Source organism: Nicotiana tomentosiformis, chromosome 3 (assembly GCF_000390325.3).
Source record: "Nicotiana tomentosiformis chromosome 3, ASM39032v3, whole genome shotgun sequence".
In the NCBI taxonomy this organism is placed as follows: Eukaryota; Viridiplantae; Streptophyta; class Magnoliopsida; order Solanales; family Solanaceae; genus Nicotiana; species Nicotiana tomentosiformis.
Genome location: NC_090814.1, coordinates 65,847,964 through 65,920,052, shown reverse-complemented (window position 1 = coordinate 65,920,052; position 72,089 = coordinate 65,847,964). Strand labels below are relative to the sequence as shown.

Below are 72,089 nucleotides of genomic sequence, written 5' to 3'. Positions count from 1 at the left end.
TGCTCCCCACCATATGCATCCCGATTTATATGGATTTCAAGCAAATGCTAGATGTGAATATCATTCAGGTGCTCCAGGCATAGAACTGATAACTGTTGGACCCTGAAAAGAGCCATAGAAAGACTCATTGTTGAAAAATTAATTATAGTCACGAATGGCGAGGACCCTCTTAATGTGACCAATAACCCGTTGCCAGTACACGATGTTGTTCATTTTGCGGGAATGATTGGCCGAGATCATGAATACAAGCCGGTTGGTTGAGCAAAAATGACAGTGGTAACGATTCAAGAGGGAACCAAACTGGAAGTAAGTCCAAGCCTAGATACACTGTTGATTGTGAAAGGTGCCCAGAGCTCAGAGAGAGCAACTTTATTTGTTCCAAAAATCTCGAGGTTGGAAGTTCGCTCCAATGTTCTAAGCCCAAAGTTATACGTCCTTGGAGGTCACCCCATCACAAAGGAGAATCAGGGCAGTACGACGGGTATAATAGAGCCGATCATAATCAAGCCTACCACACAACTCAGTGTAACAAATACGAAAACCATCCCTTGGAACTACAACAAAACTGTAGTAACCTACAAAGGCAAGAAAATCATAGAATAAGTGGGGGAAACTGGAGGTTTGACTCGATCAGGGAGGTGTTACTCTCCAGAAGAGTTGAGGAAGGCTAAGCAAATTAGAGAAGGCCAAATGCCAATAAAGAAACCAATCACTGAAGAAGAAGCGTAGGAGTTTTTGAAAAAGATGAAAGTTCAGGATTACTCAATCATTGACCAGCTGAGAAATACTCCTGCCCAAATCTCTTTGTTATCTCTTCTCATACACTCAAGAGAGCATGCCCGTGTACTAATCAAACTCCTGAACGAGGCACATATCCTAGAGAATACCACTGTGAATCAGTTAGAGAAGATGGCCAATAGATTTTTTGAGGTGAACGGAATTTCCTTTACTGATGATGAACTTCCTGAGGAGGGAGCCAATCACAATAGGGCTTTGCACTTGATTGTCAAATGTGAGGGGCATTATGTGAAGTGAGTCATAGTTGATGGAGGCTTGAGTGTAGATGTATGCCCTCTCTCTACCTTGCAAAGTATGAAGATCAATACAGACAGGATCCGACCCAGCAATGTTCGCATCCAGGATTTTGATGGATCAGCGAGAGATACCATTGGGGATATCAACCTCACCATGACGATTGGGCCTGTTGATTTTGAAATTGTCTTCCAAGTAGTGGACATGGAAACTTCTTATAACTTTCTTCTTGGAAGGCCATTGATCCATACCGCACAAGCTGTGCCATCTACCTTGCATCAGATGCTCAAATTCGAGCATGACATGCAAGAAATTATTGTTCACGGAGAAGACGAGTCATCTATATATAAAGACCCGTTAATCCCCTGTATTGAGGCCAAGAAAGGATGTGAGTCTATTGTCTATCAGGCTTTCGTAATGGTTGCCGTAGACCATGTTGAGGAAGGAAATCCTATTCTGCATCCTCGTCTCTCCGCCACATCTGTAATGGTGGCTGAACTTATGATGAGACAAGGTTGTGAGCCAGGAAAAGGCTTGGGGGTATCATTGCAAGGAATTTCAGAACTCATTTCTCCGTTCAGTAACAGGGGTACTTTTGGTTTAGGCTTCAGGCCAACACAAGCGGACGAAGATAAATCAAAGTACCGCAAAAAGTACGGGTGGGTCTTGCAGCAACCTATCCCTCACATTTTTTGCACTTTTGTCAAGCCATGATTCAAACATGGTCAAAATTCCTCTGCGCATGCAAACATTGATGAAATTTGCCATGGCCTCAGCCAGATGTTTTCTGAAGTGAATATGATCCAGGCTGGTGAAGGCACTAGTCGTGCCGATATGCAACTAATTAGCCCCGACACCATGCTCAATAACTGGGAAGCAACTCCTCTCTCCACAAGGAAGGAGTCTTGGTAGTTGACTTTTGCAGCTTCTTTCTTTTGTACTTTGGGTTACTTTCAGAGTTGTAATCCAAATATATTTGTATGATTATTTTATCTTTGACGTTAACCCCTCCATCCTTTCAAATTCAATGAAATGCAGTTCAGTTTCGTATTATAATTTTGTACCTTTTCTTTTTTTCTAATTCCTGCCATTTTATTTCCACTTCAGTTTTGTTAATTTCGGCTTTAATAACATGATATGCATGCGAAATTCACGCCCTGATCTCAAAAAGTTGTCTAATTTCAAAATAATACATCAAGAGGTCGAATATAATGAAGATAAGGTTGTTGAGGATATAAAAAAAGAGTTGGAATAATTTGAAAACAAGCCCAAGCCCAACCTCAATGAAACTGAGCCAATTAATATCGGAGGTCATCAAGAAGTCAGAGAAACAAAGATAAGCATTCACACTGAACAAAAAACTAGAGATGCCTTGATTCAACTTTTATTTGAGTATAGAGATGTGTTTGCTTGGTCTTATGATGATATACCGGGATTAAGCATCGATTTAGTGGTTCATAAGCTTCCCACGTATCCTGATTTTCCACCAGTCCAACAGAAGCAACGTAAATTTAAAACGGATATGAGTGATAAAATCAAAGAGGAAATAATGAAGCAATTGAGCACCAATGTTGTCAGAGCCGTATGATACACCACCTGGGTGGCAAATGTTGTGCCCGTGCCAAAGAAAGATGGAAAAACTAGAGTCTGTGTTGACTACAGAGACTTGAACAAAGCAAGTCCGAAGGATAACTTTCCTTTGCCAAACATCCATATTCTTGTAGATAATTGTGCAAAGCATGAGATACAGTCGTTCATGGATTGCTATGTTGGGTACCACCAGATTCTAATGGATGAGGGTGATGCAGAAAAGACTGCTTTCACCACTCTGTGGGGTACCTATTATTACAGGGTCATGCCATTCGGTTTAAAGAATGCAGGGGCAACTTACATGAGGGCCATGACCACCATTTTTCACGAAATGATGCACAAAGAGATTGAAGTATATGTCGATGATGTCATCATAAAATCAAAGACACAGGCTGATCATATGCACGATTTGAAAAAGTTCTTCGAACATCTTCGAAGGTATGACCTTAAGCTCAATCCAACCAAGTGTGCATTCGGGGTTCCATCTGGGAAACTCCTCGGTTTTATAGTCAGTCGGAGAGAAATCGAATTGGATCCATCTAAGATAAATTCCATTCGAGATCTGCCACCCCCGAAGAACAAAAAAGAGGTCATGAGTTTGCTCGGGAGGTTGAACTACATCAGTAGGTTCATTGCTCAGCTCACAACCACGTACGAGCCCATCTTTAAGTTGCTAAAAAGGGATGCTGCAATCAAGTGGACAGACGATTGCCAAAATGCTTTTGACAGGATCAAAGATTATCTATCAAAACCCCTTGTATTGGTCCCACCTAAACCTGGTAGGCCTTTGTTTTTATATCTATCGGTGATGGATAATTCCTTTGGATGCGTTCTGGGGAAACATGATGCAACAGGCAAAAAGGAACAAGCAATATATTATTTGAGCAAGAAGTTCACCAATTATGAGGTTAAGTACACCCTTTTAGAAAGGACATGTTGTGCCTTGACTTGGGTCGCTCAGAAGTTGAGACATTATCATTTGGGCTATACTACTTACCTCATATCCAGAATGGATCCTCTGAAGTATATCTTCTAAAAGCCAATGTCTACTGGCAGGCTCGCAAAATGGCAAATCCTGCTCACACAGTTCGACATCGTCTATGTCACTCGCTTCGAGATGAAAGCATAGGCTTTGGCCGATCACTTGATAGAGAATCCAATTGATGATGAGTACATGACACTTACCACATACTTCCCAGATGAAGAGATCAACTCAATAGAGGAAGTAGTTCCAGACGACAACCCTGTATGGAAAATGTATTTTGATGGAGCTGTCAATATCAAAGGAGTTGGGATCGGGGTAATCCTCATCTCACCTATTGGACAGTATTACCCTGCAATGGCCAGACATCGTTTCTTCTGTACCAATAATACGGTAAAATACGAAGCATGTATCATAGGTTTGAAAATGGACCTCGATCTAGATGTGCATGAACTATTGGTTATGGGAGATTCTGACTTGCTTATCCGGCAAGCCCAAGGCGAATGAGAGACTCGAGACATCAAGATTATTCCATACAGACAATGTGTACAAGATTTGAGCAAAAGATTCAAATCCATCGAGTTCAGGTACATTCCTAGGTTTCACAACGAGCTAGCCGATGCTTTGGCTACTTTAGCCTCGATGCTCCCTTATCCGGGAAACACTCATATCGATCCACTAGAAATCCAAGTTCGGAATCAACACGGTTACTGTAATACAATTGAGACAGAACCAGATGGTGAACCATGGTATCATGACATAAAACGATTCCTAAAGATAATAGAATACCTAGAGCATGCCAAGGGAGATCCAAAAAGAACTATAAGGCGGCTCGCCAGCGGTTTCTTCCTGAATGGGGAAAGTTTGTACAAAAGGACCCCAGATTTGAACTTGTTGAGATGCGTAGATCCCATAGAAGCTGAGCGGATCATGAGTGAAGTGCATTCGGGGGTATGCAGACCTCATATGAATGTATATGTTTTGGCGAAGAAGATTCTGCGGGCAGGGTATTATTGGCTTACAATGGAGCGAGATTGCTTAAGTTTTGTTCGCAAGTGTCACCAATGCCAGATTTATGGTGACCTGATTCACTCGCCACCTTCGGAGTGGCATCCCATGTCCTCTCCTTGGCTTTTCGTTGCTTGGGGAATGGATGTTATTGGGCCAATTGAGCCAAAGGCTTCAAATGGGCATAGATTCATTTTGGTTGCCATTGATTACTTCACCAAGTGGGTGGAGGCCGTCACTTTCAAAGCAGTCACTAAGAAAGCAGTGGTAGACTTTGTTCATTCCAACATCATCTGCCCTTTTGGTATCCCAAATACCATTATCACTAACAATGCATCCAATCTCAATAGTCATTTGATGAAGGAGGTATGCGAGCAATTTAAAATTATGCATCGCCATTCTACCCCTTACCGGCCAAAAGCCAATGGAGTTGTTTAAGCAGCGAACAAGAACATCAAGAAGATTCTTAGGAAAATGATCCAAGGATCCAGACAATGGCATGAAAAGTTGCCTTTTGCTCTTTTGGGATACCGCACGACTGCTCGCACATCTGTTGGTGCAACTCTTTATCTGTTGGTATATTGAACGAAATCTGTAATACCAGCTGAAGTCGAAATTCCCTCTCTTCGGATCATTGTGGAGTCGGAGATTGAAGATACAGAATGGGTAAAGACCCGATTAGAACAACTAATGTTGATTGATGAAAAATGGCTAGCAGCAGTGTGCTTTGGCCAGTTATACCAGCAAAGAATGGCACGCTCTTACAACAAGAAAGTGCGTCCAAGGCACTTCGGGGTAGGCCAACTCGTTCTGAAATGCATTCTTCCACACTAAGTAGAAGCTAAAGCAAAGTTTGCCCCAAACTGGAAAGGACCCTACATCATCAAGAAAGTGTTACCAAAAGGGGCCTTCCACTTGGTAGATGAAGAAGGACGGGTACCAGACATGACTATTAATGCAGATGCAGTCAAAAGATATTATGTCTGATATATACCCACTGTGAAACTTTCACGCATGATTTTCTAAGATCGAGATGACGAAGGCTATAATTGCTCGCTATTCCAAGCAAGTGTCACCTTTTTGTTACCCCTTTTAAGCTGTATTTTTCTTCCTTGTTTTCCATTTTTTGGAACCTATGTACTCAAAAAAAAAAAAGTCAAACAATAAATATTTTGAGTCATTGAACTACGTCCGACCTGATTCCGAAAGGATACGTAGGCAGCCTTATCCTGGGTTCGGTCCCACCGCAACAAAAATCCATATTCCTAATACTCCAAAACTGGGGCAGAAGTTTTTTTTTTATCTTACGGTTTTCCTGTAGAAACAGTTCCAAAAATTGTAATTTAGTTCAAGGTTCTTTTTGCCTTTTCTTGTTAAGAACTTCTGATCAATCTTTGAGAATACTTGAAGTCCCCATACCGGGGGCATTGGCCAACCTTCCGCGTGTTGTATCTTAGTAAAAAAAAGAAGAAGAAATGAAAGAGTCTTATCGGTGAAAACCCGTATAGGCACTGTAAGGCGACAGTGAGCAGATAAATGCAAGAGTCTTATTGGTGAAAACCAGATGAGCACCATAAGGCGACAGTGATTAGAGAAATGAGAGAGGTCAGTTAACGAAAACCCGCATAGGGCGCTACTAGCCGAATGAGGGTCTTCGATGCTCTGGCATGAGCACAACCAAGACAGTTTCAAGATGAACATTTGCGACGTATTTTGAGAATTAGATAGCTCAGATAGATCAGGCGTCCAGTCCAAAATGCATGTCATGATTTGGAGTATATACGGCAGTGATGAAGGCAGGAATCCATCTGTGATCTCTTTTGATAAGGCGGACAAAGTGTCTCAAAGAAACTGAAAAGGTCGCCTAAGCAAGACTTGCTTCATGGGAAAAGTTGATAAGCACTACAGACAGAAATTGGTTCTGGGTGCAAGACAACTAAATTTGATTTTGAAGGAAAATTGCCTTGCCTTAGGGACAAGGATTAGCGGTACCATGGACATCCGGGTATGAAACAGCCAGGGGCAACGTCAGAAAGACAATGTCTCTAGAAAGCGATACAGAGTATCCGAGAATCTCGGTACCACACTGACAAAATCAGTTCTTCGACAGCGGAGGGGTGAATTCAAACTACTCAGGGCATCAAGGCCATAAACCGACCACCACTTTAAAAACTCACAAATTTTTCTTTGTTTGAAGCAGGATCAAAGCAGTGCAGAATGGCGATTCTCAAAGGAAGAATGTCACCAAAGGTAAGTTTCCTCAAAATCTCTACTTTCCTTTATTTGCAGTGTGCATCATTACTGTCCATACCTCCCATTTTCGTAGCTTAAACCAGGTAGAACCTTTTTGCCTAGGGGGATCCAGCTCACAGTTCCGGGTAAAAGTACTCTTCGCTCAGGATGTTTTACGTAGCTTAACACAGGTAGAACCTTTTCGCCTAGGGGGATCTAACTCATAGTTTCCGGGTAAAAGTACTCTTCGCTCAGGCTATTTTTTGTAGCTTAACCCAGGTAGAACCTTTTCGCCTAGGGGGATTCAGCTCATAGTTCTGGGTAGAAGTATTTTTCGCTCAGATGTTTTACAGTAGCTTAACCCAGGTAGAACCTTTTTCGCCTAGGGGGATCCAGCTCATATTTTCGGATAAAAGTACTCTTCGCCCATGCTTGTTTTTCATAGCTTAACCTAGGTAGAACATTTTCGCCTAGGGAGATCCAACTCATAGTTTCCGGGTAGAAGTACTCTTCGATCAGGCTATTTTTCGTAGCTTAACCCATGTAAAACTTTTTCACCTAGGGGGATTCAGCTCATAGTTCCAGGTAGAAGTACTCTTCGCTCAGGTGTTATACAGCAGCTTAACTCAGGTAGAATCATTTTGCCTAGGGGGATCCAGCTCATATTTTCGGGTAGAAGTACTCTTCGCTCAGGCTGTTATACGTAGCTTAACCCAGGTAGAACTTTTTCGCTTAGGGGGTTCCATCTCATGTTTCCGGGTAGAAGTACTCTTCGCCCAGGTTTTCTTTTCGTAGTTTAACCTAGGTAGAACCTTTTCGCCTAGGGTATTCAGCATCCTTTCAGTAATATAGGGTGCCAGCCCCTGGTTACACTCCTTTCTGTAATACAGGGTACCAACCCCTGGTTACGTTCCTTTCAGTAATATAGGGTGCCAGCCCCTGGTTACACTCCTTTCAGTAATACAGGGTATCAACCCCTGGTTACACACATTTTAGTAATACAAGGTGCCAACCCCTGGTTACACTCATTTATGTAATACAAGTTACCAACCCCTGGTTACACTCCTTTCGGTAATACAGGGTACCAACCCCTGGTTACATTCCTTCTCAGTAATACAGGGTGCCAACCCCTGGTTACACTTCTTTCAATAATACAGGGTACCAAACCCTAGTTATATTCCTTCCCAGTAATACAGGGTGCCAACCCCTAATTACACTTCTTTCAGTAATACAGGGTGCCAGCCTTTGTTACATTCCTTTCAATAATACAGGGTACCAACCCCTAGTTATACTCCTTTCAGTAATATAAGGTGCCAACCCCTGGTTACACTTCTTTATGTAATACAGGGTACCAACCCCTGGTTACACTCATTTCGATAATACAGGGTACCAACCCTTGGTTACATTCCTTTCGGTAATACAGGGTACCAACCCTTGGTTACACTCATTTTGGTAATATAGTGTACCAACCCCTGATTACATTTTCTTTCGGTAATACAGGGTACCAACCCCTGGTTACATTACCTTTTCAGTAATACATGGTACCATCCTCTAATTCCATTTCCTTTGGTAACATAAGTTACTTCCCCTCATGGTTGCATATCCTCACATAGTTAGTTTATACTACTCCTGTTGTCTTCATTTCAACAAATTAGATACTTTATAGCTTTCTCTGACTCTCAAAATTTTCCTAGTGCCAAACTGGGGCAGAAAAATTTTGTTCGTCTTTGATGGCTTTGTAGGGCCCGCCGCATAGCACAAGTGATGATTAAAGTTTGCAGTTTCAGCTTTCTCATCAGAATAAAGAAGTTTTTTGGTCACAAGATAGTTGGAGTTAGCTTGGATAATGTGTCAGCAGCCCAACTTCTCGAGTTTCATTTTCTCAAATTCTGATCCGGAAAGCAAGCAATCGAGAATGAGCCCTGATCTTTTCTCAAAGAGCATCAAGATCCAATCTAAGGTCAACACAAGCGAGCAGGTCAAGAATCAATATTTGACTCCACAAGACACATAGATTAAGAATTTTGTAGCTCTTAGTTTGCAGACATATGTAGTTCTTTCTCTTTTCCTTTTGATGTAAGCAGCAAGTAACAGTAACATCAACAACAGCAGCAACAACAGTCTTAAATCTAGTGTCTGGTAGTCCCAGCTACCAAATTTTCCCAGAACTACACTAACCTGATTCCTCTAAATAAGGATATGTAGGAAACCTCAGAAGCAAAGTTCGGTCACCATTTAAAAAAATGCTTTCATTGGAGTGATATGTGAGCAAAAATTAGCCATGGCATTCACTTTTCTTTGCACAAAACTCTTCATGTTCTCGAGCAAAGAGGGGAAGCTGTGAATACCTAATTTTTGTACTGTTTTAATACCTCCTAAAGTCATTAGTGTTTTGTTGCTTTAATTATATTTCCTAATTTTTGTCATAAAAATACCAAAAAATAGTTCTTTCTTTATTTGCGCATTTTAGGAATTAACTAACTATTCAATTGGTGAATTAATCTAGTTAATTTATCATTTGAATAAGTTACTTAATTTATTTGTTTGTGTAAATTTAGTTTAATAAGTAGGATTAAGAAAGAAATTGGGCCAAATTTGAAAGAGAAAGTGGCCAAAAGTGCAAGATAAGGGGCTGCCCTTGAAAGGGTCTGAAACGGCGTAGTTTTTCCTCAAAACTACGTCGTTTTATTAAGTGACCCAAGATCAAATCTCACCCATTGATCACTCCTTTATCTAATGGTTCATATTTGATCTCTCAAGAGGTATTTAAAGCCTCAAAAATCTGAAAATATTCCCTCATTTCCCCCGTAACTCTTTCTCTCTTCTCTCTTCTCTCTCTCTCTCTCTCTTCTCTCTCTTCTCTCCGCCGCCGCCGCCGGAAATCACCCACCGGCAGCGGACCACCTCCAAATTAACACCATGTAATCTCCACAACCTCCTCTTCCCATATCTCCAAACCAATTCCTTCAAAACCCCCTCAAACTCCTTGAATTTTAGATCTAGAAAACTTTAGCCGCCACTTTTTGGTCCAAATTCTTGAAGCTCCGGCCAAGACCACCCTACAACACATACATGAATGGATAAATCTCCATGAGACCTATCTTTTCCTACCCATTTCACCCCTAAAATCCCCGTCGTCGTCGGCCCGCTCCTCACCGCCGCCACGGCTCCACTGCCTCACCACCGCCAAAATGCCCCAAACCCCCATCTTAGCTATTTTTAGACTCAAAGACACTCGTTTCTTTTGGCGAGATACTGAAACGCATTTCGTTCTAGCATCTACCCAAAAGAAACGTGCGTTTCGGAGTCAGGTAGTCGCCTTTTAGCATCTCTGTCGTCTTCTCGTGACTCGAACGGCTTCAAGCATACTTGTTAGGTATATGGATCGGGTTGTATGCTGTAACGAGCCTTAAGGCTATTTATATGGGATCGGGCTGTACGTCGCAACGATATAAAGTTCGGGCTGAAGGAGCTCATCCGAAGTCTGTACACCCCCAGTGAGCGCATGTACCTATTGAGTGGGAGTGTTGAGAGCTGAGAGCCAAGTGATTGAGCTATTGAGAAAGGTTGAGTGATTGTTTCCCTGAGAGGCTGTACTTGCTTTCATTTGTTGTTGCACTTATCTGCTATATGTCTCTGTTTTGAAACTCCTAGAAGATATTGTATCTAGTTTTACTTGAACTTGGCAATGTATAAACTGATTTAACTTAAATTGCCGGATTTGAAAGCATGTCTACTTTCTTGCTGAGATTACTGAAAACAAACTATAATTATATAGCTCGTCACTATCTTTCAGCTCCTTATTTATTATTATTACTTACTGAGTTAGTTTTACTCACGCTACACCATGCACTTCGTGTGGAGATCCATGAGTTTTTGGATGCGGAGAGTGTTGATATTTTGCATAGCTGACCGTTGGAGATACCGAGGTAGCTTCCTGACATTCGCAGTCGTTGTTTCTCCTTCCTTATCCTTTCTTTCATTGTATTTGGATCCAAACGGTTACAGTCGTTTCATTTTTAGACTGATTATGTATAGATGCTCATGGCTTAGTGACACCCCGATATTGAGAGCTATTTCTGCACTTGTGTTTTGGGTTTTACCCCCTTGTTTTTGAAAACTTTGCCTATTTCAAATGTCTTGAATTATTTTTCTGTTAAATATTTGGAGTATTTGGAAATGGCGGCTTGCCTAGTACCATCGATAGACGCCATCACGACAGGTTAGGATTTGGGTCATGATAAGTTGGTATCAGAGACTGGGTTACATAGGTCTCACGAGCCATGAGCAGGTTTAGTAGAGTCTTGCGGATCGGTACGAAGACGTCTGTACTTATCTTCGAGAGGTTACCGAACCCTTAGGAAATTCCACATTCTTGAATTCTTGTCGTGTGAATCTTTTGATTATGGTAACTAAACTTCTGTTGTTCTATTCTCTCACAGATGGTGAGGACACGTACTACTGTGAATACCTAATTTTTGTACTTTTTTAACACCTCCTAAAGTCATTAGTATTTTGTTGCTTTAATTATATTTCCCAATTTTTGTCATAAAAATACCAAAAATAGTTCTTTCTTTATTTGCGCATTTTAGGAATTAACTAACTATTCAATTGGTGAATTAATCTAGTTAATTGATCATTTGAATAAGTTAATTTATTTGTTTGTGTAAATTTAGTTTAATAAGTAGGATTTAAAAAAACAATTGGGCCAAATTTGAAAGAGAAAGTGGCCAAAAGTGCAAGATAAGGGGCTGCCCTTGAAAGGGTATGAAACAATGTAGTTTTGCCTCAAAACTACGTCGTTTCATTAAGTGACCCAAGATCAAATCTCACCCATTTATCACTCCTTGATCTAATGGTCCATATTTGATCTCTCAAGAGGTATTTAAAGCCTCAAAAATCTGAAAACATTCCCTCATTTCCCCCCGTAAATCTTTCTCTCTTCTCTCTCTTCTCTCCTCCACCGCCGGAAATCACCCACCGACGGCGGACCACCTCCAAACACCTCCAAATTAACACCATATAATCTCCACAACCTCCTCTTCCCATATCTCCAAACCAATCCTTCAAAAACCCCTCAAACTCCTTGAATTTTAAATCTAGGAAACTTTAGCCGCCACTTTTTGTTCTAAATTCTTGAAGCTCCGGCCAACACCACCCTACAATACATATATGAATGGATAGAGCTCCACGAGACCTATTGTTTCCTACCCATTTCACCCCCAAAATCCTCGTTGCCACCGGCCCTCTCTTCACCGCCGCCACGGCTCCACTGCCTCACAACCGCCAAAATGTCCCGAACCCCCATCTTAGCTATTTTTCGACTCAAAGTCACTCATTTTTTTAGCGAGATGCTGAAACGCATTTCGTTCTAGCATCTACCCGAAAGAAACGTGCATTTCGGAGTCGGGTAGTCGCCTTTTAGCATCTTCGGTGTCTTCTCGTTGCTTGAACGGCTTCAAGCATACTTGTTAGGTATAATCATCATCTCCTTAATTAATTTCTGATTTTTTATTTTAGTAGATTAGTTTCTGAGTTTTGATTTTTCTGTTTTGGTTGTTTCTTGTTAATTAAAGTTTCAAGTTAGGTTTATTTAATTAGTTATCTCTATTTAGTTTAGTGGTTTGTTAGATTTGTTATTGATTTAAAATGATCTTTAGTGTATTAGTTAAATCGTTCATTTAGTTAGTCGATTATTTAGTTGTTATTAGTCGTTGTCCGATTGTTAACGATGCTCGTTCTGTTTTGAGCATCATTTTGTGAATTTAGTTGTTTGTTTAGTAATTAGTTTGCACAAATCGAATTCATTCCCATCAAGTTGGTTTGAATACTTAGTTCAATTACGTTTTTAGTCTCGTCCATGCTTTGTTAGTTCATAGTTGTCCAAGTTTGATTTGTGTTGAGCAAGTAGTTTGTTGTTGATGGTTAAAATCTGAAGTTTAGCTTATTTTATCACAAAATAGGGTAATAGTAGCTTACTTTTACTAGTAGGGTGGCTGAAAGGATATTTTTTCTCCTTGCTTCTGACACAGCAGATTTTCAAGCTGTCCTTTCACCTTTGGGATAGACCTTGAACAGTGTTTAGTACACAAAGTCAGTCTTTTGGACAGATTTTTGGTGAACCAAAATCTGTCCAAAAATCTGACTTTATTTGCATATTGAAAGGGCTTCTTTTCTCCTATAAAAGAGACTCTCTTACACTTAGAATAGGGATCCTTGCTCACTGAAAAAGGCACACACACTCGATCTTACACATTCTGAAGGATCTTTACACACAATATACATGAGAGAGACTTTGAGCACAAAAACAACAAAGAGTTTGAGAGCTTTTTAATTGAGTTTTCTGAACTAAAATACTAAAAAGAACAAAGGTCCTTGAAGTTTAGTTTTTTTGGGTTTTCCTTCTTTGAAAGTTTGTTTGAGCTTCGAGGTCTATTCGGGTTGGTTTATCTAGTTCTTTTCCTATTGTTTGTTGCTGTCACTGCTGCTGATTTTTAGTTCATCCATTGCTGGCATTTTTTCTGCTATCCAGGTAATTCCTTTAATGTACTGAGATCCTTGATCAATAATTAATGCAAGTGAAGCAATTTGAGTTCTTCAGTGTATTTTGAGCTTTTGAAAATATTCTGTCGAGACTGCTTTAAATATCCCTCAAGTTGACTGGAATAAATGTTCAAGTGTTCGGATCCATCAGAATGTCGGCTTATGAATTTGTTTGCTTTCATGTACCAATAATAGATATGTAGAAGGTCTTGTGATTATTTTCAGTAACTTTATTTATCTATTATTGAGTTGAGGATTGCTTTGTTAAACTTTTGATGGCCTTTATGTTTAATAAGTAGATTGTGTATGCAAAACCTTAAAAGATTCCATCTTTGTATGAGGTTTAAGTTCTGGAGTTTCATTTGCCACTGTTTGGATAGGAACGTAGCCATAGAGTTATTTTGAATGCCTATTAGGTTCATCATTGAGCTTTGTCCGACTCTCATTGGAAGTATTACTCTTGATACCCGGATTAAAAAATTTTAGTAATATTAAAGATTACATGGAGTTATTTTTTCAAGCTTATTGTTTGGAGTTTGTAAAGAGGTTTAGAGTTGGTAAAGGTTAGTTCTCCATGATATAGTATTTATTACTTTTTTAAGACCATAGGTATTGAGTTATGAAATTAGCTTGTGTTAGTAATTTGCTCACTGTCAAGAAGGTTTAAAGAATTAAAATATTGAACCTTAGACATCATGTTTGTCATGGTATTTAAAATTGAAAATCATTGTTATTTGGTCAAGGTGAATAGAGTTTACGTGTCTAAGAGTTGATCATTTTATTTGAGTCACGGGGTCATTTATTTGGAATTAAAAGGAATATTATACATTAATTTTGTCTTACCTTATTTATATTTTTTTTTTCTTTAATTGCTTGTAGTATTTTGCTCTATTCAATAAAAATACAAAATGGATAAAAAAAAAAGGATCGGGCAGTGGATTGGCTGAAAGTTTAGTTTCTACTAGGCCCAACGTAAGTGACATAGGTCAGCTGGTCCAATTCCTTTAAAAAATAAAAGTTGACTAAGTTCTTACATCCTAATTTATTAAAGTAGTTTTAAAAACAATCAGTTCTTTTTAAATTATTATTAAAATAACATAATAATTTTCTTTCTTAATAATTTCAAATATTGATCATGTGTTCTTATATGATCCTTGGTTAATTTTAATAATAAAATGGTCATGTGTGCACCTACTCTCCTTAACTCCTTCAATATTAATTGTATTTAAACTATGTGTACCGACACGTTCTTTGTTTTAGTACATATAATCAAATAAGGACCTTGTGTGCTTGCCGCTCCTAGGCCAAAATTATTAATTATTAAGCGGTACTAGACAATAGTAACTTAAGGCAAATAATACACACTTTATCTAAAAATAATTCAAGCCAATTTTTAGTCAATAAAAGCGACTGTGCTAGAACCACGGGATTTGGGGAATGCCGTACACCTTCTCCCCGGTCAACAAAATTCCTTATTCGCAAACCAATAATAATAAAGTTAAATCTTCCTTTGATTAGGGATTCAAATAAAAAGTGACTTGGAACACCAACAAAATCAATTCCAAGTGGCGACTCTGTAAATAAAATAATCCCTACTCAATTTTGTCACTTTAATTGAAAAAACCCTTTAATCCACATAATATTATTTTGTGGGTAGAAAAGAAGGTGTGACAACTACGGGATAGGAGGGACAGCCACCAGTACCACCAGTCAGGCCCGTGAGAGACCGAGGTCACGGTAGGGGCAGAGGTGCAGCCCGCACAGCAGCTAGGGCGGCACCTGCAGATCCACCAGTTGCCCCAGTTCAGGAGCGGGCTCCAGTTGTGGATGAGCTTGTGGGACCATCTCAGGCACTACTTGTGCCTATCATGATTCTAGGCCTTCAGGAGGCCTGGCTCAGATTCTGACCATGTGCACCAGTCTTGCTCAGGCGGTCTCTGTTCCGGCCGTAGCAGCCACTTCTCAGGCCGGGGGAGGTGCTCAGACTCCTGCCACCCGCACACCAGAGCAGGTGCTACAGGGACCCTAGACACCGGGGGTACTACCAGCCCAGCCTGCTGCAGCCGTTCAGGACTATGTGATTGATGTCATGTCTGATGATGAGCAGCGTAGATTGGAGAGGTTTGGGAGACTCCAGCCTCTATCTTTCAATGGTACAGAGGGAGAGGATGCACAAGGCTTCTTGGATAAGTGTTAGAGGACACTCCGTACAACAGGTATTCTAGAGACCACTAGGGTCTCGTTCACTACTTTTCAGTTCTCTAGGTCTACCTTCAGTTGGTGGGAGGCTTATGAGAGGCGTAGGCCGGTCGGCGTAGCACCCCTTACATGGCAGGAGTTCTCCGTTCTCTTCCTGGAGAAGTTTGTGCCTCAGTCCCGTAGAGAGGAGCTGCACAGGCAGTTCGAGAAGCTTCATCAGGGTGATATGTCTGTGACGCAGTATGAGATGAGATTTTCTGAGTTGGCCCGTCATGATGTCTGGTTGGCTCCCACCGACAGGGAGAGGATTAGGAGATTCATAGATGGCCTCACTTTTTAGCTGCGATTGCTTATGACTAGAGAGAGGGTGTCTGGTGCTACTTTTGATGAGGTTGTCGACATTGCTCGTCAGATTAAGATGGTTCGCAGCCAGGAGCGGGTTGAGAGGGAGGCCAAGAGGCCTCGTGGATAGGGTGGATTCAGCGGTGTTCCTTCTGGGGGTCAGTTCTACCACGGCAGTGGTCGTCCTTACAAGCATGCTCAGACGGCTCGCCCAGTTCACCATGATGCATCATATGTCCATGGTTCACATAGTTACCAGCAGGGTCACTCATCTCTCAGTGCCCTTCCAGCTCAGAGTTCATCTCGTGCTTTATTGGGTCAGGGCTCGTCCATGTCAGGTCCTTATACCACTTATCCTTGTGCTCGGGGGGCCCTCTAGTCCCCACCACCACCTCCGGGGAGTTGCTATGAGTGTGGAGAGTTTGGCCATACCAGGAGCTATTGTCCCCGCCTTACAGGAGGTCCGGCTCATCAGAGGATTCAGACTACGGCTTCAGCACCAGTTACTTTACCACTCGCTCATCCAGCTCGGGGTGGGGCCCAGTCAGCTAGAGGTCATCCTAGAGGGGGAGGACGATCGAGTGATGGTCAGGCCCGATTCTACGCTCTTCCCGCCATACCAGATATCATTGCTTTGGATGCTGTGTTCATAGGTATTGTCCAGTTTGCCACAGAGATGCCTCTGTACTATTTGACCTTGGTTCCACTTATTCATATGTGTCCTCGTATTTTGCTCATTATCTGGATATTCCCCATGAGTCTCTATTTTTATCTGTTTATGTATCTACTCCAGTGGGCGATATTATTATTATAGATCGAGTATATCGGTCATGTTTGGTGACTATTGGGAGCCTGGAAATAAGAGTAGATCTCTTGTTGCTTAGTATGGTCGATTTTGACGTGATTTTGGGTATGGACTGGTTGTCTCCATGTCGTGCGGTTCTAGATTGTCATGCGAAGATCGTGACATTGGCGATGACGGGGTTGCCGAGGGTTGAGTGGAGCGGCTCTATAGACTATGTTCCCAGTAGAGTGATTTCATACTTGAAGGCTCAGTGGATGGATGAGAAGGGTTGTCTATCTTATCTGGCCTTTGTGAGGGATGTTAGTGCAGAGACCCCTGCTATTGATTCTGTTCCGGTGGTACGAGATTTTCCGGATGTGTTTCTTGCAGACCTGTCGGGCATGTTGCCTGACAGGGATATTGACTTTGGTATTGATTTAGTGCCGGACACTCAGCCCATTTCTATTCCACTGTATCGTATGGCACTTGCGGAGTTGAAGGAATTGAAGGAGAAGCTTCAAGAACTCCTTGATAAGGGGTTTATTCGGCCTAGCGTGTCACCTTGGGGTGCACCAGTTCTATTTGTGAAAAAGAAGGATGGTACTATGAGGATATGCATTGATTATAGGCAGTTGAATAAAGTCACAATCAAGAACAAGTATCCTTTGCCACGAATTGATGATCTATTTGACCAGCTTCAGGGAGCGAGGGTGTTCTCCAAGATTGATTTGAGGTCAAGATATCACCAGTTGAAGATTTGGTACTCGGATATTCTTAAGATAGCTTTCAGGACCCGTTATGGTCATTATGAGTTCCTTGTATTGTCTTTTGGGCTGGCCAACGCCTCAACATCGTTCATGCATCTGATGAACAGTGTGTTTCAGCCTTATCTTAACTCATTCATTATTGTATTTATTGATGATATCCTGGTGTACTCTCGTAGCCAGGAAGAGCATGCCCAGTATTTGCGGATCGTGTTGCAGCAGTTAAGGAAGGAGAAGCTTTATGCAAAGTTCTCTAAGTGTGAGTTTTTGCTCAGTTAAATGGCGTTATTGGGGCACGTGGTGTCCAGTGAGGGTATTCAGGTAGATCCGAAGAAGATAGAGGCAGTTCGGAGTTGGCCCAGACTGTCCTCAGCCACAAAGATTCGGAGTTTTCTTGGTTTGGATGGTTATTACCGTTGTTTTGTAGAGGGATTCTCATCCATCGCATCGCCTTTGACCAAATTGACCCAAAATGGTGCTCCTTTCAGGTGGTCGGATGAGTGTGAGGAGAGCTTTCAGAAGCTCAAGACTGCTTTGACCACAACTCTAGTTCTAGTTCTACCATCAGCTTCTAGTTCTTACACAGTGTATTGTGATGCTTCTCGGATCGGTATTGGATGTGTTCTGATGTAGGAGGGCAGAGTGATTGCTTATGCTTCGCGCTAGTTGAAGCCCCATGAAAAGAACTATCCTGCCCACGACCTTGAGGTAGCAGTTATTGCTCATGCCTTGAAGATCTGGCGGCACTATTTGTACGGCGTCCATTGTGAGATTTACACTGATCACCGGAGTTTTCAGCATATATTCAAACAGAAGGATCTTAACTTGCGTCAGCGGAGGTGGTTGGAGCTTCTTAAGGACTATGATATCACCATTTTGTACCATCCCGGGAAAGCTAATGTGGTGGCCGATTCCTTGAGTCACCGGGCGGAGAGTTTGGGGAGCTTAGCATATCCTCAGCAGCAGTGAAGTCATTGGCATTTGATGTCCAGGCCTTAGCCAGCCAGGTTGTTCGGTTGGATTTTTCCGAGCCGAATTGAGTATTGGCTTGTGTAGTCTCTCGGTCTTCTCTTTATGATAGTACTAGGGAACGTCAGTATGATGACCCCCATCTGCTTGTCCTTAAGGACACGGTCTAGAACGATGATGCTAAGAAGGTCACTATTGGGGATGATGGTGCATTAAAGATGTAGGGAAGGTTATGTGTACCCAATGTAGATGGTTTGTGAGAGATGATTCTTCGGGAGGCTCATAGCTCATGGTATTCCATTCATCCGGGTGTCGCAAAGATGTATCAGGACTTGAGGCAGCATTACTGGTCGATGAGAATAAAGAAGGACATAGTGGAGTATGTGGCTCGATATCTAAATTGCTAGCAGGTGAAGTATAAGAATCAACAGTCAGGTGGGTTGCTTCAGAAATTAGAGATTCTGGAGTGGAAATAGGAGCGGATCACTATGGATTTCGTTGTTGGGCTTCCACGGACTCAGCAGAAGTTTGATGCAGTTTGGGTGATTGTGGACAGGCTGACCAAGTCAGCTCATTTCATTCCTGTGATGACTACTTATTCTTCCGAGTAGCTGGCTCGAGTGTATATCCGCTAGATCGTCAGGCTTCAAGGCATACCGGTATCTATATGATTGGGGCAAGCAGTTTACATCACGGTTCTAGAGGGTCGTGCAGCATGAGTTGGGTACTCGAGTGGAGTTGAGCACAGCATTTCACCCTCAGATGGACGGACAGTCTGAGTGCACTATTCAGATATTAGAAGATATGCTCTATGCGTGTGTGATAGATTTTGGAGGTTCTTGGGATCAGTTCTTGCCACTTGCAGAGTTTGCCTACGACAAGTTATCAGTTGAGCATCCAAATGGCACCGTATGAAGCTCTGTATGGTAGGCGGTGTCGGTCTCCAGTGGGTTGGTTCGAGCCGGGCGAGGCTAGATTATTGGGTACAGACTTGGTTCAGGATGCTCGGGAGAAGGTTAAGGTGATTCAGGATAGATTGCGCACAACCCAGTCCACATAGAAGAGTTATGTGGATCAGAAGGTTCGCGATGTTGTATTCATGATTGGAGAGCGGGTCCTGCTTCGGGTGTCACCCATGAAGGGTGTTATGAGGTTCAGAAAGAAGGGCAAGCTGAGCCCGAGTTGTATCGGCCAGTATGAGGTGTTGCGACGCATTGGGGAGGTTGCTTATGAACTTGCCTTGCCTCCCAGTCTAGTAGGAGTTCAACCAGCATTCCATATTTCTATGCTCCGAAAGTATCACGGCGATCCGTCTCACGTGTTGGATTTCAGCTCAGTCCAGTTGGAGAGGATTTATCTTATGTTGAGGAGCCGACGGCGATCTTGGATAGGCAAGTTCGAAAGCTAAGTTCGAAGAATATTTCTTCTATGAAGGTTCAGTGGAGGGGTCAGCCGGTCGATGAGGCGACTTTGGAGACCGAGCATGATATGCACAGCAGTTATCCTCATCTTTTCACCACTTCAGGTATGTTTCTATACTCGTTCGAGGACGAACGCTTGTTTAAGAGAGGGAGGATGTAACGACCCGGCCGGTCGTTTCGAGAGTTGTAGTCCCGTTCCCCTTTTCTGCTCATTTTTGTGCTTCACTGTTGTTTTATGACTTACTGAGTTAGTTGGTTCGGGTCCAAAGTGAATTCAGAGTGAATTGAGGCACTTAGTCTCTTAATCGAAATCTTAAGCTGGAAAAGACGACCGAATATCGACTTATGTATAAACGACCTCGGATTGGAATTTTGATGGTTCCGTTAGCTCCGTTGGATGATTCTGGACTTAGGAGCGTGTCCGGATTGTGATTTGGAGGTTGGGAGTAGAATTAGGCTTGAATTGGCGAAAGTCAAATTTTTGGGAAGTTTGACCGAGGGTTAACTTTTTGATATCATGGTCGGATTCTGATTCCGGAAGTTGCAGTAGGTTCGTGGGATCATTTATGACTTGTGTGCAAAATTTGAGATCAATCGGATGTGATTTGATAAGTTTCGGCGTCGTTTGTAGAATTTTAAAATTTCGAAGTTCATTAGGCTTGAATCTGTGTGTAATTCTTGTTTTTTATATTGTTTGAGGCAGTGTTTTAAAAATCATTTCTGTGACTCATCCCTGGGCGGGGCACTTGCAAAACGCCCTGGGGCTCATGTATGGGGCTTAGTTCTGTGAGGCTTACGCACTAAGCGCCCGACCGTTCACCCTAAACACGCCTAACGCCCAATGCTCGGGGCTCGCCTAACAGTTCTAACGCAAATCAGGTGTCGAATATCCTAATTAATATCGTTGACCTTCAAAATTCTTTAACAAATTAATGATAAAAGTTCTATTCATCAATAGAAATATGAAGATTGAGCATAACTCTAATAATGAGATATATTATTGCGAATTTATATTTTCACTTGTTATTTGTCGTGTATTAGTTCATTTATCCCTCCTTGTTATACACTTTTATTAATTTAATATCTTAAATTAATTTATATTTATTCATGAAGGAGTAATATTTTAATTATCGTACTAATAAGAATTATTAATTATTTACTTTTAGGAAGGTAAAATGTGGAGTTTGATAATATTTTTAAAGAAATTGTAAGTTTTTATTTATTTGAAATTTAAGACATTATACGTGATTTGTATGCATTAGTTATACTTAAGAATCATGCTAGATATTTTTTTCTTCTATGAGTTCCTTTAATTTTCTTTTAATTTTTAACTTTTAATTTATATTTTATATTTTTTGTGTTATTATGTTATTTTATTAATTTATAAATTAAAAAATTTAAAGATCCATGGGGACTACGCCCCCCGCCCCCAGGCTTACGCCTCACCCCATATCAAGTAAAACGCCTCGCCTCGCCTCACACCCCCGCCTTTTAAAATATTGGTTTGAGGTGAATTGAGGATTCGACTAAGTTCGTATCGTGATTTAGGACTAGTTGGTATGTTTGGTTGAGGTTCCGAGGGCCTTGAGTTGATTTCGGGTGGGCAACGAACTTGGGTTTGAGTTGGTGAAGCAGCTGAAGTATTGCTACTACTGGTATAACCGCACCTGCGGAGTGGGCACCGCAGGTGCGAGCCCGCAGAAGCAGGAAAAGAGACGCAGAAGCGGGCTAGGTGGATAAGGCAATGGTCGTAGGTGCGATATTCCTTCCACACCTGCGAGGATGCAGATGCAGCGAGAAGGGCGCAGGTGCGAAGTTTTAAGGTTTGGTTGTTTCCACAGAAGCGGACAAAGGGCCGCAGAAGCGCCTCCGCAGATGCAACACCTGGAGCGCAGGTGCGGGCCCAGTGACTTGAGTGGTTTCCGAAGAAGCAGAGTAATAAGCGCAGAAGCGGTCCCGCAGGTGCGGATAAGTGGCCGCAGGTGCGAAAAGCTTGGACAGAATGTTTAAAAACAAGGGTTCATGATTTTAGTCTCATTTCAACATTTTGAACTCGGACTTGGGCGATTTTGGAGAGGAATTTGGAGGGGATTTTTTAGGTAAGCTTCTTGTACTTGTTGTTGATCAATAATCTTATTCCCCATTGTTGTTCCCACATAGATTATGTGGTGTTGAGGTGGAATTTGGGGGTTTGAGGCTAGGGATTTGGAGAGTTAATTTTGGGGAATTGAATGGCCATTTGATGTCAGATTTTGATAAATTTGGTATGGTTAGACTCGGGAGTGAAGGGGCTTTCAGGTTTTGCGACTTTTGTCGGATTACGAGATGTGGTCCCGGGGCCGGCTTTTGACTAATTTCGGATTTTGGCTTATAATTTCGTATTTTTCTTGTGGAAATGATTCCTTTAGTCCGTATTGATTGTATTGTACTGCTTGTTGCTAGATTCGAGACGTTTGGAGGCCGATTCGTGAGGCAAAGACATATTGGAGTAGAGTTTTGCTCGGGTTGAGGTAAGTAACAGTTTTAAATCTGGTCCTGAGGGTTGAGGTAAGCCTTATGGTTATTTATATGGGATCGGGATAGCGCTTGGGCTGAAGGAGCCTCTCCGGAGTCTGTACACTCCCAGTGAGTGCAGGTACCTATTGAGTGGGAGTGTTGGGAGCTGAGGGCTGAGTGATTGAGCTATTGAGAAAGGTTGAGTGACTGTTGCCATGAGAGGATGTACTTGCTTTCATTTGTTGTTGCACTTACCTGCTCTATGTCACTGTTTTGAAACTCTTAGAAGATATTATATCCGATTTTACTTGAACTTGGTAATGTATAAACTAATTTGACTTAAATTGCCGGATTTGAAAGCATGTCTACTTTCTTGCTGTGATAACTGAAAACAAACTATAATTGTATAGCTCGTCACTATCTTTCAGCTCTGTATTTATTATTGTTACTTACTGATAGGTTATATGTACCTTGTTATGCTTTGATGATCTAACAAACTTAATGACAAGAACTAGATAAGGAACCTGATACACATCCTCAAGTATGTGGCAACAAGACTTAAGCTGGAATTGTAAATCAATGCTTCAGGAGTCAAAGAATCAACAAGGGAAACAGATGGACATTAGTTTCCCTAGTGATCGTACTAGTCAACTCTCCAACAGCTGTAAAGTTGTTGCCTGCATACGCAACAGTGTGAAACAGTGCAACAGTCAACTTTATTGGGAATGATCCTGTAACATCCATGCTTGCATCATTCAAGTGATGTCACCAATGTTATATTAACATTAAACTAAAAACAAAACATCACTTGAACTTTTGAAGAATCCATCAAGCACTCTCTCAAGTGACCAATCAATCTGTCAAGCGATTCTCAAGAGCATCAAGAACAAAGAACAGCATAACAATGGACAAGTTCCCTGTATTGAGTAATTACATGTCCTTAGTTGTGTTTCACCTTTGTTAAAGTTCTATACTTGTAATTCCTACTTAGCTTAGTTAGAAGCATTGTGTAGGAAACCTTTGTAAATCATAAACCCTTGTGTTTGTGTCTTGGCTAGTTTAGTCGAGTTAGAAGTCTTTGTAATAGAGTTATTACAAAGTGGCTTATAATAGAGTTGTTACAGGTTAGTGAGGGATTAAGATGTTAATTCCTAGATTACAATAGGTTATAATCTAAAGTTTGCTCAGTAGTGAAGTTGAAATCCTACAAGGGTAGGTCGTGATTTTTAATCCCTTGAGCTGGGAGTTTTCCACGTAAAACTTCTTTGTGTCATTTACCTACTGCAGTGTGCGTGTGTTCTGTAGGAACTAATAGAGAACTTGGTTCTCTATATAGTTTGGTGGACCCTTAAATTCTATCAATTGGTATCAGAGCAGGTTCTTTCTATCAGGCTAACACATAAAAAGGATCCTCATGGCAACTCCACCAAACTTCGAAGAAGGCCATTCTACCTACAGGCCACCAAGATTCAATGGCCAATACTATAGATGGTGGAAGACTAGGATGCACGACTTCATCATGGCTGAAGACTTAGAGCTCTACGACGTCATCTACGATGGACCCTTCGTCCCCACAAAAACTAGTGGCGACCCAGCTGTAACACTCCCCAGAATAAGAAAGGAGTTCAATAATGCTGACCGCAAGGCCATAGAAAAGAAATTTCGTGCAAAGAAAATTCTTGCCTGTGGTATCAGTCCTGATGAATACAATAGAATCTCAGCATGCCAATCTGCTAAGGAGATCTGGTAGACTCTCCAAACTGCCCATGAGGGAACAACACAAGTTAAGCAATCAAAAATTGGTATGCTTACAACAGAATATGAGCTTTTCAGAATGAAATATGATGAATCCTTCCAGGACATGCATACTCGGTTCACTTCTATCATCAATGATCTTCACTCTCTGGCAGAAATCATTCCAAGAAACAAACTCGATAGGAAAATACTCAGTGTTTTGCCCAGTTCCTGGGAAAGCAAAGTGAATGCTATCACAGAAGGAAAGGACCTGCTCGATGAACTTGTTGGCAATCTGAAAATCGAAGAAGTGATAGAAGGGAGCCCAAAAGGGAGAAGAACCTGGTCCTCAAGACTGATAATAATGATTCAGGTGGTGAGGATGCTGATATGGCTTACCTGACAAAAAGATTCCAGAAAATGGTTCGCAGAAATAGAGGCATTCCAAAAAGGGGGAGTTCCAGACAAACCCTTCAAGAGGAAAAATGTCACTGACAATGTTGTGAAACAAGCCCTTGCTGCATGGGGAGACTCTTACAGCGAATCTGAAGAAGATGATGATCAAGGTGATAGCTCCATGATGGCAATGGAAAGTGAAACAGCTGAGTATGACTCCATTTTTGCCTTGATGGCACAGTCCGATGATGATGAAGATGACGACGATGATGATGAGGTAAAATTTCTAGATGTTCAAAGAAATCTGAAGTCCTATTCTCCTAAAGAACTTATGTCTCTGGCAAATGATTTAATTGATGCTTATCACAGTCTTATAAATGATAAAAATGCATCGACTCTTGATCTAGGAGAAGCAGAACAGTCGAAAGATGACCTAGTAGTTGTTGTGGTAGATTTAAAAGAAACCATTGAGAGTCTGAAGAAAGAAAAGGATGTTTTAACTGAAAAAATTGCAAATGTAGAACATGAGAGAGATGATCTAGTGGTTTTTGTGGTCGATCTAAAGGAGACCGTTGAGTGTGCTAAGAAAGAGAAAGAAGCCTTGACTAAAAAGGTTGCTAGAATAGAACATGAGAGAGATGATCTATTAGTAGTAGTTATAGATCTGAAGGATACAATTGAGGAACTAAAAGGAGAAGGTAGGCATAAGATTCTTCAAAAGGGAAAGGAAGTTGCGTATGAAATACATCTTAGGCTTGAAGATGAGATAAAAATCGGTGAAATCTAGTCTGTGTGCTGTACTTGAGAAGAACAAACAACTTCAGGAAGAATTAGGTAGAGTCAAGAGTGATCTTGAAAAATCACTCAAGTGGACATGGTCCTCTGATGGTATCACTGCCATGTACATAAGCAATGGGGGAAACAGGTAGGGAATCGGGTTCCAAAGGGAAACAAACTCCCTACAACCCTCATAGCAAGTACGTTACTATACCTAACAATTGGCTCTGCACTCACTATGGTAACACTAGGCACTTTAAGAAAACCTATAAGGCTAAGTTTCAGTCACAACAGAAAAACAAAGTGTTTGCTAAGAAGGTAACTACTACTAGAGAACCTGGTCCCTCATATAAAAGACGTATGATTCCTACGGCTGCTTGGACCAAAATAATTCTCATTTATCCCTTTCCTCATTACAAGGGACCCAAACTTATTTGGGTTCCTAAATCTAACCCTTTATTTCCTTGTGCAGGGAGCAGTGAAGGGGAGAAACCTTTAATGGTATATGGATAGTGGTTGCTCAAAGCATATGACTGGAAGTACAATTGATTTTCTTTCACTGAAGGCCCTGCAAGGAGGGAGTGTATCCTTTGGAAATGGTAAAAAGGGATACATTCTGGGAGTTGGAAGGATTGGGAAGTCACTCTCTCATTCTATTGAAAATGTGTACTATGTCAACGGATTGAAGTACAGCTTGTTGAGTGTTTCCCAAATCTGTGACAAGAGAAACAGGGTAGAATTTGTGTCAAAGATATGCACAGTCACAAATCTTGTGACTGGTGAAATGGTGCTAGTGACGAAAAGATACAAAAACATCTATGTTGCTGATTTTGAGTCCTTGTAGAGTGGTGATCTCAGATGTCTAAGTGTTGATGATGATGATGATGATACTGAGTTATGGCACAGAAGGATCAGTCATACAAGTTTCTCACTTCTAAACAAACTGGTCAAGAAGGACCTGGTTCGTGGTCTTCCCAAGTCAAGCTACAAGGATCATAAGGTGTGTGATGCGTGTGCTAAAGGAAAGCATGTCAGATCCTCTTTCAAGCCCAAAAAGGAAGTTAGTACCTCAAGGCCACTTAGTCTTCTCCATATGGATCTATGTGGACCTATGAGATTGCCAAACAGAGGAGGAAAAAGGTACATCTTCGTCATTGTGGACAACTACTCCAGATTCACCTGGACTTTGTTTCTCAAAAGCAAGGATGAAACCTTCCAAGTATTTGTTGCATTTGTCAAAAAGATCCAAGTTAAGATGGGTAATAATGTAGTATGTATCAGGTCTGACCATGTGACAGAATTTGATAATGCCAAATTCGACGAATTCTGTGTTCAAAATGGCATTACTCACAATTTTTCAGCTCTAAGAACACTACAACAAAATGGTGTTGTAGAGAGGAAGAATAGGACTCTTGAAGACATGGAAAGAACAATGTTGATTGATAGTGGTGTTGCAAAGGGTTTCTGGGCAGAGGCAGTCAACACTGCATGCTACTTGGTGAACAGGTGCATGATCAGGTCTCTCCTGAACAAAACCCCATATGAACTGCTGAATGGGAGAAAACCTAAGCTAACACACTTGAGGACATTTGATTGTAAATGCTTTGTTCTCAACAATGGTAAGGAAGCTCTGGGAAAGTTTTATGCCAAGAGTGATGAAGGAATATTTATTGGATATTCATCACAAAGCAAATCCTACAAGGTATACAACAAAAGAACTCAATATGTTGAGGAAAGCATACATGTGATCTTTGTCGAAGCACAACACCCTTTTGGTAAAGCTGCACATGATAAGGCTGATCAAGATGGAGAGCTATCAAATGTCCCTGGTGAAGTTATTGACATGAAAAATGGAAAGGCTGACATAATGAGTCACGTCAAGGAATCCAATGAAGATGGTATGACTATGTCTCCAACTGATGGAGAGGAACCTAGTCCCACAACCATGACAACTGAAGTTGAGAACAGAGCTGTTGATGTTGTCCAAGGCACCCCACATGCTGAGATGAGAAGCGGCCAAGAACCACAGTCAGATATACCTGGATCTTCTATCAATGAGATTCAGGTACCAAATTGGAAACACAAAGGTTTACACCCTCTTGAAAACATAATCACTCCTCTTGATTCAGGAATTCAAACCAAAATAAAGGCTAGAAACACACTTGCCTTCTCAGCCTTTCTTTCTCAAATAGAGTCCAAAAATATCAAAGAAGCATTAAAAGATGCATACTGGATTACTGCCATGCAAGAAGAGCTCCATAAATTTGAGGGAAACAAGGTATGGCACCTAGTTCCACGACCTGTGGATCGTACTGTTATTGGAACCAGGTGGGTATTCAGGAATAAACTTGATGAGTTTGGAAACACCACAAGAAAAAAATCAAGGCTATTAGTTCAAGGCTACAATCAAGAAGAAAGGATTGATTATGATGAAACTTTCGCTCCAGTCGCTCGAATGGAGGCTATCAGAATTCTTATTGCCTTTGCATCACATATGGAATTCACATTGTTCCAAATGGATGTCAAAAGTGCATTTCTGAATGGATTTCTAAAGGAAGAAGTCTTCGCCAAGCAACCTCCTGGATTTGAGAATCATGAGCATCCTGAGCATGTCTTTAAACTTAACAAGGCTTTATATGGACTAAAGCAGGCTCCTCACGCTTGGTATGAAAGGTTGTCCAAATTCCTTCTAGAAAATGACTTTACAAGAGAAAAAATTGACAACACTCTTTTTCTGAAGAAACGCACGAGGAACCTACTCATTGTGCAAGTTTATGTTGATGACATTATTTTCGGAGCAACAGTAGACTCTTTGTGTGAGGAATTTGAAAAACTCATGGGAAGTGAGTTTGAAATGAGCATGATGGGGGAATTGAATTTGTTTTTGGGTTTACAAGTAAAGCAATCTCAAAAGGGGACTTTGATAAGTCAGCAGAAGTACTTCAAGGAGCTGCTAAAGAGATTTGACATGGAAGCATAAAACATTATTGACACTCTCATTGCCACAGCTACTCGTCTAGACATGGATGAATCGGGTTCCCCTGTGAATCAGACCATGTATAGAGGTATCATAGGGTCACTCTTGTATCTCACAGCAAGCAGACCAGATATTGTCTTCAGTGTGGGACTTTGTGCCAGGTTTCAATCTAATATAAAGGAATCTCATATGAAGGCTGCCAAGAGATTCCTGAGATATCTCAAAGGAATACAGGACCTGGTTCTCTACTACCCCTCTAGAGATAACTTTGACTTAGTTGGGTATGCTGATGTTGATTATGCGGGGTATCTGGTGGACATGAAAAAAACGTCTGGAATGACACATTTTCTGGGGTTCATGTCTAATTTTATGGGGTACAAGAAAACAAAACTCAGTTTCCCTCTCCACTGCAGAAGCAGAATATGTGGACAGATGTATCTTGATGTGCTCAACTACTATGGATTAAGCAGCAACTAGAAGAATTTGGAGTGTTCTCTGATTGTGTGCCCTTGCTTTGTGACAATACCAGTGCACTCAACATGGACAAAAATCCAGTCCAACATAAGAGAACAAAGCACATTGATGTGCGCCACCACTTTCTCAGAGACAATGTTGAAAAAGGGCTCATATGTATGAAATTTTGCTGCACAGAAGATCAAATTGCTGACATATTTACCAAATCACTGAATAGAGAGTACTTTGAAAGAAATCTCTTAGCACTAGGGCTGATAAAACCAAGCTTAGAACCTGGTCCCTCGATGCTTGGCTATGAAAGAAATGTATAGGTAGTTTAGCTAAAAAGTATTTTCTGGCAAAGTCTAACTCATTTTTATAATGTTACAGGTAAACATGCATGATGATTACAGAGCAAACAAGCAGCTACTGCATTGCACATTGGTCAAAGGATGAAGCTTACATTTGCAAAATCCATGAGGCAACCTGGTTCCTTTGACACAGGTTAGTAGTTTCTCTGTACTCTCATTCACAATTTTTAAACATTTCAAACGGTGCCACGTCATCACATTGTCGATTTCTTTTCTTTCCCGATTTATGAACCCAAGCGTCTCACCAATTAGGGAGCGACCCGACTTCTCAAACTGCCGTATTTCTTAACCGGTCTCTCATCCCTCCTAAATACATCCTTTCACCATCACTTCCACCACTATTCACATCAAAAATCCAAAATTTCCCTTTTTTCTCTCTTTAAACCAAGCCTATCTCTTCTTCAACTCACTGCTTCCCACCATGTTTCAACACCAGGAAACTCAAAATGTTCCAAGTGTCACCCCCACTGAGCCCTCACCTGTTGAAATGCCGATCATAGAACCCACACACTCCACACCAACCAGTCCAAACCCTAAGGCAGAATCACCACCACCATCTGCCTCCTCTCCTACCCAATCGAGTACTGGTTCTCATCGGAGTCACAAAACTTTGACTCCTAAGAAGTTTGTGGCTACGACTTCTCCTTCTGCCTCGCCGAAAAAACTAGTTGAAGTGGATACAGTCGAAGAAGAAGAAAAATAAGAAATCTCCAGTCTACCAATGGAAGAATACACTGATAAAGACCAAGTTGTTGGTCATGTCCATGCTAAATCAACAATGGCAACCCCTAGTCTTGAGTCTACAGGTAACATTCCTTCTTCTACCGGGTTTTCCATGGGGTTACAAAAAAAAAGAAGCCATAGAAAATATGTTGTCGATAGCTGCTGAGGGTGTTGTTATTGAGGATGGTGAGGGTGTGTCTGAGTCTCCGGGGGAAGAAACTAGGACTCTGGTGGAGAAAAGGGAACTTGTGCCTGTTGAACCATCGGCACCAGACAATACTACTGGGGCACCTACTAAGGGACCTATTCCCTCCATAGAGGAGCAAACTCTTGGATTCTCTCCAGAACCCCAGGTTAGTACTGATCCTGCTCCCCCTCCTCACTTCTATGTTGAGCCTGTATCTATGGTTGTTCCTGAAATGAGATCTTTATCTGAAGAGGAGAATGATGACAGTGAAGATGATTATGATAATGTGGCTATTGCTAGTTTTATCAGGGCTAGAAGTGGACAGGACACTACTCAAGCTTACCACTAGGTTACAAAAGAAGGAGGCTCTTGAGTATGTTATTAGGAAAAGCCAAGAACACCGAAAGAGGAGAAGATTGGTAAATGATGGAAAGATTGTGAATGAGAAAGCAATGTGTATTGTCAATGTTGATGATGAAGTGGACGAGGAACTTGGTTCCTTGACTTGCAAGTTCTCACAGAAGCATTCTATATCCAAGTCAAAAAGGGGATCCAATGTGAGTGCTGCGAGTCGGAAAAAGAGTGCAGGTGATAACTTTGGTGAAACGTTAGTGGAAGAATCTGGAGAAAAATTAATGGAAGAAATAGTTGGAAAGGTGTCGGAGAAGACAGTGTCTAAGAAATCGGCTGAGAAAGGAAAGAGTGCTCGCAAATTAGTGAAACGGAAGGGTGATGCCGGTGAGGAACCTGGTTCTTCCAAGAAGGCAAAAGTTGATGATACCCAGGATGCTGGGAAGGAAAAATTGAAAAATCAAAAGGTTCTGTCGGGTCGTACATTTGCCCCTGATATTCTGGATATGGCTGACATGGGACAATTGGTGGAGATCTGTGAATTTCAACAGTGGACGCACTTGTTCGCAGGTGACAGTCCCAAAGTGTATGAGGAAGAAGTGCACAATTTCGATGCTGACTTCTTCACAGATGAGGATGATCATATTTGCATGATGGTGAATGGGGTCTAATTTGTGATGGACTATGCTGTACTGGGATCCATTCTGGGTGTGCCTGCTAAGGTATTGTCTTCGATTCAAGGCTCGTGCTCTTCAAACTTTAGAAATGCTATTGTCAAGGATAAGACAGTTCAGCAGGGGGAACAGGTACACAAGTAGGCCCTCCTTCCAGTTTACCAATTGTTGTTTGAGATGGTGAACAAGGTTTTGCTCCACCGTGCTGAGGGAAGGACAATTACATCCAGATTAGACCTAGTTCTCATGAAGCACTGTATGGCTACACCACCATCAACCTGCCTGGCATTATGATAGAACACAACGGAAGGTGGCAGAGTTTAAGGATGGTAATCATGGGCGACCTTATGGGTTTCTTTTCACTAAGGTGTTTGAGTTTTTCAAAATCCTTCTGGGAAAAGATAAGGTGGGTACTCGTAAGCAAACCTTCTGTAAGACCACTTTAGAGGAGTGTGAGTGCATTGATAAAGTTGGAGGGGTTGGCATCACTTCTACTATCTCCCAGTTGATCAACACCCAAAACAGTGCCACTGATGAGATCAGGAAGCTGAAGGCAAGGAATGCCATTCGTGAGGGTCAGCTTCAGGAGGCACCTGGTTCTAGTAGCTCTCAAAGCACAGAGGTTGACCATCTGACCAAGGAGAATGCCGATGTCAAGAAACAAGTTGAGGACCTGAAGGAGAAACTGCTCATGAGCAGATGTCAGCAAACGCTCGAATGGACATCGTCCTCAAAACCCTTGCCTCTTCCTCTAAGCCTTCCCCTTCCAGTGCTCCCTAGAACGTGTTCCCTTTACAGTATCAAATCCTAGTGCCTGCCCTTTGTTTTAGTTCTGATGATGTTTATGACTGGTACTTCTGTTTTTGCTATTTTTATTTTGTGGATGTGTTGGTAACAATGGAACTGCTCCCTGCTTACTTTCCAAAAATTAATAGAAGTTTCATCCTTTTGATGTGTATGTCTTGCTCTTTTGCTCTGTTTTTAGTCATGATTATGTGCACACATGTGACATGAGTTAACCAAGCTAGACTTCTTTTTACTTATCGCTTGCTAATGATCTTTTTATGATGCCATAATGGGGGGAAATAATTGAGGGGGAACAAGTTGGGGAACAGATTCATGGGGAATACAGGATACGTGTTTATGTCATTCTGGTTCTTAGGGGAAACTTCAATTATAAGTTTGGCATCATCAAAAAGGGAAAAATTGATAGGTTATATGTACATTGTTATGTTTTGATGATCTAACAAACTTAATGACAATAACCAGATAAGGAACCTGATACAAATCCTCAAGTATGTGGCAACAAGACTTAAGCTGGAATTATAAATCAACGCTTCAAGAGTCAAAGAATCAACAAGGGGAACAGATGGACATTAGTTTCCCTGGTGATCGTACTAGTCAACTCTCCAACAACTGTAAAGTTGTTGCCTGCACACGCAACAGTGTGAAACAGTGCAGCAGTCAACTTCATTGGAAATGATCTTGTACCATCCATGCTTGCATCATTCAAGAGATGTCACCAATGTTATATTAACATTAAACCAAAGACAAAATATCACTTGAACTTTAGAAGAATACATCAAGCACTCTCTCAAGTGACCAATCAATCTGGCAAGCGATTCTCAAGAGCATCAAGAACAAATAACAACATAACAACGGACCAGTTTCCTGTATTGAGTAATTACATGTCCTTAGTTGTGTTGCACATTTGTTAAAGTTCTATACTTGTAATTCATACTTAGCTTATTTAGAAGCATTGCGTAGGAAACCTTTGTAACTCATAAACCCTTGTATTTGTGTCTTGGCTAGTTTAGTCGAGTTAGAAGTCTTTGGAATAGAGTTATTACAAAGTGGCTTATAATAGAGTTGTTACAAGTTAGTGAGGGATTAATAGGTTAATTCCTAGATTACACTAGGTTGTAATCTAAAGTTTGCTCAGTAGTGAAGTTGAAATCCTACAAGGGTAGGTCGTGGTTTTTAATCCCGTGAGCTGGGAGTTTTTCACGTAAAACTTTTTTGTGTCATTTACCTACTGCAGTATGCGTGTGTTCTGTGGGAATTAATAGAGAACCTGGTTCTCTATATAGTTTGGTGGACCCTTAAATTCTATCACTTACTGAGTTGGTTGTGCTCATGCTACACCCTGCACTTCGTGTGCAGATCCAGGAGTTTTTGGACGCGGAGAGTGTTGATATTTCGCATAGCTGACCGTTGGAGATACCGAGGTAGCTGCCTGGCGTTCGCAGTCCTTGTTTCTCATTCCTTGTCCTTTCTTTCGTTGTATTTGGATCCAAACTGTTACAGTCGTTTCATTTTTAGACTGATTATGTATAGATGCCCATGACTTAGTAACACTCCGATATTGGGAGCTATTTTCGCACTTGTGTTTTGGATTTTACCCCCTTGTTTATGAAAACTTTGCCTATTTCAAACGTCTTGAATTATTTTTCTGTTAAATATTTGAAGTATTTGGAAATGACGGCTTGTCTAAGACCATCGATAGGCGCCAGCACAACAGGTTAGGATTTGGATCGTGACAACATCACAGTAAACCCTCAACATGAACCTTTAACGGAAGCAACACTCTTTCATAGAAAAGGAGAAGTCCACAAAAGACTTGAATTTAGAATTGATCCTAGTAGTTCCATTTTTTAGTGAACGTACACTGTTGTCAAAGGCGCACTTAATTCCTGAAGCGGGGCACAGAACATGTGCAGGGCTTCACCTCGATTAGCGGGCACTTTAGTGTCGTCATCAAGGCTTTAAAGTATACTTCCTTGCCAATGAGAGTAATCCTGAAGGCGACACTAAATAATTAATAGTTCAATTTATTGTATTCTTTTTAATTTTCTTATCCATATATTTGTTATTCTTGCTTATAATTATTAGTTTTGGATTACATATACATATTTGTATTTTTTTCTTCATTTGCCCCATTATTCAGTAAAGTTCACGCTTTATTTGCGTTTAAAGCCCCAACGGACCTTAGAGATTTTTTGTATTTTTCGCCTTTGATAACACTGCGTGCTACTAGTGCTGCATTGTAGGAGTACTACATATCTGTATTTCCAAAAAGGTTATAGAAAATATCTGTAGTTCCAAAATCTCTGTTTACTTAAGCAGTTTTTCCAAGTATGCATATTTTCAGTAAACCAACTCCTCTTCATGAGCCTCATCTTTGATTTGCTTGACGTGTGGCCAAGGCTAATATAAAAGGATATCTCTCAGAAATCAAACAAAAAAAGTTTAACTTGATTTATCAAAGCTAAGATCATCCTGACATCAAAACATTAACTATCTTGAAGTCCAGAACCATGGAAATAATGCTTTGCATTGCACCCTTAAACATCTCTTTTTGGCTTTTAACACAAGTATTCAAAGCTCTCAGTTTTGCAGGGTAAAGCTGCGTACACTTTCCCCGAACCACACTCATAGCGGGAGTTTAATGCACTGGGCTGACCTTTTTATTCAAAGCTCTCAGTCTTATGGATCTTAGAGCTATTGATGTTGAAACAAGCTTTGATCTAGTGATGTTACACTCTGGAAGATATGATAACTGTAAGAAGCATGAGAAGTAATTCAACCTCATGGCGATAAAAGCTTTAATGTTTTACAAATAGGATAATTGCCACTTTAACTTGAGCAATAAGTAGGAACTTCAATTAAGTTAACACAGCAATAGATATCTCAATATAAGACCCAGAAAAAACATCTAATGTCTATTGTCAAGTAATCAAATACTCCACTTTAAGCTTCAAATTTTAGATAAGGTCTTTAGTTATCAAATTTGAAGAGGCATTCCTGATCTCATTAGTAGGTTAGCAAAGAGAAAATATTGCTGCTGGAGAGCTCAAGCCTAGGAAATATCATGTTCCTAGCACCATTTATTTTGCTAACAAGAGGAAATTTCAGTTTTATAGTCATAAGGTGGTAATATTACGATTTCACTTTGTAAATATAAGCATATATCACTAACAGGTGAACAAGTTCTTAAACAAAAAGGGGGGGAAAGTGGAGATAACACCTTACCTAGAATGGATGTTGAGATTCCATGTTACCTCAGTGGAACACTCAATTGACAAGAAGAACAAAGCTAAGACAGAGATATGTGGACACCCCCATTAATCCCTGTTCATGGACTACTCTTATGACGCTTTTAATTACAACAACAAGTGGGGTCTGCGGAGGATAGTGTATATGCAGACCTTACCCGTAACTTGAAGGTAGAGAGGTTGTTCGATAGACCCTCGGCTTACGAGAGACGAAAAGAAAAGCACTAGTACCCAGGGCCGGCCTAATGGCCAAGCAAGTAAAGCAGTTGCCTAGGGTCCCTTATTTGTAGGGGCCCAAAATTTTTCTGATTTTTAATGTATTTGTCCATTCATTTAATAATATTAAGTATTTGAAAAGAAAAAAAAATGTTAAGTTTCAAGGAAAGGACGTTGGAGAACAATCGAAAATGGAATCTATTTTGGGAATTCAAACCCCACGCGTGAACAACTGAGCATCCCACTATGTTGTGTCATTTGCCTACCATTATTATTATAAATGAGCCCATATTCTTTATCTTTTTTATCTTTCTCTCTGCAAAGTTTCTCTAGACTCTATATTCCAAAATTTCAATCTCATTCGGTTACTACCTCAAAATAAAATACCAGAACACAACTACACAAGTACCATCTGTTTAATTTGCTCTCAAGTATTTTGGCCTTACATCAAGAATTTTGAAGTAGCAAAAGCTTATCAAATTATCTATTTTTGTCTTGTTGAATCAGGTTTGATCGTTCTATATTTTATTATTTGCATCTATTTTTTAATTTTTTTTGGATATATTTTCTTTGTAAGTATATATTGTCTTTTTAGTTATTTATTAGAGTTTTAATATGTCAACTAGAAAATATGAATCCGGATGTTCAAAACGTCAAAAAAGGAAAAGGATTGAAACTCTAGTACAATCCCAAAAAGGAGCACTTGATAAATTTGTAGCGAATAGTAAAAATTCTAAATCAGAAAATGTGGAAGATTTTATGATAGATGAACAAATCACTAATATAATTGAGATAGACAATAATAAAATTCAAGAGGAAGAGGAAGGAGGAGAAGTTGTCGAGAAACCTAACATATATCCTCAAGAAAAACAAGAAGTTCTAAATAAGTTGGATAATTATACTCTCAGGAATATATATGATCCTAGTTAATGGACTAGTATAGATACAAAGTTGAGAGATCTATTAGTAGAAAAGGGGCCAATTAAAATTACTAACATAGATTTTCCAAAGGATAAATTCTTTAGACATTTTTCTACTACAAATTATATTCAAAAATTGGCTAATGGAGAAAGACATGAAAGAAGATGGTTAGTTTACTCTAACGATTTGGATAAGGTATTTTATTTTTGTTGTAAGTTGTTTAATACGACTTCTAGCTTTTGTAGCAGTAAATTAGCTAGTGATGGTAGTAATGATTGGAGAAATATAAGTGCTAAGCTCAAAGCTCATGAAACATCAAAAGAGCATATTATTAATATGGGTAAATGGATTGATTTAGAAATGAAATTGCACAAAAGTAAAACAATTGATAAAGATATTCAAGAACAAATCAATAGAGATAGAGAGCATTGGAAAAATGTATTATCAAGAATTATTGTTGTGATAAAAACTCTTGAAAAAAATAATTTGGCATTTAGGGAAAAAATGAAAAGATCTATCAAGAAAGTAACGGAATTTTTTTTAGTCTAATTGAAATGATTGCAGAATTTGATCAAATCATGCAGGAACATGTTCGCCGAATTAAGCATGATGAAATTCATAATCATTACCTTGGACATAATATACAAAATGAATTGATAAATTTATTAGCTAGTGAAATTAAGAATAAAATTATTGACAAAATTATAGAAATAAAGTACTTTTCAATCATACTTGATTGCACTCCAGATGCAAGTCATCAAGAACAAATGTCTTTTATATTACGGAGTGTTGACATCACTGTAACTCCAGTAAGAATTACTGAATATTTTTTAGAGTTTTTAAAAGTTGATGATACAAGTGGAAAAGGTCTTTTTGAAGTTATTGTAGATGAGATAAAAAGTATAGGACTTGATATTGATAATTTAAGAGGACAATGATATGATAATGGATCCAATATGAAGAAAAAACACCAAGGAGTGCAAAATAGACTGCTCGACATAAATCCTAGATCATTTTATACACCATGTGGTTGTCATAATCTAAATTTGGTACTTTGTGATATGGCTAATTCTTGTACCAAAGCTATATCATTTTTTGGAGTAGTACAACGCATATATTCACTATTTTCTTCTTCTACTAAGCGATGGAAAATTTTAAAAGATAATGTACCTAGCCTAACTCTTAAATCATTATTACAAACGCTTTGGAAATGTCGAATTGAAAGTATTAAAGCAATACGATTTCAAACTCCACAAATAAGAAATGCTTTGTTGAAATTAGTAGAAGTTAGTGAGGATCCAAAAACTAAAAGTGAAGCTAGTTGTTTAGCAACTTATGAGTTTGAAAATTTTTAGTTTTTACTGGGTATGACTATTTGGTATGATATACTATTTGCAGTTAATTCAGTTAGCAAACATTTACAATCAAAAGATATACATATTGATGTTGCCATAGATCAACTTAGGGGTTTGATTTCTTTTTTCAAAAAATATAGAGAAGAAGGATTTGCAAATGCCATGATTTCTGCTAAGGAAATTGCATATGAGTTGAATATAGAACCTGAATTTCGTAATAAACGTGTAATATATAGAAAGAAACAATTTGATGAGAACGTTGATAATGAAATTACAAAATCTCTTGAAGAATCTTTTAGAGTTGATTACTTCTTATACATAGTAGACCAAGCTATTTTTTCACTTCAAAGTAGATTTGAGCAATTTGAAGCGTATGAAAATATTTTTGGTTTCCTATTTAGTGGCAAAACATTGAGATCTCTAGATGATGAGAACTTAAATAAAAATTGTCTTAACCTTGAATGTTCTTTAAAACATAATAGTAACTCTGATATTGATGGTTTAGACTTATTTCATGAATTAAAAGTTTTAAGGAAAATAATACACGTAGAAGATGATAATCTAATCGATATACTTAATCATATAAAAAGACTTGATTCTTTTTCAAATGCTTATATTGCTTATAGAATAATGTTAACAATTCCTGTAACAGTTGCCTCAGCGGAAAGAAGTTTTTCAAAATTAAAATTAATAAAATCTTACTTAAGATCAACAATGTCTCAAGATAGATTAAATGGATTAGCTATATTATCAATTGAAAAAGAATCATTAAAAGAAATCAATTACAAACAAATTATTAATAATTTCGCATCTCAAAAAGCTAAAAAAATAAATTTCAAATAAAATTATGAGTTTTCTTCTACACCAAAAATCTTAGTGCCCCCTATTGAAGTTTGGCTTTAGGCCACAAATATCACTGAGCCGCCTCTGCTAGTACCAAGCAGTAACAATAACAAGATAGTAAGAAAACGAAGCGAAAAGAACATCAAGTTATGAGGCTTTTAATTGCCGACAAGATATTAAAAGTCCAGCCTATGCTGGAAGATATTATTAATCACCTTAAGTGGTATTAGACAATACGATACTCTGACGAAAAATCTAGAACTCTTACTCTAATCTTCTAATGATTCAAGGATAAATATTATTCGAATCATAAGCCACCAAACTTGATAAGAGTGGATAATGTGCAGTATTGTTACAAGTTTCTACTACATCAATACCTATAAAAAAACAAACAGCTAAATAAAGATTAACGATTGCCTGGTAATATGTGACCTTCAAAGCTCTGAATATGTCATGCTTGAGAACTATCAAAAGCACAGAGCACGTCTTAATTCTATTTCTGTTTTGGGAAATACATGTTAGTCGTTTGCAAATCCTTTTAGTTACTTTTTAAATTTTGTGGACATACATCAAATCAATGGCTAGCTGTATCAGGAACTATGTGTGGTTGGACTTGAGCTGAAGCACCACTCAAGTTTATTTTTCTACACTGTGACAATAGCTCTAGAAGCCAGCAGCGAATAGCTTGGAATTCTATTTGATAAGTATAACCACCAACACAAAACTAAAGTTTGTGTAAATGGAAACAAATAAAAAGGGAAGTGCCAATTTAGACTCATAAAAGATGAGATTGTAAGTTTTGGCGAATAAAACACAACATAGAAACTGTGCCTAAAGATTTTGTTGTAACTTGAAACTGAAAGATACTTCAATAGAGTTGGAGTAAAACACATGGGAAACTTGAAATGAAGTAAGGTTAATAGATATCAACCCTTTTTAACAAGATCTCTTTGGCAAAACAAAACAAAGTTCTTCTTGGTCTATCAAGCTGAGATCATTGAAATTAATGCTCGAGCGTTCATGCCCGTGAAAATGTCAAGTTCATAGCACCAATCACTTTTCTAGAAAAAAAAAAAGAATTTCCAGTTTTTCATTCATAGAGTGACAGCATTATGACTTCAGTTTGATATGAGCATATACCATCAACAGGTGGACAAGTTAATCGAAAGAATCATCAAGGTAAAACAAAATGGACATAACTTATTACATAGAATAGATGTTGAGAGGTTCCATATTACCTTATAGAAGCACTCAAATTGACAAGGAAAACACAGAGATGTGCACACCCACATTGCCCCTGTTTATGGACAACCCATATGAGCTTTTAATTGCTGAGTCAGACACTAATACTGCAATCTATTATGTTCCAATGGAAACTTCAACATACTGCAAGCATATGTCAACTATATGTATAAGTTCCATGCTGCCAAAGAACAAGCTAAGGATGGTAAACCAGGAGAAGAACACAAGCTAGTTAATAACCTCAAGTGGTATTAGACAATACGATACTCTATAGAAAGCACAAAACCAAATACCTTTGTCTTTAGAATGATTCCAAGATAGTAATCAAATTATAAGCCACCAAACTTGATAAGAGTGCACAAGGTTCAATATTGTCACAAGTTTCTATATATCCTTCTATGTCAATATTTATCAAAAGTAAACAACTAAATAAAGATTGATGATTTCATAGTGATAATATAAAGCCTTTGAAGCTTTGAATATGACATGCTTGAGAACCATCAACAGCGCAGAGCATGTCTTCTATTTTATACACACAATAGAAAGCGATGAAAAAAATTTAAAAGTATCACACCACCACATTGACAAACATCATTCTTTATTGACATCACATTCACCTTTCAGCATGTACCTTCATTTAATGAAGGCAGCATGCTTGCATAGACAAGGAGAAGCCCACAAAAGACTTGAATTTAGAACTTAACAGTTCATCTTCTAATCAACATACTGTACTATACATCTGTAGTTCCAAAATCTTTGTTTACTTAAACAGTTCCTCCAACTATGGATATTTATAACAAACTAATACAAGCAACACAAATTATTAATAGCAACACCATAAGCCCAGATGCAAAGCCAAGATTTGAACTTTATGGGTTCTTGATGTTAGAATGACGATTTCAAGTATTAGTAATTAGGTTCTAAATTTAATATGTGTACATATTTAATGAAAAATACGCAGTTTATACAAAATCTATTGGGATCGACCAAACCTGTATACAGGCTTCTATCTCCATCCCTGCATAAGCCTATAAGCCATTTCAAGGATGCAGTCCTCCAAGCCCTTCCTACTCCCATGTTCTACCCTGATTGGTTAGATACTATGTTACAGTTACAAGGTTAAGAATTTAACTTAAGAAATACTTGTTCTTAGTTTCACAAAATTATCAAGCCAATTTTCATTAATTCAGGAAGACCCCGATACCAGATTCAAACCAAAGATGTACTGATGTACATTAACACATGGAAAGTGGAAATTGCACCCATGATGTGAAGTTAACAAAATCAACATTTTAACCAATTATATGTGCATCCATGCACGCTCATGTTTGTGCGTCTCTGTTGAATGCATTCTAAAGGTTTTTGCCTTGTCCTTCTGGCAAATGAATTCCCTTGCTCAGGCAATAAATAGGTATTCTCATGCCAAAGAAAAGTACAAAGCTACAGAACCTCCTATAATGACCTCCATTTTGATCGAGAAATTCACCAAATTTTATGGCTTTCGAAATGTGAATATGTCTGTTTGTCGCGAACGTGTTACCTGATCTGTAGGAAAAAAACTTTTTACCACTTTACGTGTAACATAACAAATGCACATAACAGTTACAAGAACTATGAAGAGTTACCATTGATAACTATGTAAGTCTGGTACATCAACACGTTTATGAAGTATATGGGCATTACTATACAGGGAGGGTCAACTGGTCAGACTAGATCTGCTTCTTGTCAAACACTATTCCTTTCCTTTCTAGTCCAAATCACTGTACGATGCTTCCTCTTCTGGCAATTCAAACTCATCAACCTCTTGAAAATGCTTTCGCCAGTAGTTGACAAAATCTTCTGGCAAGGAATTTTCAAGGACAGGTTTCCGCCTCTGCAGAAACATTTTAGTTATTAGCCATCAATATGGTAGGCTATGATATAAGCGAAAGAATGCACAGCCCGCGTTCCAGAAAGCAGTTATCAGCAATGTTAATAGGAATTTATTACTAGGTTTAACACCAACCCCTCAGTTTTAGGTAACTCACTGAGCCATATTTTAGTTCATCTTTCCCTAATATTATTTTGACATGGTTGGTGAAGAGAACTCAGGTCAGGGGGTCAGCGATGTGAGCTTAGGCTTGCTATTGGAACCATTTTAGAAAGAAATGTTTCAGAACGTTAGCGAACCTCCACGTTATGAATGTCTCTCACGTCTAATCTACATAGTTTCCCACATATGAAACATATCTATTACAAGATAATTGTGCAAAGATACGGATGAAACAAACTTTAGCATATTCTTTCCCATAGCTCTGAAACTGAACCTAGAAATAGAAAATAAAAGAGGCCAGTACCCATTACTACTGGTAGTCCATGAGATCTCAACAGCAACGAGAAGAATGTCTAAAAGAAGCCAGTACAGACACTTCTCATTAGAGATCCATACAAAAAGAGATTGTTAACAAACCTTCTTACGCTTTCCATTAGGTTCCGTCCATGAACCTGAGGGTTTAATATCACCAGCTCCGTTGAATTTACTCCTACATAGAAGAAACACGAATCAAGAGAGCATCAGCATTGAGTAGTCTGCCTATGTCACTTTTCACATTTATAATATCTTTATTCCATTCAAAACACAAATGCCTCGATTTTAGATGTGCCGCAGGAAAGAAAAGGGGATAGAGGGTAAGGTGTTGCTAATGTGCATGCTGCAGAACTATCTTGCGTATTAAGCACGTGCGGAGCCTGTGAAGTGAACACAATTGCAACTACGACACTCAATTCACTACAGATTATGCTACTTCAGGTAGATAAAAAAATAAATAGTAGCTTGAGTACACTGCCAAGACAGAAAATTTCAGCCACTGAAATTTCTTAGGGTTAAAACTAGAGGTAAAACTGCATGTACTGTGTTAGGAGCATGAAAGTTCAAATCAACCAACAATTTATATTTGGTACAGGATATCAGCAAATGATATCACCACAAGAAACTTCAAATCTCATGTGACTAACCTCAGAAAAAAAGGAAAAAAATGATATAAGAAAAAGGGGGAAAGAAAACCGCTTCCTCAAGATTACATGCATGTAGAGCCAGACATAAATAGAAAAAGAGAGTTTTTTGTGTGTGTGTGTATGTGTGTGAGAGAGTGTGTGTGTGAGAGAGAGAGAGAGAGACCTATGGGTTCTTGTCTTTGGAAAAGTAGGACAACTAAAAACTGATGCGTCTTCCATCCCTTTTCCCTTTGTTTTCTTTAAAGATGCGGAACTCCGAGTCAAAACACCAACTTTTTCTTCTGCTGTTTTTTCATCTGTAGGAAAGTGCTCATGAGAAATTGTCTTAGCTTTGTCATTTACCCTCTGAGGAGATGAAGACACAAAAGGCTCATGAATAACTATTCCCTTGTTTTTCTTATTTCCTGAAACTGGGGTAGATAGAACAACAACTCCTTTCCCCTTATCTTCCTTAGTCTCAGGAGACAAGCTACTGAATGACTCAACAATTGCCTTCCCTTTATCCTTTGAGATTGTAGGAGGCAGGGAAAGGAAAGGCTCATCAATCTCTTTCCTTTTATCTCTTTTGTTTTCATGAAGACTGGAAGTGAAGGTCGGATTAGTAGCTTCCAAATTAGACTTCTTCGTAGCCTGCCTTCGATTATAAACTACAGCTTCATTATCCCTGCCTGCTTGAGTAACAAACAAGAGCCAACTTAGACAGGTTAGCCCTAGGTATTAAAACAAATACAGACATTAAAAATTTGAGCAAAAGCAAGCATAGTAACACAATTCCCTGTATTTAGCATTTCAAAATTGAGAAGCCAAACTTATTAGAGCAAATGAAGAACCAACCAAATCACTGTTAGCAATTACGTCGATTGCTTCTGTTCACATGAAGAACGTGTTTACAATTTGCTATCCAACATAAAAGTCAATTTGCTAGGGGTAGGCACCTGTAGATCATGTTTCACAATATATTAAGCTACCTTTATACATCACACTCGGACTATTTTTAGGCTTGCGATTAATCTAACACAATCATCCTCCTTCATCTAGACTTGGAACTGACTGTACGAATCTCTACGCAGAGTTCAAAAGTATCATCGTTACTTTATCAATAATATCGATTTCTTTGAAATAAAGACTTTAAAAGGTACTCAAAAGTTATTAAAAAAAGATTATTGATATCCCATGTTTCACAAGTTCGGTTGGATTTAAAGACAACTATTGCTACTAAGATTTTAAACAAAGTAGGTTAATAATTTGGTTCGTAATTTTTGGAGTTCCAAATCCCACAGGAGGATCGAGGATTCGTACTTTATGGGTTTGAGTATGGAAGTCTACCACAATTTATTTGATTCACTGGGTTTGTAATCTATATTCTTATACTCCCTTTGTACCAATTTACGTGGCGGTATTTTGACTCGGCACGGAGTTTAAGAAAGAAAGGAAACTAAACTTGTGGTCTAATACAAGCCATAAATATCTATGCGGCTATAAATCAATCTCATTAAGGATAGGAGTAGTAGGAATTTTAAAATTTCTAAATAAGTAAGTATGATATTCTTTTAAGGACGGACAAAAAAGGAAAGTTAATTGGGACAGAGGGAGTACTATTTGGTGGATATTTTAACACATTTACATGGTCTAAACAAAGCTATTGGGTTTGGAGTTCGGATGAACGCATAACTAATGCAGTACAACCCCCCCCCCCCGGGCCTTTTCTAAATCTACATTTAGTCTTCTACAAAACAGCAGAATTAGTTATCCATTAATGTATTACTGAGTCGCAGTAACTCTGAAATGGAAGAGCTAAAATCCAACAGATATCAATTTCTTTTTCATAATCAAGTTCTTCACATTTAACAGATGATTTAGCATTATCCACTCTAATCCTCCCACGAAAACAACGAGCAAAGAAAAATAGATAGCAAGGTTGGAAGTATCAGGAGCTTCTTATAAACAATATATTTATTCCCTACGTGATAATTAACCGTGACTTAATGTGCAAACGGGACAGAGGGTAAAATATACCTAAATGTCAAAATCCAAACAATAAATTCAAATAAACTGGAATATGCACACACACACACACACACACACACACACACACACACACACACAGAGATAGAGAGCGAGGGCAGGGAGATCATACCAGGAGTGGTTAATGAATAGTCAGGCACACGAGCAACACGACGAACAGTAGAAATATCGAGGGGGTTAGGGTTTCGAGCAGAGTTGAAATTGGAAGATGCGACGCTGATTCCAGAGTTTTCCTCCGTGGAATTGTTATTAGGCGAGTTGTTGTTGGGTTTTGAGATATTGGAATCAGAATTTGAAACAGAAATTGGGGGTTTTTGGAAAACATTTTGAGGTTTGGAAGAAGAAGCGGAGGAGGAGGAGACAAGCTTGCGGAGAGTAGAAGTGGGTATGAGATTGAAATTGGAGATGTCGGATAATGGTTGCCTCTTATTGTTGTTCATGGATTTAGAGCTGCTATTTCTTTGAGTAGCCATGGATTCCCATTTTTCAACTTCTCATTTCGTCAATTTTATTGTGTTGTTAACCGAAAGGAAAGTTGATTGTTGAAGAAGCTTAATAATCAGTTGGGTGGCGGGAAAACGTGTGGGAGATTTTTGAAAAATATTGGAAGATTATAGAGTTCACAACAAGATTGTTGAGTTTGCTAGAGAAGTCTTTTGGACTCTCGATGCTTCCTTTCCGAATCCTAGATTCAATCATTCAACCCTAGCCCTTCTTTAGTTGTTCAACCTTTTGGCCTTAATAAAAACAAAATACCCATATGAGTATATAAAATTAGAAGCTTAATTATTATTATTATTAGGAATATTTGCACTCCTAAAATATAACAAGATTTTCAAAACATAGTAATTTGAGCCTTACTAGATGATTTTGGCTGCCAAACACGAAATCCTTTCTTCGGCCAGCATAAAATGCCCAAAGTGAGTATAAGAGCTGGTAAAATTACCAGCAAATTCAGAATTTGACTAAAATTTCATCAAAAGTTTACAAACTAATATTTACAGGGAAATATTAGATAAGCGACAACACAACAACTCATTGTGTACTTTAACATTTTAATTGAAAATGTGCAATATAAATTAAATAGATCTCATAGATTAAGGAAGCCAAACATTGGTCCAATGAGTCCAATCACTCCAGAGAGTATTAGCAGATACAAGATAGATTTAAAAAAATAAAAATTGGCATTGTTATGATTGAAGAAATGATTGTTATGGTGGTGCCCTGATAGTGGAATAGTTGTATGTCGGATGTATATCAGGTGTATATTATTTGTATGTTCAATGTTATCAATGGGCATATAGCGACACACACGATATATAAAGTACATACAAATGACATACAATAATATAATTATATGGAAGTTGTATCTAAGTTATATATTTTTACCGAATTATAAAAATTTTGTTAAAAAGTTCTTGCTACTTTTTAAAAAATAGATTTTGTTGCTAAACCGGATAATTATTTGTATGACTTTTTTTATCTTGAGGTAAGTCCCCAAAAAGTGTTTTTCATATTTTACCGGTCAGTCAAAAATAATTATAATTGCTAGTCATATATACAAAAAATATATACTGAGTATGCATAAAGTATGTATATTTTATATATATATATATATTACAGTTATATATAAAAAGTATATATTTGCTATTATTTTGAAGGATATCTATACTGCGTAAAAGTCTCCAAAAAAATACTTTTGGGCCTTTAACCTTTTTTGCGCTTTTGACTCATTTATTAGCCGGTCAAAAATAATTACAACCGCTAATCAAATATACAAAAAAATATACATTGATTATGTATAGAATATATGTATAATATGCACTAATATAAAACACATATATATATATTTGTCTACTATTATTTTAGGGGGCGAACATATTGTGTAGATTTCTTCTTCTTTTTTGGACTTTTGGGATTTTAATTCATAAAGTAAAAAGGGAATTTTACATAGATATACAGATTAAGCTCATATTTACAGAAAAATAGTAATACTATTCAATTTCAAAATATAGCAACAAAATATTCACATAATATATACAACCTTCGGTAAATTTTATAAAATTGGATATCTTTTCTTTCTTATTATATTTTCTTTCGACACAACCAACTACCGTTGTCCCCGTCTAAAACCTTACTTGTCGTCGTCACAATTCTGTCCGCCTGCTTCATTGAAAATTTTTTGGAGATCTATTTGTTGTTTGTTCTTCTTCTTCAACGAAGTTTTGTCATTGTTCATTGTTGTTGCTTCTTTGCCAGATTTCTCTCTCATGGCTTCCTCAACTTCTTCTCTCTCGTGTAACTTATATGTTACTACTATATATTATTGTATGTCACATGTATATCATTGCATATATAGGATATACACTTGACATATATGTGACATAGAGTGATATACATGTGAGATATGTAGTAAATATCGATATAAAAAATATTAATACATAGGATATACACATGATATATGTACAATATACACTCATTTCACCACTAAATCTCCATAACTTATTAATTCCACAATTCCATACAGAAAGAATAAGGACGAAGGCTTGCTGATTCTTATCCAAAGTTGAGCTGCCTATTGTCCTAGGAGAAGAATCAGACAGGAAACCATAGTAAAAAAAAAAAATTATTGCCAAACGCGCCCTAAATTAAACCACCGGCTTATAGCAGGTCAAGTGTTTCTAGAGTTGTGGTAGAAATAGAATGCAAGGTAACGGTAGAAAATAGAGTAAACCAGGGGAAGTGAAACCCACTGGTTTCACTTTTTAATCATAAAGAATTAGTACTGCTTTTTAACTTTATTCAATCCTACTTTTCAGTGGATCAAGAAAAGTAGATCCAAAACAAGGGGCAACACCAAATTACATAATGCATCCACCCCAATATAATATCCACTTCCTCTTTTCTCATAGCATCTATAAATACCAACCAAATCCCTCTTTTCTTTCCACTCAAAACAAATACTATCATCCAGTCTAATAGCACTCTCTTTTTTAGCTCTTAAAGAAAGTAAATTTTCACAAAGATGGAGGCCGTACAATCTTGGGTTTCTGAACACAAACTCACCAGCATTGGTTAGTTATCTTCATTTTCTTGCTTCATGGTCAAATTCATTTACTTTATATTTCCATCGTCTAAAATATTCAAATGGTTTCCTTCCATTTAATTACAGGGACATTCTGGGCTACAGCTGTTGGTGCTTCACTAGCTTACTCAAGTTCCAGAACTCCCCTCAAGCCAAGTCTTAGGCTCATTCATGCCAGGTAATTAATTAATCAAATTCAAATTAATTCAGCTATTTATTTACTATGTGATTCTCTATCAGTATTATGTGTGCAGCTTACGCTAATTAACATGATTTTACTTTGGCAAACAGGATGCACGCACAAGCTTTAACATTGGCAATGTTATCTGGAGCAGCAGTTTATCATTACTATGACAAAAATAGCAACGACCAAGTCCACAAGTAATATCCACCATCACCACCACCGCGGCTGCGTGATTTGATTATGCAAGCAGTTTTATATGCTTCAGTTTAAAGGAATAACTATATGTAGAATTTTCCTAGACTCTGTCAAATATATACGGAAAAATTGGCGCTTGTCTTCTGTTTAGTTTAAACTTTGTAGTCTGGATTACCAAAGACTTGCCGCTCATATGGTTGAATGAACATATGCTTCGTTTTCGACATCCAATTTGCAAATTGTTGTGCTTTTCAACGCAGTTTGTTAGTTCCAAATGCATCACACATAACATACAAATATATTTTCCTGAAGCTCCTTTATATTCCATGCATGAAAGATCTTTCAAAATTAAAGGCTAATCATATGAACCTTCTTTTGTGAGACTCGTGTGAACTAGACTGTGCTTTACATAGTTATTAAGACATACACCAGTTTTTCTCCCGTGCCTTGGATTGACCTTTAGATTACTGAATTCCCGTCTTTCACTAGTTCGGTTAGATTTAAACAAAACCATTCTTACACAAATTTTAAACGAAAAATGTTACTCCCTCGAAAGTCAAGCAATTTTTTCTTTAATTTCTCGTATGTATTAAATATTTTGAATTGTTAATTATTACATAACTTATAGTGCTTTTATATAGTTTTTGATTTTGTAAATTTTGTTTCAAAACCCTTAAATATTTTATGTCAGAATTCAAAGTTTGACTCTCAAATCCGAATTGTATCACATAAATTGGGATAAAGGGAGTATAGTAACAATTTGATTCGTAAATTTTGGCGTTCCAGATCCCCGTTTTAGTTTATGGTACTACTATTATGTATTACTATGTGTATGTGGTATCTCTGAAAAGAAAGGAGCTGAAAACCTCCAGAAATCAATTTCTTTGCCATAATCAAGTTCTTCACGCTGAATGTATGGTCATACAATAATACCATCTCAATATAAATCTCATAAAACATGGAAGTAAACCAGAACCAACGATTATCACCACAAGAAAAAAAAAATGTAAGAGTCAATTACTTAAATGGTCACTCAACCATTCGAAATTATCTAGTAAAGTCATTTTATTTCGTAACAGAAAAGTCACTTAACAATGTTTATAGCACTCACAAGTTCACTCAACCAAATTTCTCAAACTTTTGATTGTCTAATACTTATTTTACCCTCTAAATTATCAACTTTTATCCTTTTTTTCTATTTTAATATTATGGTTTTTCTCTTTTTAATCTACATCGTGGACTTACCTATAGAACAAATAAATTTTATTTATAAAATAAAAAATTAGTTTTCTAGCATATAATGTCGGAATAATAATATAATTGAGCATAATTTTTCAAGAATATATAATGTCTATTATAAAAATAACTTTATCTTAAATAATTATTTTTTATATTACGTGCATGGAATATATATTATAAATTATTTTTCGTTCATTCTCAATTGTGTAAATAAATTTGAGTTTTTGTTGTTCGAACAAATTGTTCTAATTAAGTTTTTTACTATACTCAATATTTTATTATTCCAATATTATATGTGCTTAAATACTATTTTTATTTTTTTAATATAAACAAAATTTATTTATTCTATAGGTAGGTCCATAATATAAATTAAAAAAAGAGAAAATTATAATTTTAAAAAGTTAAAAAAATATAAAGAAGACAAAAGTTGATAATTTAGAGGGTAAAATAGGTATTAGACAATCAAAAGTTTGAGAAATGTGGTTGAGTGACCTTCTTAGTGCTATATGTATAGTTAAATGATTTTGTTGTTACAAACTAAAACGAAAGAAAGATGACTTTAATAAATAATTTTGGATAGTTAAACGACCATTTGATTAATGCACTCGAAAAATTAAACATTTGAAGTTACAATTGAAAAATAATCTTGTGATACTGGAAGTTTCTCCTTTCTTTTTAAAAACTTTCTTAGTGTATGAGGCAAAATCTGTCTCTAGAGTATCTTAGCCAAGGTAATATTATGGGAAGGATTCTCGAGTCTATGTTAGTTGAAGCGACCCAAGAAGCAGCAAAGTCCTTGGCCGAAGTGTCGACATGAGCCGCAGTCGAGATGTCGACAAGAGCCGTAGTCGACATGTCAACAAGGGTCGAGATCGAGGTTGAATATCGATGATAAGAGCTGTAACGGCTAGTGTGTTAGGATAGGATATTAAAAGAGAATATTCTAGTGGATATTCTCTGCGCTTCTATTATTAGGGTTTCTTAGGAACATGTTCCATATATATAGAAAAAAGAGAATGATAGGGCCATGCGGTATTCATTTGTAAGAACACACTTTAACAAAAAGACTATTTCTCTCCTACTAAAATACAAACACTACATTTTTACTAAGATTCTTGTCAATATTATTCCATACTCTTTCATAAGATCTCAAAATAACTCGAGCATTCAAGGATTTGTCTGTCACTCATCATTGTCAAGAGGAAATACCATCTAGTTCATCGTTTATTGGGTGAATCATTCCTCCTATTTACTTAAATGCCATTTATTATTATCCATTACTATTAAATACTATGTTATTGCTCATTTTTTTGGAACAGTTATTGCATATTATTATCACAGTTTGACCAAATCCATCTAATGTTTATTGCACCCTTGGAAGCCACATATAGAAATATTATTGTTAACTAAGTTTAACACATAATTACATAAATTTAATTATTTGAACCAAGAGCCATATTTTTAGTCAAATAATTTGGTGTCGTCTGTGGGGATTTCTTAGTTAAATTTTTAGTTTCCTCTAGATCTACGACTAACACGAGTCACAAACGTCACAAAACTCAATATCTCCTTTTTTTTTTGCATACAAAATCCTACATGGCTGGTAACTGACAAGAAAGGACGAGAATAGCAAGTGACCTCCCAACCAACCGCATGATCGTCATCAATGAAATTTGGGAAATGGCGGGTAAGGACATGCCGCCCAGTGCATCTCCTAGGCGAGACGAGTCACCACCCCCTCACTACAGCATCACAAAATCTCGTGGTAAGGGAGGCTCCACGTCTATGGGGGAAGAGACGCCCCCAGCTGTAAAAAAAAGCTCCTCGAAGTGTGGCTAACTTACACGCTAACCAGCGTCCTCAACAAGCCTGCTCGGGACATGACTATAGAAAATGCAAGGACGTGCACGATACAATAAGCGGACGAGCAGTGCAACCAGCTTTTTCCTCCAATGACAGGTATTACTCATAATGCCATTGATAGTGCAGGTGACAACGCCCTTGCAGCCATTCTGGAAAGGATGGAAGAAATGGAGAGTGAAAACAAGGCGCTCCGAAATCAAATGAAAGAACACCAAGAAAGGGTCGAAAAAATACCAGGTGCCCTTAGATGTTTCCGAAGAGGGATGCCGACCAGTTTGTCGAACAGTAATACAGTGATGATGCAACCCCACATGATATACCAAAAACCTTTAAAGTGTTGCCCTACCTCAGGATATATGACGGCAGAACCGACCCTGAAGATCATGTGACTAACTGCGTCACCGCCATAAAAGGAAACGACCTCGGCAAAGAACATGTGTCTTATATCTTGCTGAAGAAGTTTGGAAAAAACCTCACAGGAGGAGCATTAACCTGGTATTTGCAGCTACCAGCACGCTCCATAGAAACCTTTGAAGAAATGGCCGACAAGTTAGTAATGACCCACGCCGGAGCCAAAAAGGTTGAGGCGAGAGTGAATGACATATTTGCTATTAAATCTCTGTGAGAGGGACTTCCTCGTCCTGTTCAACCGAGTAAGGATGACTTTGCCAAACGTGTCTGAAGGGATGGCAGTCGCAACTTTTCAGAACGGGCTGAGTAGGGATGGTTCAAAAGCAACGAGGAAACTGTTGAGTCGGTTGGTAAAGTACCCCAACCACTTAGGACGAAATACACAATGCTTATTGCGTCGAGGTCCGTGCAGATGAGGATAACCTCAACGGGCGAATCCACCGACTAACCTCGGTACAAGCGGAATCAAGAAAGTATCAAAAAGACAATGCCAGAAGAGATCATCCAATTCTATGACTTAACAGGGAACGACATCAACCATATATCAGAACGACCCCTGCTATGAAGAAAGTCCATCCAGACCAAGGATGGGAACCCATCAGAACGACAGAGGTATGCCCCCATTATCTACTCACAATTTTTGTATGTCACCTATAGAGATAGTCTACGCCATGGAGAAGCTCGGGCCATAAGTGAAATGGCCGTCAAAGATGAGATCGGACCCTAACACCAGAAAATCCGACGCCCTCTATGAGTTCCACCAGGAATGAGGGCACAAAACTGAAGACTGCATCGCTTTGAGGCAGGAAGCCGCGAATATAGTACGATAAGGGAAGAACCAATTTTTCTAGAGGACGCGGACATCAAGGGCTACCTAAGCCACCCTCACCAGCCCGTACCATCAACATGATTATCAGTGGCGGCACCGATGCCTCCATCAACAGCGTAAAGTTCACTACTACCCACAAACGCAAGCGATCTGTCACCCACGAACGGTACGACGAACTCGAAAAAAGTATCATCTTCGACAAGTCAGATGTCGGTGGTTTGGCATTTCCTCATAATGACGCCCTCGTTATTACTATGTGAATTTTAGATACTGATGTAGATGCATTATGATAGATGATAGGAGCGATGCGTGCATTATCCATCCCCGAGTACTTACCCAAAAGAAACTCGAGGATAAGATAGTACAGCACTGCATCACGCTAACTGATTTTAACAATGCAGCTGAACAAACGTCGGGGGAAATTACAGTCCCCATTTTGGCCGGCAGCGTGACTCTAAAAACAACGTTCCACATCAAGGACCAAGACACTGCGTACAATGCCATAGTGGGATGACCGTGGATACACCCTATGAAGGTCGTCCCCTCCATCTTATACCAAGTCATCAAATTCCCAACTCTATGGGGAATAGTCAGTATACGAGGAGAGCAGCGTATGTATCGTGAATGATACCGCATTTCTTTAGACAACACGGCCACCCAACAAATGTAGGACAAAGAAATAGAGGCATAACAATCAGCCGGGTCGAGGTCGGGGCATGACGAGATCGGGGAAGGCATCAAAGAGCCCCATATAGTCAAAGCCGCAAGATCGACCATAGAAGACCTCGACCCCATCCAATTAGATCCCAATGATCATAGCAAAAAGGCCTATATCAGTTGCAAACTTCATGAACCAGGTAAATTCAGTCAATTCTTAAAAGCTAACGCGGATTTGTTTGCTTTCAGCCAAGCAGATATGCCGGGCATCCCAAAGGAAATCGCCACACACAAATTAAATGTCGACCCCTTCCACCTCCCGGTGAGACAGGTCAGGCATAAATTCAACTCCGCAATCAATGACATAGTGGGCGAAGAAGTGGAAAAAATGTTAAAAAATGGTTCCATCAGGGAGTCGAAGTACCGCAAGTGGGTCTCCAACATAGTAATGGTTAAAAAGAAGAATGGGAAATGGCAAATGTGCGTGGACTTCACAGATTTGAACAAAGCATGCCCAAAGGATTCATTCTCACTGCCTCACATCGACCAACTCATTGACGCAACAGCCGGGCATGAGCTACTAATATTCTTAGACGCTTACTCAGGCTATAATAAAATCCTCATAGAAGATGAAGATCAGGAAAAAACCACGCTAATCACCCATCAAGGAACGTACTACTACATGGTCATGCCCTTCGGACTAAAGAACGCAGGGGCAACTTATCAAAGGTTGGTGACAAGGATGTTCAAGGATCAGCTAGGTAAAATAATGAAAGTAAATATAGATGACATGCTGGTCAAGTCCAAAAGGGGAGAAGATCACATCGACCATCTGAAAGAAACTTTCGACATACTCAAACGGTACAAAATGAAACTGAACTCGGAGAAGTGTGCGTTTGTCGTAGCCTCAGGAAAGTTTCTAGGTTTCGTGGTATCACAGCATGGGATCGAGGTCAACCCTGACCAAATCAAAGCCATCGAGGGGATACCTGGACTCTTGACCACCAAAAAATAGGTCCAAAGGTTGATTGGCCGCATCGCCGCCCTATCAAGGTTCATCTCGCGGTCGTCAGATAGGTGCCATAAATTCTTTGGCATACTAAAGAAAGATAACGACCTCCAATGGACTTCAAAGTGCGTCCAGGTCTAAGGGAACTAAAGGCATACCTGTCATTGCCGCCTTTGCTTTCAAAATCAGAGCCGGGGGAGTGTCTCCTCGTTTATCTAGTTGTGCCTGAGGTAGCTGTAAGCACAATCCTAATTCGAGAAAACAAAGCTACGTAATCTCCCATATATTACATTAGCAAAACACTAGTCTATACCGAGACGAGGTACCCGTACCTAGAGAAACTGGCTTTGGCCTTAGTCATAGTTTCACAAAAGCTTAGACCATATTTCCAATGTCACACTATCTCGGTCGTCACAACTTTCCCTCTAAGAAGAATTTTACATAAACTTGAGCTATCGGGAAGGTTGGCCAAGTGGACCATCGAGCTAAGCGAGCACGATATCACATACCAGCCACAAACGATGATAAAGTCACAAGTGCTTGCTGACTTCGTCGCCAACTTCAGCGCAAAAATAATGCCTAAAGTCGAAAAGGAAGCCGTCCAAACTTCCCCCAAACACAAGACCTCTGGATCCTATACACCGATGGTGCATCCAACGCGTCGCGGTCTAGACTGGGACTCGTACTCGAAGTCCCAACAGGCAAAGTAATTCGCCAGTCTATAAGATGCCCAAATATGACTAATAATGAGGCCGAGTATGAGGCTGTCATTGTAGGTTTGAGACTAGCACTCAAGTATGGGGCAAAACATTTAAAATTACGCTGTGATTTCCAGCTCGTGGTCAACCAAGTTACATGGACTTTCCAAATCATGGAACAAAGATTGCAAAAATACCAGACCAAAAACTGCAAGCTAGTGCCTGAGTTCGATGAATGCCAGCTCGACAAATTCCACTAGCACAGAATACCGAGGCAGTTGGCCTCGCTAAACTAGTCGCAGCCACCAAAAGCATCACAACAAGAGACAAAAACGTGGTCCATCTCCTCAACATATCACTAGACCAAGTCGAGGTAAGAACCAATAACTTAATATGGGACTGGCACAATCGTATTATCGCATACTTGCGGGACGGCACATTCCTAGGCGATAAAAAAGAGGCCAAGAAACTGAGAATGCAAGCAAACAGATACAGTATCTTCAATAATGACCTGTACAAGATAACTTAAGGCGGCCCTTTAGCGAAGTGCCTGGGCCCAAACCAAAGTCGGCGCATCCTTGAAGAAATCCACGAAGGTCATTGTGGGGCTCATTTCGAAACCGAGCACTAGTTAGATACCTCATATGGGCGGTATATTACTCGCCTACCATGCCAAACGTACGCCCCAATGATTCACCCAGCGTGCGAACACCTCCACTTGGTCACCTTACCTTATCCATTCATCAAATAGGGAATGGACATCGTAGGCCCCCTCCCGGCAGGGCGAGGTAATAAACGATTCCTTTTGGTTTTAACTGACTATTTCTCTAAGTGGGTGGAAGCAGGAGCATTCGCCCAAATACGGGAACAGGAAGTAATCACCTTTATATGGAGAAATATCATATGCCGGTATGGCCTTCCCAAAGAAAGCAGTTGTGATAACGGACCCCAATTCATGGGAAAGAAAACCGCTGAAGTTTTCGAGAAATGGCATATCAAAAGAATACTCTCAACCCCATACCACCCTGCTGGCAATGGGCAAGCAGTGTCCTCCAACAAATTGATACTAACATCATAAAGAAGAAGCTTGAGGATGCCAAGGAACTGTGGCCAGAAGTACTACCAGAAGTATTGTGGGCCTACCGAACAACTCCAAAAATGAGCACAAGAGAGACGCCCTACTCTTTGGTCTACGGGATTGAGGCAGTAATACGAGTCAATTTCACAAAAAAGAAGAAGAAAAAATACTGATCGCCACCATTATGATCCCTTACACCTTCACCACCCTGACCATCGATGCCCAGGTCGTCTTGATCCCCCTCATCTTCACCCTCAAGGTATGCAACATCATACCAAGCATTCTCTTCAAGCTGATCCACGCCCCGTCCCCCTTATTATTTCCGTCCTCATGCATGGGATGATTATATCCATAAGCGATCTGAGCCTCTTGGGCCTTAACACGAACATCATCAAGGGCGACCGCAAAAACAGACCACCATCTTATGCAAATCTCGAAACACATCCAACTAAGGCCCGATCTGAATCCATTCTTCATACAGGTCCCGAGGAATGTTGGGAAATTCTGAAGTACAAGAAGAAGAAGACTGTGCAAGCAGTTGGGCCTTCTCAGTTTCTAAAGTGGCCACCCGATCATAGAGGAAGGAATTGTCTTTCTCCAACTCTCTTATCCTCTCCTCTAGTCGATACGCTTTTACTTTCGCCATGGATTGATCAATCTCCCGCTCAGCTCGGAGAGTCCTATTCGCCAACTCTAGCATCTCTTATATCCCCCGAGCATCCAAATGGGAAGACTCCGCCTTCTCAAGCTCGCTCTGCTTCTCGGTGACTTCACCATTATGGACCTCTATCTGAAGCTGACATTCTTCCAATTGCATGCGTAGCTCGACCAATTGTGCCTGAAGGTCGCCGTATTGTGCCTCCATGGCTCTGCTGACCTCAAGCTCCTCTTCCCTACTCCTCAACGTCCCCTCAAGTATGCTACACTTCTCAATGACTCTCACTAGCTCGTCATCCTTCTCCTTCAACTCATCATGAAGGGCCTACAAATTTTTTCCCTCACCAAACCGCCTGCGGAACTCCCGGTTCTTGCCACAGTACTCGAAATATTTGTTTTTCAACCTCACAAATATTTCCCTGCGCTTCTCCTCCCTTCGGGTGTTTTCAATACCACGTTCTTCGTGTTCTTTAGCAAGTCGCGGTCCATAGGGATCGCAATGGTCCTCGTAGACCCCTCCAACCTTACCTCTAGTTGGGTAAAGCCCTCCTCCATCATCTTCAGGTCAACCGCGTCAACGTCCGACCCTGACTCTTCGCCTTCCTCGGCCAGATCCTTACCTCTCTCGTTGATCGGCAAAGAAGTATCAGCGGACGGCTGAGAAGTCGAAGCCTCCTCTCGCCTTGAAGTATCGAGAACGTCGACGACTGATCCCTCCACCTCTGCCGCCATAGAAGGCATATCCACTTCGGCTGCCTCAAACCTCAGAGTCCAGCACTCAGTATCAATGTCATCCCTAATGAAAATGGTCGCTGTCTCGCGCAGTGAAAAATCACCCGCCACTGAGTCAACGGCTCGGGCGACCCCGTCGCCGGCATCCATAGATCTCCTCTTACGAGGCATCAAGTCTCCCTCGCCTGCACAAGTTCTTCGTCCTCATTTAAAATACGATATATAAGAGAGGCTGAGATCTCTGTGGTCGAAGTCCCCACGACTGCGATAGGCATAGGACCAGACGCAGCAACAGGAGGTGCAGATGCGCGAGCAGAGATAGTGGACGTCATAGATGGAGAAAAAGTCGAGGGCGTAGCAGCCTTTCTTTTTGGAACAAAGGGACGGGAGCTCTCGATCTCCCCGAAGGCCTACTGGCCGAAGCTAAAAAAAATAACAAACACAGGAAAAATTGGAGATCCGCAATGTAAACGAAAAGAGAAGAAACCAAGACTCCAACAAAATAAGTGACTTACTAGTCGAAAGGGGAGCCAGCCCAAAACTCTTGAAGAAGCCCGGACACTCACAGATCCCCACTATGTGAGGGAGGAACCGACTAACCCTGTCTGAAATGTCTTCAACCAAAGGAGAAGGCGAGGTCTTGGCTGCATAAAAAGAAAGAGGAGAAAAGACCATAAATTAGAACCCACAACCAAGCAAAAAAAAAAATCAGACATATACGGACAAGGAAACTAAGTGCTTACGGGTGCAATTACAAACCTCAGGGAAACCAACGACGTTGGCTACCACATCTTCGGTTCTGACGAAGAAGTAGTTTAACTTAAATTGGCGATTAGCCTTGTCGTCCATCTTCACCACCAGGCACTTTCCTCCTCGGTGGCGAAGGTTTAACATCGTCCCCTTGTAAAAGCTAGGGGAGAACATATGTATCAAATGCCGAAGTGAGAGCTCGACCCCAGCCAGCTCGGCGAATTTAGTGAGCATCCTTATAAGCTTGTAGACGTATGGGGCGAGTTGGGCTGGGCAGACGCTGTAATAACGGCAAAATTCCTCCACCAACGGAAGGAGAGGGAGAATGTAGCCGACTTGGAAGGGGTAGGCATAGAAGGCACAATATCCAGGGCAATGGACCTGCACCGTATCCCACCCAACCGAGACTAATTCGAGGTGATTAGGGATGCCGTACCTACCCCTAAGTTATCCTAATTCCTTCTCAGTCATCATTCACCAAACATTTCCAGGATCGATATCAGGGGACTTAGAGAAATCAGACATGGTGTCAGGATTCCGAGGAATTATCTCCTCTACCAAAGGGAAGCCTTCATCCTCGACGGCGGCATGAGCATTCCTCTCATGAGGAGGGAGCACCATCGCTAAAGGGACCGGCTCACTTCCATCACTAGACTCGAAGGTACATTAGTCATGTTTTATTGGAAGAAAAAGAGTATCAACCAATAAAGGATCGAAAATAACGAAAGCCCTTGGAACAGAAAGTGTTAAGTCGTAGAGAAGAAAGAAAGAGATATGGAGTTTCGGAGTAGAAGGTCTAAAACTTCAAAATTACACCCTAGCACATCTAGTTATAAGAACCTGGGCACCAAAATCGAAAACGATTCATCATTGCTGGCACTATAGCTGAAGCGGTAGGTTCAATCAAAGGACGCTCGAGAAACGAAGCAACACATCGGGAAAATGCGTCATAATAACGCAGGACGTCATGACATCATCTTACTTTGCGGACAGCCCAACTCCAACAAACCGATCGGGAAAATCGAGACATTTTGAAATAGGTGGTCCGCATAGGGCCACGTTACCGACTCACCATGACCGCCACGACCTGAACTACTCGCTCAATTTTTTCTAGCATAATGAGTGAATTCGCTCATCGACCCCGCCTGAAGCCGGTCTCAATAAGCGGAGGGACTAACTATATGAGGCAAAATCTGTCTCTAGAGTATCTGAGCCAAGGTAATATTATGGGAAGGATTCTCGAGTCGACGTTAGTCGAAGCGAAGAAGCAGCAAAGTCATTAGCCAAAGTGTCGACATGAGTCGCAGTCGAGATGTCAACAAGAGCCGTAGTCGAGATGTCAACAAGGGTCGAGGTCGAGGTTGAATATCGATGATAAGAGCTGTAGCGGCTAGTTTGTCATGATAGGATATTAAAAGGGAATATTCTAGTGGATATTCTCTGCACTTGTACTATTAGAGTTTCTTAGAAACATGTCCCATATATATAGAAAAAAAAGACAATAATAGGGGCATGCGGTATTCATTTGTAAGTATACACTTTGACAAAAAGATTCTCTCTTTCTCTTACTAAGATACAAACATCACTTTTTCACTGAGATTCTTGTCAATATTATTCCATACTTTTCCATCAGATCCGAGAATAACTCGAACATTCAAGGATTTGTGTGTCACTCATCATTGTTAGGAGGAAATATTATCTAGTTTATCCTTTATTGGGTGAATCATTCCTCCTATTTACTTAAATATCTTTTATTGTTATTCATTGCTATTAAATGCTACGTTATTGCTCATGCTTTTGGAACAGTTATTGCATATTTTTATCATAGTTTGACCAAATCCATCTAATGTTTATTGCACCCTTGGAAGATACATCTAGAAATATTATTGTTAACTAAGTTTAACACATAATTACATAAATTTAATTATTCGAACCAAGAGCCATATTTTTTGTCAAACACTTAGTAGAGGTAGCATCGTGAATAAGGCGAAAGGGACAGAAGAAGAACGGAAGAGTGAAGACTCTTGGTGAAGTTTAAACTCTATATTCATGTGTTAGATAAAATTGCAGTAATAATTAATTGTGCAACAACTCTGTTTGGTTATAACTTTTAAATTCATCCTACAATTTTTCCTAGCAAATATTTCGGTCATAATCGTTGAACAAATTTTGAGATCAAAACATAGTACTACGTTGTTAAAAAATATAGCTCAAAGTAATAATATAAGACAAGAAAATAAATAATACAATAAGAGAAGAAGAGAGAACTTTCTTATTTCATCAAGAAATATTTCTAAGTGTCAACAATATGATGCCCAAACCCTCTATTTATAGGATGACAGTAAGGTAATACAAATGGATGTCATGAACACGATATTAACTATTGAGATCATGGGAGAAGATTGGAGGAGGTTATGGAGGTGTGAGAGTTACAACCATAATGGTGAGAATAGTGAGAGGTTAACTACATGATGAGGAAGACTAGCTAGTGGGAGTAACTTCTTTAAGAGTTATAGGCATCCACTATATAATATAATATTTCATAACATACGTATTATTTCTCGTCAATGCCAACTATTTTTTATACTTAAAGCCAATTAATGGGTTAGTACTAACTTGGATAGAGTTTCTCGAACCCGGTAACAGTAACAAAAGGCTTATTTTAACTAGATAATATCGTATAATAAACCCTTGTGATCCAACTTTTCCTCGGATCTCGCACATAACGGAAGCTTAGTACACCAGTGCCCGATGCACGGTTTCATATGTTTCATTTTAGCTAAACTATGAAAATTATAGGTTTTCTAAGACAATTATTATATGAATAATTTTAGATCTATCTCGATCTCTTTTAATTACTTTTTGAGTCATCACAGGATTTATACTTGCAAATTAGTATAATTGGAGGTCGACTAAAGTATCACAGGATTATACTTGCAATAAAGTATAATTGGAGGTCGACTTCAGATAAAGCAGATTTGGCCAAAGAACTTGAAGTGGCCAGATCTGAGGTGATCAAGGCCAATAAAAGAGCTGATGCCAAAGTGGCTCAGTTCAAGATCGATGTCGAGGTTAACCAAGCCAAAGCTGAGATCATGGTCGAACATGCAAAATGGTAAGCTCGGAGAGAGACTCTCGAGGAGGTCAGAGCTCAGGGCTTCGATATTTGGGCCGAGATTGAAGTCGCCAGGGCGGAGGAGAACAAAGCTCGGAGGTTGGCCTTTCCTGAGGAGGACTCCGATGACTCGGGGGAGTCTGAAGATGAGGATAATGCCGAGAATACGGCCTCCAATGAAGATTGAGTCATTTAGGGCCTTAGGTCATTTGATGCGTTCTTTCGATACCGCTTTTGGTTTTTGTATAAAGAACTTCCTTTTGGCAGAGTAGCCGCCTCTGTACAAAATATTTGTAAATATAAATCTTTCTTCCTTTTGAAGCAAAATAGCCTTTCAAGCTAAATAGATAGTTTGAATTTTAATCTCTGTTGCCTTCGGGCCTTGTGGGTAGTCCCCTTTGCTTTATCGGGCTCGAACATCCTTCAACTTTAAATAGTCAAGTGTTCATTTGAATTCGAAGAAATGAGTAGTTTTTCTTGAAATAATGTAGCCGTAGGCGTAATGGTCGAGTGAGTGCTTGCTAGAACTCAAAATAAAAGTAGCCCATAGGCTTAGTAGTTGAGTAAATGATTCGAACTCGAAATAATGTAGCCCGTAGGCATAATGGTTGAGTGAGCGCTTGCTCGAACTCGAAAATAGAAGTAGCCCGTAGGCTTAGTAGTCGAGTGAATGATTCAAACTCGAAATAATGTAGCCCGTAGGCGTAATGGTCAAAGTAGCCCGTAGGCTTAATGGTCAAGTGAGTGCTTACTCGAACTCAAAATAAAAGTAGCCCGTAGGCTTAGAAGTCGAGTGAATGATTCGAACTCGATGCAATGTAGCCCGTAGGCGTAATAGTCAAGTTAGTGCTTGATCGAACTCGAAATAAAAGTAGCACATAGGCTTAGTAATCGAGTGAATGATTCGAACTCAAAATAATGTAGCCCGTAGGCGTAATGGTCAAAGTAGCCCGTAGGCTTAATGATCAAGTGAGTTCTTGCTCGAACTCGAAATAAAAGTAACCCATAGGTTTAGAAGTTGAGTGAATGATTCGAACTCGATGCAATGTAGCCCATAGGCATAATAGTCGAGTGAGTGCTTGCTCGAACTCGAAATAAAAGTAGCCCGTAGGCTTAGTAGTCGAGTGAATGATTCGAACTCGAAATAATGTAGCCCGTAGGCTAATGGTCGAGTGAGCGCTTGCTCGTACTCGATCTTGTTTGCATAGTAAATCTTGAACATAGAATATCGGTAAAGAAGAGGTCTTTCTTTGCAAGTCATTATACATGCGTTCATGTTTTGCGTCAGGGCTCGGGCCAACTACATAAGCATGGTTCCTTTTGACCATTTGGTTCTTACAATGTTTTCTGTCGAGACATTGTTTGTCATGAAATGACGAAGTAACTTCCTTTGCACCGAACTTGATAATCATCACAAATGCGTTCAATGATAAAGCCCCCCATTATACGAGGTTGATTTTAAAGAGGCCTCGGATAATCAGCAGTAGTATCGTTTCCGCTATATGGCTGGTATTGATAACCTTTGCTGAGTAGTTCTTTTCGTAACGGACCTAGAAATAAATTGGTCATCTTCGACTCTTATTTTGGATTGATATCAATTGTGCACATCGGTCCAAGTAATAGCTGGGTACTCGATCAAATTTTGCTTCAGCCGCCATGAAGCCATCGAGCTCCGCTCGTTTAGACCTTGAGTGAAAGTTTGAACAGTCTAATCATCTGTGACTGGTGGCAGATCCATTCGTTCCATTTGAAAATGAGATACGAACTCCCTTAGCATCTCGTTATCCTTTTGTATTACCTTGAACAAGTCCGACTTTCTGGTTTCGACCTTTATGGCTATGGCAAGTTCTTTTATGAAGCAATCTGCAAGCATAGCAAAAGAATCAATAGAGTTAGATGGTAAATTATGATACCATACCATTGCCCCATTTGACAGGGTTTCACCGAATTTTTTCAATAATACAGATTCGATCTCATCATCTTCCAAATCATTGCCCTTGATGGCACACGTGTAAGAAGTGACGTGCTCGTTAGGGTCGGTCGTTCCGTTATATTTGGGTATTTCGGGCATACTAAATTTTTTTGGGGATTGGTTTTGGGGTTGCACTCGAGGGAAAAGGCTTTTGAATGAAGTTTTTCGAATCTAGTCCTTTTATCATTGGTGGACCTCCCAGGATCTGATCGACCCTGGAATTATATGTTTCTACCTTTTTATCGTTGGCTTCGACTCGTTTTGTGAGTTCCTCGAGCATTTAGTAATTTCGGGAGTAGTCCACGATTCTTGCTTATTTGACTTCACTATGGCTGGTTCCGTTCTGTGGGTGATTTCTCGAAGCGGATTGGGCTTCGACCTACTTTGTACCTGAGTTTGGCTCTGCAACTGAATTATTGCTATTTGTTGGGCTTGTAACATCTCGAAGATCATCCGTAAGCTGACTCTGATCTCCTCCACATTATGGGTGTCTCGATCTACGGATCGAGTACTGCCCTGAATGTTTTTTTTCGGTTCGGAACGTTGGTTCGCCTCAAGAGCCACTTGTGAATTGACATCTAGCGGTACTTCAACTCGAGCTTTGGTGACATCGTTAATTCACCTTCCAGCCCAGGGTGTCAAGTTGTTGGTTTCATCTTGAAGGCCGGCTTCGTGGTCGATAGGTAAAGCCATCAATCGAGGGTTTGACATTGTTGATTTGAAGTTGTAAACTTGTGTGTATTGCAGATTTGTATCAAACAACCACTGTTACCCTTAGCCCCACGGTGGGCGCCAAACTGTTTACCCAAAAAATTAGATAGAGTTAAATTTGTGTATGGTTCTAAGGATATGTGATATAAATTGATGCAAATCGTATAGAGAAATAGAAATGCATGTATTCTAGACTATGAGAATGAGAATAGTGAGAAGAAGAATGAATAAGATAAAGGGAAATAAACACAAGGGGATATCTTTCAATACAAGAAAAAAATCTTTTGTTACAATGTGTCCCTGCTTACAATCCACCCCCCCCCCCTATAGTAGAGGGATCCCACTTTATATACAATAAAAAATACGTAGTGGAGAGTCCATGATGTATTTTCTTTTCCCTACTTCTTGCCAGGATTCTCTCCCTTAGTGCGGCTGTAACGGCCTTGTCTGTGAGCTTCGATACTCACTCGAACTCGATATTGGGTCGAGCCATTGGCCTTGACTCGAACTCGATCCTGACTCAGAGTCTTGATATTCGGGTTGGGTGTTGGTCGGTCTGTGCATCTCTGACAACCTTTTTCCTCGTGGTTCGATTTGGTCATGGGCCCGATAATGATATCGAACTGATCCTTGATCGGACTTGGAGCTCGAATCCTGAAGCCCTTTCTTCGGACCTCGACCTGACCTTACGTAGATACCTTTCAATCGAAGTATTGCCGTTTCGATCAGTCTGTACGACTGACTCAATCGGTTCTGACCGTACACAAAAGTAAATCCTAATATGTGGAGGATCGTACAAGTAAATAAAATTTGACGAACGTAACCTACTACCCCTTTATTGAGCTCTATGCCTAAACAAGTACACTTGGTATAAGTTTACAGTTATAAGAAACATCTCTATAGTTGCTTCCACTTTTTTTTTTTGTTCTTCTAGGAAGCAACTCAGAAAGTTCAAAAAAAAAATCTCTCTTTTTTCCGCCTTTATCTATTTATTATTTCTTTATATGCACAGCACAATGTCGATCCTATTGATCATGCCCAACTATGTCTCCTAAGAGGTCTAGCGGTCATTGCAAATATAATCCTGAATTCAAGTAATCAACCTTCAAAAATATTAAATAATGATTTGAGTGTTTACTAACTAAAGGCTAGGTAATTAAAAAGTTATAATTTTAATACTAACAAGGAAAATGTTGTAGACAAGATTGGAAAGATCTAGGGCTACGATTTTCCCTCTCATCGGAATCCTCCCTGCCACGTCTCATATAAATTCGCCTAGATATCCTCTACCGATCGTGAGCATTTTGAGTGTCGTAATTCTCTTCCGAGAAAATACAACAATTTACTAGATGTATTCTTCCGAACTACGCTAGCTGGCACTAATTTACCGCTCACTAAGTTCACACCAAGATTTCGTTATTCCTAATCTCACATTTAAACCCTCCGTATTAATTCCTCATATACATTAGGAGTGATATTGGTCAACAACTAGCTAAATGTGTACCCTTTTCTAAGCAATACACACTAAATAGGCACAGTCAATTGAGGGCCCTTCAATCAACCACAATAATCATATAGTTGAAGAAGTAGAGAAAAGTAAATGGCAAATTCATATTAAATGCAGTGGAAAAGTCATCCTTCAAAAGGTTCCATCAAACCCTAGATGGGAAGGTTTAGCTACTCATAACTATACTAACAATCATGATAATAATTGAAAGCATTAAAATACAGTTTAAGCAAGAATGGAAGAGAAAACCTCTTGCGGTTCGTTGCTTCTAAGTGTTCCCGTCGCCTTTTTCCTACCCAATAATGTCTAACCCCCAAGAAATAGGTTTAGAACCCCTTTTATACATGTTGGCGACGTGTAGGGTTGAAACTACCAAGTCCTAGCCGAATTAGGACGAAATCCGCCCTTAGCTTTCTCGCTTGGCGCCTGGCGCCAACTAGGACACCGGGAATCAAACTCATACTCCCTCCAAATTCTTCTGTTTTTGCTTCACTTTATATGCAAGCGTGCCAAATCGCTTGGAATTGACTCCTACACATATAAACACCATTATTAAGCTCGAGTCACAAATATTTATACCAAAGTTAACAAGATTGAGGTATAATGCAAGGCAAATTACATGCAAAAATATGGATTTTTAGCCTAACATCACCACCCCACACTTAAGCTTTTTCTCGTCCTCGAGCAACCTAAAACCTTGCTAACCAAACAATGCACATAAAACATCATACAATGGAGGAACCTTTGGCAATTCAACTCACTACACTTATGACCGGGGTTGATATCAACAATTAAGCCCTTGCATACACATTCATACCTTTCCCAACTTTCACATGCTGGAATATTAGTGACCAATTAAAAACACTCAAACAAGCTGCCCATAATGACCTAACCTCAAAGACCGACTCGACGCCAATAAGAACTCTCAACACGTGCACTCACCCAACAAGAGATGTTTACTAACGTCACCTATCCGTCATGGACTCATGTGACTCACCAAATAATAAGAGGGTATTTCGTCCATACATTCAAATATGCATTCGAATATTATTTAAGGACATCACATATATGAACAAAGAACCACTCACTCTTATAAAAAAATTCATGTGCACTCCATGGTTGTACTATAGGCTTGCCCGTAGTATATATCTCCACTAATCTAAGCTCGCAAAGTCTAAGATCAATTAGGTCTTTACGGGTTGTAATGTAGGCTAAGGTATGGGAATGATATATTTGGGTATAGTGACTAACCCTCTTAAGCACTTTCATACACTACACTTAACTTTTCAATACACACTTTTTATGACCAATTCAAGCAATGCCAGGAAACCATATACAACTTGGCCCTTCTTCTTTAAGCACAACTATGTATTCACTAAACCAGATTGAGATGAAAAGGAGGTGTATTTTCTCTTTTTTTGTTGGCCTTTTTGTATTTTCTTTCCTCTTTTTTTCTCAACACTCTCCATATTTAGGTTGCCTGGGTAATGATCTATCAAACTTACATGCACCTTCTGGCCTTTCTATTGTTCCACTCAAAAGCTATCCCAACTCTCACCTTACATTTCTAGCGACTTAAGTGCTTTCAGAGGTACAGGTTCGAAAAGATTTAATTAAGAACAAAATGGGAATCAACTTGTAATGTGGGTGATGTCGCGCCCCGTTATCTCGCGAAAACGGGTTTCGACGTGTGACAACTCTTTAAAAAGAAGGTAATTAAAAGAGAAGAGTCTCTACCTAATGATTTTTAAGGTGCGTTAGGGCACATATTTAGGAATAACTCTATTTTTACTAGTCCGCGTCACCAAAGATCGGGTAAGGGCTCAAATTTTCTCAAAGAGAATGTGTTAGGCACTCTTCGAGGTCCACAACTATGGGTCCCGGCTGAACTTTAAGTTATGTGGATTATGTAATTAGACTAGGTAATCAAACGAATAAAAGGAAATTTAGAAGTCAGAGAGTCTTATTATAACTCATAAGAATTGATACAAAATCTTAATAACTACAAGGATACAACTACATTGATCTATGTTAAATGAGTTTATAAAGAAGGGAGGGAGGGGTCCTAAATGCTTTAGCCTAAAGGATCACCCCGTGCAACATAAATAATACTTTGCAACTCTCTTAAGGTGGGGGTTGCTCATATTACTCAGCGGGCACAAACTATCATCTCCTGCTACCCGATTGCTATGTTAAAGTTGTTTACCTAAAGGCGCTCTAATTCAATTCAAGGGCGTACCCTATACGTGCTCTACCCGTCCCACACTTATGGACCAGGAGGCTTTGGACCTCTATTTAGGTGGTTCTAGACTCTTCTTAGGATGCTCAGAATGATAAACTTTGCGCACATCCAAAAGAAATATGTATGACTACACATAAGTACAATTAAAGGCTCAAGTTAACCCCCACACATAAACAACAAATTATACGCGGACAGATTCAACAATATACAGTTTTCAGGATCAAGACTTAAAGTCCTATAGGCATGGTCCCTAGGTGATTCTGGAATTCCAGCAGCATTGCAACTTTAGGCTAACAGATTTGCAGATTAAAGGCATTATAAACCTATAGGCATGATCTCAAATTATATGCGTAATGAGGCAGTGAAATGATCCCAGAACCCTGAATTATCAGCGCTGATTTTATAGACAAGTTTCTTTGGCAGGTGAGAGTGTCCTATAGGCAGGATTTATAGTAGTTAACAATTAAAATTGATTTTATATACATTATCCCTATAGGCATGTCGTCTAAGCGTGGCAATGGGACGAAGTAACAAAGTAATTGATTAGTTGAATAAGATCCTATAGTCATGATATCTAAAGGAGCAACGTACTATGAGCAATAGAAACAGTTGATTGATTGATTAATTGAAACACTATAGACATGGTATTTAGGTGAACATTAGCAAAACAGGTGTTATTGTATCCTACAGGCATGCTATCTAAAGCGTTTAGTAATATACATGGAAACAAATGTAGAAATTACTTGAGCCAACATGTTTTGACAAATTAAGTGAAGTATGTGTGTGATACCTATAGGCATGATTTCTATTAGCGTGCAACGCACTAAACGAATCATATAAGGCATGCTAATCGAAATAACAAATAGAACACATAGACCCTATAGGCATATTTTCTACCCTTTTATGCAAGCCTTAGAATATACCCATCTCCCCAACTTAATTAGCACCCCAATTGTTTATTTACAAATTATTACAGGCCCAGATAATGAATATAAGTATAAATATAACACAAGGAACAATAGCAGGCACAACAGCAGGCCCAAAAGGAGATAACCCAGCACTGCCTGGGCCTTCAGCAAACTTATACCAGCAGCAAACCCGGACCCAAACTCGACTCAAGTATTATATTATGCCAATTATAAGCTTCAAACTCATATATAGACCCATACCAGGCAAAAGCGGAGGATTCACTCACCTAGTAAGGGCAGATGAACAACTTAGCCAAACAACTACTCACTGAATTAGCTAAGAAAACTCTAAGTCCACACACTCAGTTCTTAAGACTATAGCTATCAGCAGTTATAAGCCAAAAGCACATAGACATGATAACATTAAATTGGAAGCCGCATGAGACATATATGAGGCAGGTTCATGTTTGTATTTCCAAAAATGTTTGAAGTGAAAATATTGAGCAACATGAGCTAGCAAGCCACTCCACATAGAGTTTCAAAGTAATGCATGATTCAGGATCAACCTAAAGAACTTCAAATGACAATCTAGCATAATCATAGGCAGGAAGCAAGTAGAGTACAAATTTCACATGAAGGTTTTAACATGATGGCCTAATGGGAATATGGTTACAAATAACATAACAATAGACTAGTGAAACAGTTTGGCCAACATATCATTTGGTTGAACATGAAACATAACATGATGAGCATTGATCATACCACAAAGATTCCAAGAAACATATGGTAGGTAAAAGAACAAATCAGCTATACATTAATAAGACAAGCAGTCATCAGGAATCCTGTCAGTCGATCACACATAAGAGAAGAGGTGGAACATTTATCCTAGAAGTCTTAGGCAATGCTAAAGACTACAAGATTGACAAGTCGAGGAATACAATCATCAGAGTTATGGATAGCAGAGAAACTTATTTGGGCTAGATTTTAACACAGTGTTGTAACATGGGATGGTCAGGGATCAATTTGCAAGGTAACGGTAAATTACACAAAAACGATTCAGCAGAAAGAGACTTATTGAGGAAAATTCTAGGCAAACATTAATTCCATAGAGTTTTAGTACAAATGTTCAAAGTGAAGTATGAGAAAGGGTTTGATATTAAATGGTCAATGTAGGAATTTAAGCATACATAAACACGACAGCATCAAACAAGCATAACAGCCCAAAATTCTCCCAAATTGACTAAACATGAATTAACATATGCAAACTGATATATAAGTTCTGATGAAGAATTGCAGAAGAAATTCAAAGCAAGGTCGCCCCAGTATCATATTGGCTTAAAACGGTTCACATATCACAGATGTTTAGAAGCATGAACACAAACAGGGAAGAAATATAGTTGCGAGGGTTTGAACACTTACCAGTTTGCATATTTAACAACAAATAGAGGAGAATCACCAAGTTCCAGTAGCAAAGTAAGAACAACAGCAAAAACTCCAATCCCTAGTGCCTTAGAGTTTACAAGAGCTTCGAACGAGCCCCGAGCAGTGCTCGCACTAGGAGGTAGATAGAGAAGATTCTGGTGGCCTTGGCTTTTAGTCGTCCAAGAGCCCAAGTTTTAGAATAATATAGAATAAGTGAGAGTTAGAGAATAACATTGATTCAGGTCTTTTTTAAAGGGGATTAGGGGAGGGGTTTATATAGTGGTAGAAACTGGAAGAACAAACATGGAAAACAATCAATTAAGCACAAATAATGAAAGAAAATATCACATACGAGTCAAAATTAGTAAAGGAGATGGAGAGTCTCAAACCCTAATTAGGGTTCAATCATTTGAAAATCGAACCAAGAGTGCAGATCGCTCTTTGTTGAGCGTATATAGATGAAATATCGTCTAAATCCTTGAAGATCGAAGTCATCCAGGCCTGATTTTGAGAGGTAGTTCATGCTAAAAATAGGGCAAGAACTAAGTAACACCACAGGCGTATGTACAATAGTGAAGTACCACAAAATAGGTAAGTGAATCAATGATTGATTCCATTTTAGGGTCGTATTTGGAGGGGTTCAGAGATACATCGGCTAGGGTTTCTCAATGAAGAAGAGAGTAGAGAAGATTTAGGGGCGGCTAGAGTGGGGGAATGGGATTAGGGTTTGGGATGAGGGGATATAAGGAAAGGGTAGGGATTTATTATGGGCCATTGATCATTTGATATCAACGGCCAAGATCGAAAAGGAAATGGGGTGGGTCGTTTAAATGGGTACCGACCGGGTTGAGATTAAAGGGGTCATCTGGTTTGGGCTCGAGATATTGGGCTTAGAAGTTTTGGACGTTTGGGCCATTAAATTGGTCCAGAATTGGCTCCAAATTAGGCTACAAATTAAATGCACGAAATGTTTTTTTATAAAAAGTAATAACAAATAGTAAAAGTATTATTTATGTAGTAAGATGTTTTGAAATAATAGTTTAACATTTAAAAATATAAAAATGCTATTTTGAGCATAAATAATGCAATAAAAATATGATTACGCAACAACATATAGGCTATTACAAAGAAAAATATTCTGAAACATATTTGTGGATGCAAATAATACCTTTGGATGATTAAGTCATCACAAAATAATTTAAAGGGTAATTAATGCATATTCAAGTAATTTAAATGCAAGAAAATCATTTTTAAAGCTTTAAAAAATTATAAACATTATAGAAACTACTTGAATAACTCTTGTAAATTAATTAATGATGCAAAGAAGATATTTTTAAAGTATATATAATATTTAAAAAAATATGAGGATAGAATTGGGTATCAACAACTACCCTTCTTTACCCAAAAATGATGAAAGAGTTATCGGGTAAAGAAAATGATGACCAATTTTGTCCGAAATGAGTAAGGAATGATGTGTTTTGAAAACAATGGGGGTCTAAACCTAGTTCTTGAGTTTTCTACATATCCCTGGTGTTACATGAATCAGGCTGTGTATAATTCTGGATCCAACGACGAACGAAACCGATGGAATTGTTATAAGAGTGGTCATATGCTTCGAAAAAAGATCTTGTGGGTAGGGTAGTGTTGTAGGTAATGGATAATTTAGGTGAAACCGTGAATGCGAATTTGAACGTTACGAATGTATAAGGAAAATATTTGAACGGTTATAGAACAAAGGGTAATCAATTGTTGACCATCAGTTACGTTTGAGATAATCAAAGGATGTGAATGTTGTGAATGGAAGCCGGAGCGAGAACTGCTCCTGTTTGTAGAACTGTTACCTTTTGAGTTACCTGCAAAACTTAAAATACGGTGCATGCGAATATATATGGGTTATTGCAAAAATTTAAACATGATGCAAATTCCCTTTGGACCATGAAGGTTGCCTTCAGACGATGAGGATGATGTCCTTAAACCATGACGTCCTGGGCCATGAAGTGTATGCTAAGAGATTCGCCGGCCATGGAATGGCGTCCTTGGGCCATGAAGATGGTGCCTCTGGACTTTGACGCCTTTGAATAATGACATGCAATTTCGAGAGATCCTCCGGCCATGGCATGATGTCTTCGGGCTATGAGGATGATGCCCTCAGATTATGACGCCTTTGTA

The 72,089-nt window shown here is 39.4% G+C and overlaps 3 protein-coding genes across 5 annotated transcripts; 2 read left to right on the top strand and 1 right to left on the bottom strand.

Annotated features, from left to right (window-relative positions):
• The first annotated feature begins 23,776 nt into the window (after nt 1-23,776).
• Nucleotides 23,777-24,112, top strand: LOC117280000 (uncharacterized). The gene has a single exon (XM_033659654.1). It carries the CDS (start codon nt 23,777-23,779, stop codon nt 24,110-24,112), a length of 336 nt encoding a protein of 111 aa, XP_033515545.1.
• Nucleotides 24,113-40,735: 16,623 nt separating this feature from the next.
• Nucleotides 40,736-45,394, bottom strand: LOC104110001 (uncharacterized serine-rich protein C215.13-like). Of its 3 annotated transcripts, XR_689355.4 has the most exons (5): nt 44,769-45,394; nt 42,795-43,302; nt 42,087-42,159; nt 41,263-41,510; nt 40,736-41,182 (listed from the first exon to the last, which is right to left on the bottom strand). XR_689355.4 is itself a non-coding variant. In XM_009619416.4 (4 exons), the coding sequence occupies exons 1-4, from the start codon at nt 45,127-45,129 to the stop codon at nt 41,385-41,387; spliced, it is 1,068 nt and encodes a 355-aa protein (XP_009617711.1). In that variant the 5' UTR covers nt 45,130-45,394; the 3' UTR covers nt 41,184-41,384. The 3 variants fall into 3 exon arrangements, 2 of the variants coding, with proteins under 2 accessions (XP_009617711.1, XP_009617712.1); XM_009619416.4 differs by lacking the exon at nt 40,736-41,182 and having other exon boundaries at nt 41,184-41,510; XM_009619417.4 differs by lacking the exon at nt 40,736-41,182 and having other exon boundaries at nt 41,184-41,510; nt 42,795-43,299; nt 44,769-45,391.
• A 2,177-nt stretch (nt 45,395-47,571) lies between these two features.
• On the top strand, nt 47,572-48,344 carry LOC117280001 (uncharacterized). The gene is made up of 3 exons (XM_033659655.2): nt 47,572-47,730; nt 47,829-47,919; nt 48,033-48,344. The coding sequence occupies exons 1-3, from the start codon at nt 47,682-47,684 to the stop codon at nt 48,124-48,126; spliced, it is 234 nt and encodes a 77-aa protein (XP_033515546.1). The 5' UTR covers nt 47,572-47,681; the 3' UTR covers nt 48,127-48,344.
• The last annotated feature ends 23,745 nt before the right edge of the window (nt 48,345-72,089 follow it).

Coding starts and splice junctions, on each gene's coding strand:
- LOC117280000 (XM_033659654.1), top strand. CDS start 23,777: ATGGCAACTCCACCAAACTTCGAAGAAGGCCATTCTACCTACAGGCCA.
- LOC104110001 (XM_009619416.4), bottom strand. CDS start 45,129: ATGGCTACTCAAAGAAATAGCAGCTCTAAATCCATGAACAACAATAAG. Junction 43,303..44,768: donor CTATTCATTAACCACTCCTG/GTATGATCTCCC, acceptor TTGTTACTCAAG/CAGGCAGGGATAATGAAGCT. Junction 41,511..42,086: donor CTAATGGAAAGCGTAAGAAG/GTTTGTTAACAA, acceptor ATGTTTCTGCAG/AGGCGGAAACCTGTCCTTGA.
- LOC117280001 (XM_033659655.2), top strand. CDS start 47,682: ATGGAGGCCGTACAATCTTGGGTTTCTGAACACAAACTCACCAGCATT. Junction 47,731..47,828: donor ACACAAACTCACCAGCATTG/GTTAGTTATCTT, acceptor ATTTAATTACAG/GGACATTCTGGGCTACAGCT. Junction 47,920..48,032: donor CTTAGGCTCATTCATGCCAG/GTAATTAATTAA, acceptor TTTGGCAAACAG/GATGCACGCACAAGCTTTAA.